General features: G+C 37.2%; 7 protein-coding genes, 2 long non-coding RNA genes, 1 other non-coding gene and 1 pseudogene across 20 annotated transcripts; 7 read left to right on the top strand and 4 right to left on the bottom strand.

Moving 5' to 3' along the window:
• Positions 1–4,617: 4,617 nt before the first annotated feature.
• On the bottom strand, positions 4,618–6,592 carry LOC103401934 (origin of replication complex subunit 5-like; annotated as a pseudogene).
• Positions 6,593–7,306: 714 nt separating this feature from the next.
• LOC103401893 (ATG8-interacting protein 1-like) lies at positions 7,307–10,227 on the bottom strand. 2 transcript variants are annotated; one of them, XM_008340610.4, is made up of 3 exons: positions 9,905–10,227; positions 8,288–9,168; positions 7,307–7,731 (listed from the first exon to the last, which is right to left on the bottom strand). In XM_008340610.4, the coding sequence occupies exons 2-3, from the start codon at positions 9,146–9,148 to the stop codon at positions 7,627–7,629; spliced, it is 966 nt and encodes a 321-aa protein (XP_008338832.1). In that variant the 5' UTR covers positions 9,149–9,168; positions 9,905–10,227; the 3' UTR covers positions 7,307–7,626. The 2 variants fall into 2 exon arrangements, with proteins under 2 accessions (XP_008338832.1, XP_008338833.1); XM_008340611.4 differs by having other exon boundaries at positions 8,288–9,164; positions 9,905–10,211.
• A 1,649-nt stretch (positions 10,228–11,876) lies between these two features.
• LOC103401892 (uncharacterized) lies at positions 11,877–16,940 on the bottom strand. 10 transcript variants are annotated; one of them, XR_523979.4, is made up of 5 exons: positions 16,504–16,930; positions 15,662–15,790; positions 15,170–15,357; positions 14,138–14,266; positions 11,877–12,392 (listed from the first exon to the last, which is right to left on the bottom strand). XR_523979.4 is itself a non-coding variant. In XM_008340609.4 (4 exons), exons 1-3 carry the CDS (start codon positions 16,921–16,923, stop codon positions 15,178–15,180), a joined length of 729 nt encoding a protein of 242 aa, XP_008338831.2. In that variant the 5' UTR covers positions 16,924–16,930; the 3' UTR covers positions 11,877–12,392; positions 15,170–15,177. The 10 variants fall into 10 exon arrangements, 5 of the variants coding, with proteins under 5 accessions (XP_008338831.2, XP_008338829.2, XP_070680856.1 ...); XR_001785985.3 differs by having other exon boundaries at positions 14,138–14,235; XR_523978.4 differs by lacking the exon at positions 11,877–12,392 and adding an exon at positions 13,262–14,039.
• Positions 12,896–15,006, top strand: LOC103401933 (uncharacterized). The gene is made up of 7 exons (XM_070825697.1): positions 12,896–12,906; positions 13,003–13,084; positions 13,449–13,719; positions 14,093–14,294; positions 14,431–14,493; positions 14,586–14,662; positions 14,761–15,006. Exons 1-7 carry the CDS (start codon positions 12,896–12,898, stop codon positions 14,859–14,861), a joined length of 807 nt encoding a protein of 268 aa, XP_070681798.1. The 3' UTR covers positions 14,862–15,006.
• A 12,647-nt stretch (positions 16,941–29,587) lies between the features above and the next one.
• Positions 29,588–30,052, top strand: LOC139197744 (uncharacterized). The gene has a single exon (XM_070825696.1). The coding sequence runs from the start codon at positions 29,588–29,590 to the stop codon at positions 30,050–30,052; it is 465 nt and encodes a 154-aa protein (XP_070681797.1).
• A 2,667-nt stretch (positions 30,053–32,719) lies between these two features.
• LOC103401891 (L-3-cyanoalanine synthase 1, mitochondrial) lies at positions 32,720–36,289 on the top strand. Its single transcript, NM_001294020.1, is given in 10 exon segments — positions 32,720–32,999; positions 34,030–34,139; positions 34,270–34,327; positions 34,436–34,699; positions 34,880–35,017; positions 35,129–35,180; positions 35,308–35,387; positions 35,508–35,567; positions 35,645–35,725; positions 35,957–36,289. Coding segments are annotated over 10 exon segments (1,131 nt in total). The 5' UTR covers positions 32,720–32,816; the 3' UTR covers positions 36,062–36,289.
• Positions 36,290–37,512: 1,223 nt separating this feature from the next.
• Positions 37,513–37,601, top strand: TRNAY-GUA (transfer RNA tyrosine (anticodon GUA)). The gene is given in 2 exon segments: positions 37,513–37,549; positions 37,566–37,601. It is a non-coding gene; the product is annotated as a tRNA-Tyr (tRNA).
• A 407-nt stretch (positions 37,602–38,008) lies between these two features.
• LOC139197399 (uncharacterized) lies at positions 38,009–39,110 on the top strand. The gene is made up of 2 exons (XR_011582772.1): positions 38,009–38,064; positions 38,323–39,110. It is a non-coding gene; the product is annotated as an uncharacterized lncRNA (long non-coding RNA).
• Positions 39,111–43,507: 4,397 nt separating this feature from the next.
• On the top strand, positions 43,508–45,329 carry LOC139197856 (uncharacterized). Its single transcript, XR_011583228.1, has 2 exons — positions 43,508–44,283; positions 44,542–45,329. It is a non-coding gene; the product is annotated as an uncharacterized lncRNA (long non-coding RNA).
• An 8,193-nt stretch (positions 45,330–53,522) lies between these two features.
• Positions 53,523–64,663, top strand: LOC103401890 (ATP-dependent helicase BRM-like). Its single transcript, XM_008340603.4, has 14 exons — positions 53,523–54,218; positions 55,281–56,588; positions 56,727–58,079; positions 58,526–58,638; positions 58,917–59,004; positions 59,111–59,197; positions 59,377–59,469; positions 59,555–59,638; positions 59,722–59,925; positions 60,402–60,644; positions 60,718–62,271; positions 62,357–62,908; positions 63,232–63,483; positions 63,875–64,663. Exons 1-14 carry the CDS (start codon positions 54,018–54,020, stop codon positions 64,514–64,516), a joined length of 6,774 nt encoding a protein of 2,257 aa, XP_008338825.2. The 5' UTR covers positions 53,523–54,017; the 3' UTR covers positions 64,517–64,663.
• A 2,318-nt stretch (positions 64,664–66,981) lies between these two features.
• LOC103401889 (ubiquitin-conjugating enzyme E2-23 kDa-like) lies at positions 66,982–69,179 on the bottom strand. Its single transcript, XM_070824754.1, has 6 exons — positions 68,976–69,179; positions 68,773–68,852; positions 68,305–68,419; positions 68,147–68,199; positions 67,929–68,057; positions 66,982–67,311 (listed from the first exon to the last, which is right to left on the bottom strand). Exons 1-6 carry the CDS (start codon positions 69,017–69,019, stop codon positions 67,181–67,183), a joined length of 552 nt encoding a protein of 183 aa, XP_070680855.1. The 5' UTR covers positions 69,020–69,179; the 3' UTR covers positions 66,982–67,180.
• Positions 69,180–69,951: the final 772 nt, after the last annotated feature.

Genomic DNA, 69,951 nt, shown 5'->3' with positions numbered 1-69,951 from the left:
ACTGCATGCAACATGCTAATTGTTTACATAACAAATGTCTTTTTCCTATTGCTATTGGGAAATGCTTATTAATATGTTAAATTACAAATTGTACATTTTTTCTTAAAAACCAAACCAAAACCATTTGAAACCGCACCAAACCGAACCAAATGCTTTGGTTTCATTTCGGTTTTGGGTTCAAAACCGCACCGAACCGAACAGCAAAAAATTTCGATTTCGGTTTCGGTTTCACTTAAAACCGCACCAAACCAAACCGTGCCCACCCCTACTACTCACTATGGAGTTCACTCGCATTAATCATACCTACAAACTGTTCCATATGCCTTCCACTGCCCCATTAATTCAAGAGGTCTCTCTTCAACAATTGGAAAATGAACTTCTTAACTCCAATTTGGGATTGTTCTTGTATTCCATGGAGGGCAAGAGGAATGAAGTCTCTGACCTTTCCCCATTCCAACAACAAGAACTCCAACATCTCCTTGACTCATTTGTAGGCATCTTTGAGGTCCCTTCAAAACTGCCCCCTTCCCGAGTTTATAACCATCGCATTCCTTTGGTACATGGAGCACAACCCTGAAACATTCGACCTTCTCATTATGGTCCCCTCTAGAAAACAGAAATTGAAAAGGTTGTGGAGGAATTACTTGCTGCAGGGTTCATTCGGCCTAGTCAAATTCCTTCTCTTTCCCTGTCCTCTTAGTGAAAAAGAATGAGGGCACTTGGAGGATGTGCATTGACTACAGGGAACTTAACACTCTTACTATTAAAGATAAGTACCCTATTTCATTAATCGATGATCTCTTGGATAAGCTTTTTAGTGCTATTTATTTTTCTAAGTTGGACCTCAGATTTGGATATCACCAGATCCTAATGCACCTTAGAGATATTGAAAAGACATGTTTTTAAAACTCATGAAGTACATTATGAATTCTTAGTAATGCCATTTAGGCTTACTAATGCTCTAGCTACCTTTCAAAATTTAATGAATGATCTGTTCAAACCATACCTCAAGAAATCTGTGTTGGTTTTCTTTGATGACCTTTTGATTTATAGCAAGACTTGGACTGAGCACTTGGCACATTTGAGGACTATTTTTAAGATCCTACAACAGCACCAGTTGTATCTTAAGATGTTTAAATGTTCCCTAGGTTAGCAAAGGGTAGAATATTTGGGGCATATTGTATCCAAGGATGGGGTTGAGGCTGACCCAACCAAGTTGCAGGCAATCCAAGACTGGCCTACCCCCAACAACTATCAAATAATTGCGAGGTTTCCTTGGTTTAACCGATTATTACATGAAGTTTATTCCTGGTTATGGGGGAATCTATCAACCCTTGTATGAATTGACCAAAAATGATGCCTTCCAGTAATCTAAGGTTGCTGCAAGTGCATTTGCTAAGTTGAAAGAAGTGATGTTTTCCCCACAAGTCCTTGCCCTTCCTGACTTCTCTAAGCCTTTTGAAATTGAATGTGATGACTCCGGGTTGGGAATTGGTGCAGTTCTACAACAAGGTTGAAGACCAATTGCATTTGCTAGCCAAACCCTCGGACCAAGGAACCAATCTTTATCCACTTATGAAAGAGAACTCATTGCTATAGTCTATGCAATTAGGAAATGGCAAAACTACCTTCAAGGAAGGCATTTTATTATCAAGACCGACCATAATAGCTTGAAGTACTTTTTGAATCAAAGGGCTAATACACCCTTCCAACAGAAATGGGTCTCTAAACTATTGAGGTTTGATTACGAGATCCAGTACAAAGTAGGACAAGACAATGTGGTTGCAGATGCATTGTCAAGGGTTCAAGGTGTTGCCCCACTCCAAGACCTTAATGCCACTGAGTCTATTGAATGTTCCTACATTCCTTACCCATATAGTGGTTGGTTGGATGACCTAAGGAAGTTTAATGAAGGTGATGAATGGATTTTGCAGAAGATACATGAAGTGAGGGAAAGTGTTCATACTAGTGTTGGTAGTTCTACCCTTGGTAAATTTTCCATTGAGAATGGCTTTTTGTGTTATAAGAAACAGATTATGCTAAGTCCTTATTCAAAATGGATATGGAAACTCATTGAGGAGTATCATTCTACCCCAGCTGCTGGACACCAAGGAATGGTCAAAACATATCATAGATTGAAGAAACAATTCTATTGGCAAGGAATGAAGAAGCACATTAGGCGATTCATTGCTACCTGTCACACTTGTCAACAAAACAAGTATGAGACAATTTCCCCTCCAAGTTTGCTACAACCCTTGCCTATACCAACTAGAGTTTGGATTGATATAAGCATGGATTTCATAGTTGGCCTTCCACTATGCAAAGGAAAATATGTGGTAAATAGGTTGTTGAAGTATTCCCACTTCATAGCCTTATGTCACCCTTACACTGCCTCCACTGTTACCTAAGTGTTCATTGATCATGCCTTTAAATTGCATGGAATGCCTCACTCCATAGTTAGTAATCTGGACCCCATCTTTATTAGTGCATTCTAAAAGGAATTTTTTAAGTTCTAGCAGTCTAAACTTTGTATGAGTTCAGGCTATCATCCTCAAAGTGATGGACAAACTAAGATGATGAATCGATGCCTTGAAACTTATCTCAGATACTTTGTGGGGGAACACCTCGAAAATGGGTCCAATGGCTTACTTGGGGCAAATGGTGTTTTAATACATCTTACCACACATCTTCGAGGTTTACTCCCGTTGAACTTGTGTATGGATACACTCCACCACATATCACTGCCTATGAACCAAGTACAACTAATGTGGATGCAGTGGAACAAGGCCTTTTGGAATGGGATAGGGTGCTATCTGTGCTTCATTCAAACTTGGTAAAAGGCCCAAAACAGAATGAAAGTGTAAGTAGACAAGAAGATGAGTGAGGGGCAATTTTCTGTTGGAAACTCAATGTATTTGAAATTGATACCATATCAACTGCAATCATTGGCACCACACAGTTATCACAAGTTACAGCCAAGGTATTATGGACCCTATGAGGTGATAGAGAAGGTTGGTACAATTGCATACAAATTAAGGCTCCCTACGGAAAGCAAAATACATCCAGTATTCCATATGAGTAATCTCGAGAGACAGTTGGGTTCCAATACTGTTTTGCAGTCTATACTCCCTCAGGTTTTGGATGATGGACTATGTCAACCCTCTCCAAAGAAGATTCTAGCTCGAATGATTTATAAGAAGTGCAATTCAGCAGGTGTTCAATTGCTGGTTCATTGGATTGATCAAGAAGAAGCCGATGCTACTTAGGAAGATTTTGATGAATTCCAAGCCAAGTTTCCAGAATTTTCTCTGTAAACCTTATAGACAAGGTTCTTGAATAGGGAAGTATTGTTATGTTCCATGTAATTGTGATTGCTCTGATCACAAGTGTCTGGATGAAATTGTAAGGGAAGGGTTAATTGTAAGAGATTTTTAGGGTTTTATTATAATAGTAGTAAGTATAAGGAGTCATTTAAATAGACTTTGTCCTTTAGTGCTGAGCTAGTAGAAAGGTTGTTAAATTCCCCACGTTTGTGGTGGCAAAGGGATTATTGAAATTTATTCAGAAATTACTATTCTGTTTGGTTCTTTCTTCCTCTTCCTCCCTTCTCGCCATTCTTCTATTAACGCAGTTCAAGGTCGACCCAGATTGCTGGGGTACTAACAGTTGGGTGGCTTGCAAAGCTATGAGCTCTGCTCAAGTTTAGGGTATGAAGACCATGTATATAATGTTTTTCAAGCATATCATCCCTTCCCTTAATTAACAGTTGTCACACAGACTTTTTGTGACACTGTATAGGTGACGTGCAGCATGACACTCAAAATTCGTCACATATATTATTACGTGACAAATTTTCAATGTTCTATGATGGTTGGCGAGGGTCACCAAAGCCCTTTTTTCTTGTAGTGAAAGACCATGTGCTTACAATGAATATGTGTCGTCAACTTCAAACGAATATCTCTATTGTTTTTTATACCAAGCCCTATTAGTGACCCACAACTCTCGAGTTCTTAAGCAAAATGTTAAAATCTCATCGGTCTAGTGGTACTTTTCTTTTCTAATATTAAAAAAGTCAAATTCCCTCTGCAAAGCCATGTGAATGTGATATAAAATTTCCTCTGCAGGGTCATAAATCTTATTTTTCTTCCATTGATTTGGATTTTGAGAGGTTAAACAGCACTTAACGAAAGAATCAACTCATTAAAATTTGGCAAAAAGAAGCTACAATCGAAAAACAATTCCAGAATTGTGATCGAATTTGTATAGGAAACAACATTTACAAGAAGTTACATGCCCCGCAACTTCCTAGGATGTAACAAGGTTTGGTTGGTTAAATACAATTGTTAGATGGCAATCCTGCATAAACATGGGCCAAAGTACTGTCTGAAACTCAAGTTCAATGGTGCTACCCCCAGTTATCAGAAAGATCACGACAATCGGTATATCCGCTCAACACCAGTCATTTTATGTTTCTCAACAAAGATGAGGATTAGACAATTTGGATAGTTCAATGATTCAACAAAGTAGGAGGGTAACTTAGTTGAAAACCAGGTAAGTTTCCTCATCCTTGAGAATAAACTGACAATCGTATCACAGATACCTCACCCGAAAAGTAGATCATCTGTACATATACTTTGAGAGAGGGAACTTAATGCTCCTTGCTACCTGTAATCCAAATATAAACAAGATGTTATGTAATTCAACACAATTTATCAACCTTACAGCACAAAATTTTGGTCTAATGTCAATTTTGGGAAGCATGTTAGGTTACCTTAAGAGCCATATCTTCACTCATTGTAGATCGATATCGAGTTGAGCCCTCCAGTGGGCAGCTTCCACCAGTGACAATAAAATTAACACTGCAGAGACTGGACAGTAGTAAAAGAACATCAGACATGAGCACGTCATTCCCATCTTGAATGCCTAACCTACCATATTCTTGTTCCTCCTCGTCAAGAGGACTTTCCCCTACAGATGTAATGCACTGAAATATGGCTAATAATCTTTCCATTGGGAATGAGCCAGGATTCAAAAGTAATTCCTGTTCTGCAGTTTCCTTCTGTTCCATTGACTTTTCCGAAAGCCTAACCATCGATCAAGAAGCATTATTTAGAAGAATTTAGTGTTTGCACGCGCTACATTGCAAAATGCCAAAACAAAAGGTGCAAAATAGTCAATATGCAAGTCGCAGAAATTTTTGTATCCTCCGCTGAATAAGTGCGGTAAAAAGATATCGGAAATTTTATCTAGAGGTTGTTCTGCACACAATAACCAGAAAAACTAAAAATATCCGTTGTTACTATAGTGAGGCTATGGTAAAATGGAAGCAGGTGGTTGTTATCTACCTGCTTAAGAAAAAACTTATATTATAGCTTAGTTGTCTACAGGATTTGAGAATGTCAGACCTACATTAACTTTTATGATAGCATAAAAAACAAAACTAAAATTTGTACCAGTGTTGCTGATGTTAATCAACTAAACCTATAGAGTATAAACTACAGTAAAAGCAAGAATTATTCTTGAAATAGACTTGCATCCTCTTTCGTTTTCGACTACTAGAACCTCATGTAGAATCGAACATTGATGAATCAAGGGTAGCTGGATTTCTTGAAGCAAGAAATGCTGAAATAAGAAGATGCTTGGCAGAAGTAGGCATATGGAAATCTAATTGTTCAACTTCACAATCTCCGAATTTCCTTGTGTCGCCCTTTCCTTTTCTCTCCTTAACTTCAACTTCAACTTCAGGGGATTTCTGCCTTTGGTTCGTCTCTTTATTGGGAACAAAATTCAGATCAGTGATAGGTTCACAATACTTTGTGAAAAATGGTGAAAAGGCAGGAGATAATTCATCCACCCGTCTGGTAATTCTACAGAAAGGCCTTAGCATGACACTAACCAAAAAGAAAAAGTGTTCATCAGAAGAAACACAAAAGGCAAAAGATGAGTGCAAAGAAGAAAAACAACTATTTTCGACCCTGAGAAAAGAGGCGTAAAGCTTTTTGTTTGCCTGGTTTCTCATGAAGATTTTATGCAGATCATCTTGTGTATAATCATGAAGATGTATAGGGATAGGCTCTACATAACCCATATTTGGGTAATAAGTATCCGGCGAGGCACTGCTGGTAAAGATAAGACCGACCTCAGGCATTTTCAAAATGTCATAGAGATTAAATAGTAAGGGTAATATAGTGGAACCTTTATCCCATCCTCTAAGACGCTCCAAATTGTCAAACCGTAAAGCTATTCATAAAACGCTGCGAGTTAGAAATTAAAAAGTAGATCAGGGCTTGAGGATTACCTGATCAGAAAACCTACCGGAAAGTCTGTCGAAACGATGAGAGAAAAGCAGAGGAATGGCAGTAGTGTTTCGCGAGAGTGATATCTGATTTGAATCGAAACCCTAATAAGGTTTGTTGAGATAAAAGATAGTATAAAAACCCGGGAAATTTAATTCCTACCAATTATTTAGTGTTTGGGTGTTGGGAGGCCCACCGTGAGTGCAATGAGCTAGAGGTTCTAATGGGCCCATGATGTTTAAAGGTGCTCGGAAGAGGAGGAATTCATCGGTCCAGACAACAGACCAGATGGTCATACGGCCCACACACACAAAAAAATCCCCACTCCACTTTCTCTGGGAGCATTTTTAGTCACCACCATCAATCTTGGTATATGCTTGATGTACACTTACCTAATTGACACGTGTTCTTTCACTTAACTTTGGTTAATCTTTTTCAAAATTGAAAAAGTAACGTTTAATGTGAAAGATCATTTAGTACTACAGTCTGATGGTAATCATCTTCACTTGGAAGTGAAATGTCTTAGGTTCAAATCTCATGGATGACGAATTCGATACCAAATTAGGTTATCCATTGTGTGGCTTAGCCAAACTCCCCCTCTCCCCATAATGTATCAATGTACTAAAAAAACATTTAATGCGACAGTGAACTAGAATTAGTTAAAATGACGTGTTAATTAATTAAGTGTATTATAATTATAGTAGCCAAATCCGTGCAAATGATCCAATCATATTAATTTTGGAATTTTTAAGAATCGAAATCAGTAGCCACTTGGTACTAAATTGAGGTCTTAGGTTCGATTCTAACTAAAGGCGTGCACCACATTATTGCTAGCCTATTATGAGACTAAGCTTATTACCGTCCCATCTTAGCGTAAATAATATTGTTTATTAACATAAATAAATAAAAATCAGTCTGTCAAATCATCAAAAGGGGTAGGATCAGATGGGGCGTTCTTAAAATTTTGGCTGAATGTTGATATAGGCATAATAATGAGCGCAAATAAAAGCTTTACCATGACAAAACTTTAATTCTGAATGCACCACTTCACAACAATCACACGAATTGGTCCCGTCTCCAGCGAAAACACAAACACAAACATCCATCATAGAAATAGTAACAAGTAACATGTACATCGGCATATTCATGTTGATCGAAAAAGATCATACGACGGCCATATCTATCTTTTAGCACCTACACAAGTAACACTATCCAGAAACGGAATATATATCAACCACAGTTGGAAACAAACTAACATGTAACCCTCATATGCATCTCCCCCGTCCATCACTTCTCTCTTCCTCTCCCTGTGGTATTTTTCGTCATCATCTTACACCTCACTTGAGGAGCTGCTCCTGATAAAGGATCCTCGGCGGTGGCTGCTCACTATAACGTCTTTAAGACGAGATATGGGACCAATCATCCTTCCTGTTTTCTGTCAACATGATAACATAATGTCAGTGTCATTGAACTGGACTTTCCTCTTAATGGAAGTAAACTCAATCGCATAAGCAAGTTATCTCATGTTCATATCTTAAGAATGCTCATTCGTATTGCGTGTCAGTGCATTCTATAGATTAACAACAACAAAGTTACTTATAATCCCTAGTATGATGTGCAGGCCACGAGTTCATGATAGGATCAGATGATGCATCAAATACTGTGGTGTTTCCGGTGTAATTAATCCTTAGATAAAGAATTGGTATCAAATTTCAAAATATAATTAAAGCCATAACCCAATTCTCTACTCAAAATCACCAAGAGATAAATTGCAACCCCATGCGTATTACATCAAGAACTAAGGAACTAACTGAATAAATTGCTTCATGCTCTTACGTTATGAAATTTATGGCATAGTGTAAGATCAAACCAAAAAGAAAAACTAACAAACATGAGATATCAATTCCTTCACCAGGGAAACATACTCATAAGACAAAGCTAATAATTAAACGAAACATACTCATAAGAGAAAACAATGGAAATCAGCAGACCTGATCATTGACGCTCAACAGCCACTTCTGTTGTAGAGCCAGCCACCTTTCATTTTGCCACCGCTGCCCAAGTAACACAAGCCCCATCACAGCCGCTGCTACGAAAATAGACCAAACTGCATTAGCTTCTTTTGCATGAGAATACAAGGAAGCAGCTCTTCTTTTCCACCAAGCTCCACAGGGCAGGCGAGAAACACCAAATTCATCATCTTTAAGAGACCTTGGGGATTGCGGGGTATCCTCGGAGAAACCTAAACCTTGCTCTGAAGGTTCATTAAGTCCAGGAACAGCGGGGCTCTCACCATAATCAGCTAAGCTGCTCAGATCTGTTTCACCGTCAAAATGATATATAGCAGCATCCATTATAGTCTGGTCTTTGTCAGCCGAAGTTAACCCTTCTTCAAACTCTGTATCACCGATCAACTGCATGTTATCCTTATCAGTCACAGACTGTTTCCCCGCAAACTCATCTGGAGCATTCAACCCTTTCAAAGTCAAAGTTTCTTCCTCCTTTCCACTGGACCTACCTTCTTCTTCAACACCTATCTCAGCTAAGACATCCTTGTCCACATGTTCGCTTCTATCAGACTTCAAAGGCAAATTCTCATGCTGACTGGTTGGAAAAGCAAAGTGACCAGACATGAAAAGAGCACGAGAAGTTTCCGCATGCTCACCATAGATACCACTCTTCTCCTCATTGCTCAACTCAATTCCTCCTGGACAAGGAGCAGCAGCATACGTTGACGCTGTAAGTTGTACAACTTCCCATTCATTCCCACGAGCAGTACTTTCCTCCCCCTCCTCATTATCTGCCATCTTACCACGAACAATACTTTCCTCTCCCTCGTCATTATCTGCCATCTTAAAGGACTTGAAGCTTCCTATTTCCCATGTCCAGGGCAAAATTACACACAAATTAACCAACAAAAAACAAAAAACAATCAGAACTCAGTAAAACGAGATACAAATTAAATCCAATTCTTATTTCTACGACACGAAAATGTCCAGGTCACAACACACTTTTGCAACAAAACACACCTTTTGTTTGAATCACCACGATTAACTAAAATGAATTAAGCCAACAACTGAATAAAAATAAAAACTTCGTAGTTCGTACAGAATCTCTTTTGACCTCTAAACATTATTTTTTTCATTTCTACCGATACAATCCAAACGAACATAATACTTCACGAAACAAAGCTCTGATGTGCATTCGAAAACCCGAATCGAGGATATCAAATGACAAATACAAATACATATTTGCAAATACAACAATACTAAAGTGACCTATACTTTTTTTTCCCCAATTCCTAATAAATATAACAATTCCTAACAATTAACACCAACAACTAACACTTAATCACAATTCCTCAAGAGCTTAATCAAAATCTTCACTCAATAAAACAAGAAACTGAACAATTTGAGCGTGCATAATTGAATATAATTAGCAACCAAACAATCAAATTAAAGCAAAACATGATTGAGTTCAATCAAAACTAGCAAGTAGAACACTAATCAAACACGTAGAGATCAAGAAACGAGCAAAAAAACAACAATCAACGGACAAAATAATTCCCGAAACAAAAATATCGGATTAATATCGATTCCAAGACTCACAGGAAAGCGTAAAGTGATTCGATCTAGAAGGTCCGATCGGGGATCGGAAAGACGACGTTCTGATATGGTCGAAGGTTGAAGATTGAAAACAGTGGGGTGGGGATTTTATATGCAGAGATTTCTCGAGGAATAAAAGGGAGGGAGATGAAGAAGGAAACCGGCGGTAGCGGTAAAGATGGAACTGGACACGTCGGGTGACCAGCTGTAGGAGGTGGGATTAAGCTTTGGCTGAGAGGTGCGTTTGCGGGAGAGACTTGAAGATGACCGGTGATAGAAGGTGGGCGGGGGGTTTTGCGTTTGCGTGTGTGCAGAGCGAAGAACTTACTGCGTCACGCCAGTGTTTTGGTTGTTATGGAGTGACGTCATTGTCAGTTTCTTTCCTTAATTTTATCCATTTCACGTGTCATGATATTTACATCTGAAATTTACTCACCATATCTATTTTTTCAGAAAGATTTTTTCGCCTTTAATTTTAGTATCCACTTTAATGTTGGATATTAGCCTATCAAATTAAATCTTGAAATCTTGATAAAGAAAAAAAAAATCTTGAAATGAAAGCTAATATAGGACAAGAAATCAAAGATTTACAAAAGTCATTGATATTTTAAAAAATAATAACATTATTTGACAAATTCTCAAAAAAAAAAAAAAAAAAACCATAATCGGATAAACTGTCTCCTAGCTAATAAGGTAATCCGAATATAGCTTCTATGGTAAAAATTAAGAATTTAAACCTTCATGGCGTAGTCTGTTAGCATATTTAGTTCAAAAGTAATTTTTTTTCATCAAAGTACATGTTTATCCCTGCATTTAAAGGAAAAAAATTAAAACTAAACTGAAAAATGGGAGTCATCTGAATTTGAGATTTTTTTTATTAACAAACGATGTTATATACTTGAAGGGAGTAGGGAGTGGTCTAAACATCATAATAAGCTAATAATAATGTGGCTCATGTTCGTTTTTAAAAAGTATCGAATCTAAGACATTTCATTTATAAATAAAAATAAATACCACTAGACGCAATACTAATTCGTTTTAGAATATGAGAAAAGATTTTACGTTAGTCTCAACTTCGTGGGGCAAAGGCGCAAATGCATGATCGCTTCCCTAATTCGTTTATATTTTTCTTTTTCCTTTTTCCTTTTTCATATAATCTTAAGTGGGTTGTATGATGAGTCTATTCTCAATACCCCACCAAACTCAATCATTGCGAGGTCAGCATATGCTCCTCGGTGGTGACACCTCCTGACCTCCACCTTTCTTAGTCGTTTCATAGTGTGATACATTCCAGTGCAAACGGCCCATCTAGAAAATATGGAGAAGAACAATCCCCAGCTACCTTTAGTACTAGTTTGGTACTGATGTGCTTTTATAAAAAGTGGGTATCATAAAAAGCTGAGCTCAAAAATATGTTTGGTAAACACTTACGTTATGTTTGGATGAAGAAATTTAAGATTACTAAAGAATTTTAAAATGACGGAAATTAAATTGACGGGATTTTATTTTCTAGAATTTATGAATTTTCTTGTTTGGTTAACCTAAAATAACCATGGAATTGAATACGGAATTTGTTATTTTTAAGCTCTTAATCATAGAAATTGGGAAATGACACCAATTTACATGGAATTTAAACTTGGGAATTGGACATCCCAAATTCCAAGTTTTTTTCCACGCGAAAATTCTAAATTCATATGTTTATGAGTCCAAACAAGTGAATTGATGCATGTGAATTTACAAACTTTGATTTTTATTCAAATTCCAAGATTATTTCCCACATCCAAACATAATGTTAAAAACAACTTATCTTCACAATTTTGGGTGAAAAAAAAAAAAAAAACTAAAAACGTGAAGCAGCAAAAATGTGCTTTGAAAGATCGGCTTCTTTTTGCCAAAACACGGATGAATAGTGTTCATTAAATGAAACTTCCAAATTCCCAAACCTACCCTCACCTGTCTCTTCGCTGTTACTCAATTTCAAAACATCCACAGCTCAAAATTTGCATATGATGCACGTAATTCTTGTTCTACCACAAAATTTACACAATTTCGATAAAATCAAAACCCTAATTTCAAAATTTCACTAATAAAACAATTGAATTTGGAGGATGCAGAATCAAAACCTGCAAAACGATGTTACAATAGCAAGTATTGCCGAAATTCTCTAGTCCGAAGTATCGCTCGCCTTCCTGAAATTGGTTGCCGAGAGCCTTCTCGAGTTTGGACCCCGCATCACCCATCAGACTCAGTCAATACACAAAGTCGACGACTCGGATCCTCTCTCTCTTCGATTCAAGTCAACGATACACATCCATGGATAACTGAGTCAGTCACCGAGTCGACCACCGAGCTTCTCCCAAATCTCCGTCGAGAGACCAGGGATTGTGTTCGAGGGATTGAAATTGGTGTTGCTGCGGTGGTGGTATGAGAGAGGGAGTGGGCTGCGGAAGAGAGAAGAAAATACAGGTTTTGCAAAAGAGGAGAACCGAACCTTGGAGAAGAAAATAGAATAAAAAATTATGATTCCATAATAAAATAAAAGATAAAGAGTAATAGTTGTATAGTAAATAGATATTATAAATGTTGGTTATGATTTAGTGTTAAACATTGGATTATATGTTTAAGATAAAGTTTATAAATATTTTTCTTTTAAAAATAAAGTATATTTAGTAATTCACCTTTATTTGTTAAGAAAATTAAATTGATGGCACATCTAGTATTATACCCTTTTTGGTCATTTCACATGATCACAGTTGTTTTACATAAAAGTTTACCAAACACTATAATATTATTTTTTTTTTCCAAAAACACTTTTACAAAAAAAGTTTACTAAATACTCTGCAGCTTTATTTCACATCTACTTATTCTCACAGCATAGCAGAATCAGTTTTTTTTCAAATCACAGCAATACCAATTCAGCCCTTAATCCTATGTCAAAAAAAGAACAAAAAAAAAACCACACAGACCAGAGACTGAGAGGAGAGGGAGAGAGAAATGGGGGTATTGTGTGTGTATTTTTTATTTTATTTATTTAAATGCTTAAAAATGTTTACTTAATTAATTTGATTGATTTGTTTGAATGGTGGTTGTGAAACGTGTAGGCTGCTGAAGACAGAGGGCCAACTCTATTCAACGGTGTGGATTCAACTTTTGGACGATTGGGTTCTTGAGCAGATGTACACAGTAAGTCCTCCATGTTCCCATTTTCAAATTTCATAGAATCATTTATGTATGGTCAAAATTGACGGTCTGATAACGTAACATGTTACATTGTGAGACATCAGAGTTCATATTGATTAGTTAGAGTTATGTTCATGGAGTCGTCGTTGACTGTCTGGCAACATAACATGCTTGACTATAGAACAAGAGAACATTAATCCACGTTTATTAATTATAAAACGTACATGCTTGATTCGGTGACAGCAAAACAATTATGTTCCCTAACATTAACCCGCATTTAAGACATAACATGCTAGACTGTCAAACAAGAGAATATTAAGCCGTGTTTAAATGAAGGAGGAACATAATCAATTATGGTATATGGCAGGTGAGACCTGTGGTGGAAACTGGGTATGAGAATCTGCTACTGGTGAGGTTGCTACTGGAAATGAGGATGCCTTCAATAAGGGAGTCCTCGGTTGCGGAAGGGCTCACCATGGAGGGAATACTGGAGAAGTGGTCGGAACTGAAGCAGGTGATTATGGCAGAATGGGGAGAAGAAAGGGATGCTCTTATTCATCTTTTTGGGAAGGTCAGGGATGAATGGATGGATGAAGACTTGACAACTTGGATTGGTGCAAATAGGTACCCGAATGGGGGTAAGGCTCTCCTTAAATGGGGGTCAGGCTAACCGACATTGACCTCTCCCAGACCCTGCGTAAAGCGAGAGCCTTGTGCACTAGGTACGACCTTTTTATATATTCAAGTCCCATCGCACACTTGTTGCGACGGGGAGAGCTCAATGCATAACTAAGTAGGAAATAATTAGACTGCAGATTATATCCAGGTGTTCCTGATGCTCTAAGATTTGCCAGCTGAAGCATGTACATGGTCACCACAAAACAGGTGTGGCCCTCACATACGCATCATCTATGGCATCAGAAATTTCGGGTTTTCCTTCTCCCGGAAGAGAGAAAATCTGGAGGCATACAATTCAAATTAAGACTTTGAAATGTTGAGACTGCTGAAAATTTTATGTTGGTCAAAACATAAGAAACGATCATTTTACAGACTTACTTCTTGGAGAGTACAGCTCTGTGTTTCGCCCCTGTCATTCTCTTGCCTCCTCATTTCCCCATTCTTCTTTTGCACAGGCCAGATTTGGTAATGCTTTGCTGCGAGAACTTGCAGGAGTTACAATACCGCCTGAAAAGATATTCGGTCTTGGAAGTGGGTTAGTGTATATTAAGTCGATCTTAATCTGTGTTTTGTGTTTGGAACCAATGCCTGCTGTTTGCTTTCCATAATGTGAAACTTTAAGTACAAATATGCACTCTTATATGAAGTATTGAATTCGTGTTCCCTTACAGTCCCAAGGTAGAAGTACTGAAGCAACTTCAAAAGAAACCAGAGCATCAGGGGCTGAAACTGCAGTAAGATACTTCTCTGCTTAATATTTAATTTAATCTAACATGTTCTAACCGAGCTTAAGTGAACAAGATTAATAATGCTTGACGTTGACCAGCTTTGTAGAGGATCAGTTGGCAATACTAAAGAATGTCATCAAAGAACCTGAATTGGATGGTTGGAATTTGTTTCTAGGTAAAATTTCTCCGTTCATATTCTTCTCCCCTGAGCCTTATCAAACATTGACACATAAACTCGTCTGAGCTTCAGTTGCTAATTGGGAATTGGATCAGGGAATTGGGGGTACAATACACAGAAAGAGAGGGAGGAAGCAGAGACAATTCCTAGGATTCAGATTGTTGAGCTTTCTGACTTCAGTAAGAAGTTGAAGTAGCTTCTGTTCATGAGAATCTTCTTCCCTTTTCGGTTGTGAATGTATCAATTCATTTAAACTGGAAATGGCAATATCTTCGTTGTTGGAGACTTAGAATGTTAAGTCGGAAATTTTTAAGTATCTTCTCTATTTAAACTTGTCAAAGAGAGCAATTTATCTCTTTGCAAACAACAAATTCATAAATGAAAACAGAATTCCAATAAATAAAGCTCGTCTACACTTACAGGTTCCAACATCATTAGGATTGGTGGTTGCTATGGTGTTACAACAGGGGTTATTATATTTTCTTGTCAGAAGAGAAAACTTACCGGTAGAACTACAATTCCTCTTTCAAATGTGTATCGCTCTCTGGTGGACTATCACTCTCCTTTCTCTTTTTCTCATTCTGGAGCTTCTCAACGAGTTCCTCTAAAGGAGGATCTCCTAGTCTTCGAAAAACTTGATCACCAATCTTTATCTCATAGGCCTCTGGTTGGTTCAATGCAAACTCCTTCAACTGGAGAATTGAGAAAAAAATGAACGATGTAACATTATCAAGAATGAACAAACACAGAAGCTCATGACATGCAATAATCAACTCAATAGCTCAAACAAAGAATTCATGAGCGTAATTGGCATTTAGAACTGGGCTCTAACGGAACAGCTAAGCTATCCTCGAGGCATCAAACGTTTCTCTTTGTTGTGAAAAATATTCTTAAGAACCCAAACACATCTAAAGAAAACTTTCTTCAGCCGGATGCAAGGGAAATTAATACTTTTCAGTCCGGAGGATAAAAAGCCAGGGTGGGAGGAAACTGTACCTCTGTCGTGTCTTGGCCTCTTTCCATGGTGAACATGATCGTGTTTAGATCAACACCCATGAACCTTGCCCCAATGGCTCCGGTCCTCAGAACTTGAGTCCATTTCATAGCAAGCTCAGCCACCGTATCCTGGGAGGGGGAAAAGAAGCACTTATCAACTTTGCCATTCATTTCAAGCCGTATCAAAAATCATTCAATCACATGGAAAACCATCAGAAGTTGAAAAGAAAATGTAAACAGAAGTCATTTCTATCACCTAGAAGTCCATTACATCAACTCAGTTTACACTATAACGCAATTGCAGAGTACAGATGGATACGAAAAAGGGACTGAAACAAGAACTAGAAACATAGAATATAACTAGTGTGCAATTCATGGTTTCTAATGAACCCGAAAATTTCAGTACTGAATCCTGAGCAGCCGGGCGTGTTCAGCATTATCAGTACTTTTCACACATTCGTCCCAATTGGTTAAAGATAGTGTGCTTGTGCAAATGGGGGTTACGCCAATTGGTCAGGGTCCCAAATCCAAATCTCCGTCCCGTAGATTAGAGTAGTTTAGAACATCACTTTACGTATCACATACACCCTGTTCTAATTCAGAATCAATTCACAAAAGTCCCACAGTCCAAATCGAAATCAGAACTTTCATTTAACTTCTCAATCCCATTTGATCCACATCCATGCTCAAACACTCATCTTACTTATTAAACTAAAATTACCAAATTTAATTTCCCAAGTACGAATCATTCGATCGGAGACAAAACCCAATAGCAAAATGCACATACAGCTCACATTCAGCTAGAAAACCGACAGCAAAAATGTAGAGCGATTTCGAATTACCCGACTCCGTTTCTCGCCCACCCGGAGCTTCACGAACCCGAAAGCCGGCCCGGTCTGCCGCTTCATCATCTCCGCCTGGATCTGCGACATGTCCATCTTCGACAGATCAGGAAGCGGATCGAAATCGGAAGAGGGTTTCGATTTCTTGCCCCATTCTTTCCAGGTGTCGTCCTCCTCCTCGTCGACTACGTCGTCCAGGTCGTCGGTGATGTGGACTCTCCGCTTTCCCGCCTCGGCGAACCGGACGAATTCGCCATTTGAGGAAAGGATGAAGGGTAGAATGAGGAGAAGGAGAAGGGCGAGGAGAATGGGGACTGGAGGTGTCGGGTTTGCCATGCTTTGTGTGAAGATTTGGAGAGGGAAACAGTACTTCGGATCTATGTCTTTTTTCTTTTCTTTTTTAATTTTAATTGTTTGCATATTTTTTGGGGGGAAATATAGCAAAGAGCATGATTTGATGAACATCTATATAAAATGTGTTGATCACATATATACGAATAGTATCTAATAAAAATTGACCGCACGATATATAATAAACGGTTACAATCATCAAATCCTTTTCCTATACGAATGAGTGATATTTATTTTCATTCGTAAGTAAGAGCTTTTAGGTTTAAATCTTGTAAATGGTGAATTTAATAGTGTTAAATAAGAGTTTTCTATCACACTTCCACTACACATTTACACTATGTTTAGATGAGGTAAATAGTCACCCAGTACTACAGTCTGTTGATATTCTTTTTCACTTGAAAGTGAGAGGTCTTAAGTTTGAATCTCGTAGATTACGAATTTAATATCAAATTAGGGTACCCATTGTATTGATTTATAATATTTAGAATTTATGCTAGAAAATAAATTTGGGAACTCCAATTCCCAAGTTTAGACTCTATATAAATAGGTGATATTTTTTTTAAAAAAAATTATGAGTGAGAGTTTAAAAATAACAAATGTATGTATTCAAACGTCATTGTTCTTTTAGATCAACCAAACAGAAATTTGACAAATTCTAAAATAAGAAAATTTCATAATTTCAATTTCCGTCATTTTAAAATTCCTTAGTAAAGGATGTTTTCAATTAAGATTTTGAGGGATTTTAATTCTTTTAATGAATCTAAGGGTGCGTTTGTTGTACCGGACTATCTCTGACTGAACCTAAAGTAAATTGTTTAGACTAGACTAAGCTGGACTAACTTAGTGAAGCGTTTGATACATATTTAGTAATATTTGATTACTACTACTGTCTATTTTTTTCATTCTAGAAATCTCTCATTCCCATTCCCAATTCTTTTCCGTTGATCCCCCTTTTTCTTCCTAATTTTACTTCATCCCTCTCTCCCTATTTCTTTCTAATTTTTCTTCGCCCCTCTTGTCATAGCCCGTCCCGGGATTTATATATTGGGAGCGTGAAAGGACGATTTTACCCTTGGCGGGTACTAAGGTACGTATGTATGTGACCTTATATTTGGTTCAAATATTAGTCAAGTTTTGGAAGAAATATATATTTAAGTAAGTTGGCTTATTAAAAATTGATTTTGTTAATTTGGTTAGAGATTATTTGGATGGTGTGGATTGAGTTGGATATCAAAAACCCCTTTCTCTCTCTCCTCATCCCGTAGCCTCTCTCTCTTTCTCTCTCCTCCCTCACGACCCTCTCTCACTCTCTCTCACCCAAAAACTGTACGGACAACACCAAAACCACCCCAAACTTCATGGATCGACGTGGAGATTAGTACCATCGTGTTCGTGAGTGTCCTACGAACTCAAAGATACCATTTTCAGGTAAGAACTCCTTCGTTTTCATGTTTAAAACCCGAGGACCGAATGTGGCACTATTCATGAACTTTATGTTGGTTGATTTTTAGGACAATCCAAGCTCACAGTGAGCTTTAGGAGGTCCTAAGGAAGCTCGGGGACGTTCGTTGGGAAGTTTTGGACGTCGGGATCGTGAAATTCAAAGTTGGCCGAATTATCGAACTACCTCAGGTAAAATTTAGTGGAATTTAGACCTTGAAATTGGTGTAATGTGATTCCTTATGCTTAGAGCTTCATTTTGGTACCAATTTCGTGAAAAATGGTTGAAAAATGAGTGAGAAACCATAGTTGGAAGTTTTGCCCAGAAACCGGCGACGTCACCGGCGACCGGCGAGTCACCGGAGAAGACAATGGCATATTCCGTTAAAGTTAACGGAATATGCTAACGCCGTTAGTTAACCCTAACGGTAACCGTTAGCTTTTGACGGAATATTCCTGACGCCGTCCGCGACTTCCGTTAGGGCACCTGCGCGTGGGCCGCGCGTAGGGCCGTGCCCTAGCCGGCGCGTGAGGGCACGTGGAGAGTCCAAAAATTGTTCTAAAAATTATGCGACGTCCGTGACGTCGAGTAGATCGATGTGGTATATTCATATACCCAAATTGAGCACCGTATGAGAAGTTATTTCGAATTATTGGTGATGTGTTTAAAATTAACGTTTTTATAGTTGTTTCGCATATAGGTGACACGTATCCCGAGGACGAGCGCATCCAGGGACGCCACGGGGGTTACGACCCCTCGACTTATCAGTGAGTGGGCAGTTTTGATTTCGTATTTACCTATATACAACTGTTTTTCCCAGAAAATCCGTTTATGTGAAAATTATGAATCTATTTGCCATGCATGAAACTGTTGAGATATTTAGTTTGATAATTAACATATATATATATGTGTGAAATGACGCGGTGGACACTCAGGTGAGTTTATTTATTTTCAGCTAAGTTATTTATCATGGATTGTATTGAAAGCTCATGACCTGCACCTAGGTGATAGTGCTTATATTGTTATTCACCACACCGCACGCTCGTCTTGGATCCAAGTAGGTGGATGTCGTACAGACCATGTGAGGGTTCCGACATGCTAGTCGTGCAGATTACTAGATGTGATTCCAACTAGTGGGTGACCTTAGTTATGCGCGCTGATGATTGATGAGAGAAGCACTAGAGCGTATTTATACACCTGTCATCGTACAGACTACTATATGTAGTTCCGAGTGACGTGCAGAGTTGAACCGTACAGGTCACCGAGGTGACTCCGGTTAGATTTGATGTTGAGCTTTAGAATTAGCCGTACAGGACCATTGTAGGGTCTCCGGCTGATTTATCATTCACCTTATTGATATTGATGTATTTTGATCATATTTTGGGCATGGCACGTCATTATTGAGATATTATGTTGATGAAATTGAGTTGAGTTTGATGTTGCGTATATATATATATGTATATATACTATTTTCTGGGAAAGTATACAGGTTTTTACGGTGAGGGGTTAGAAGTGTTTTTAATGAAATGTTTTGGAAAATCTTTAGTTTTACTGACCCACTCATTTTGTTTTGCGCCCCTCCAGGTTCTAGTTAGCAGTTGGTGGCTCTCGAGGTCTCTTCTCCGGCATTCTGACAGACTCTTGACATGTAGGACTCACCTGAGGGTGATGTAATTTTATTTTAGTCCTGCTTGACTGCACTTAAACCTATGCTCTGAATTCACTTGTTTGCTTTATAACCCGTCCTGTTATTCTAGTAGGTTGTTCTGCTAGAGTTTGGTTTGAATTCCTTCTTATGTATGTTAGTGTTTTGCTTCCGTGTCGCGCTTATGGTTACGTCACACTCGCGTGACGGCCAGCACGCCTTAATCCTCTGGGTCGGGGTATGTCACCTCTCCCTCTTTCTCTTCATCCATCTCCCTCTTCATCTCCATCTTTTTTTTCCTATTTCTCTCCATTCATCTCCCTCTTTTCTTCCTAATTTTTCTGGGACCCAATTAGCGAATCAGAACCCAAATCAAAGTCTGGGTCACCTGGGTATTAATGGGTTTACTTCTCTAGCGTCAATGGCGAAGGTTTGGGATCAGGGAGTTTGGACTAGGTGCACTGTGATTAAAGCGACTGCTGTGCGTTTCAGAAGCTAAAGATTTTTGTAAATTTTTTTTTTTTTTTTGGTTTAGAATTTTGGATTTGGATCTGGTTTTGCAAAATGGTAATATTGCCTAATTTTTTGTCTTTTTTGTTTTGAATTTTGCAGGATCTGGGTTTAGAAGTGGTAGATGAGAGGGGTGAAGCAGGGCATATTTTGTATATGGGACCTGGGTTCCGAATCTTGTGAGGAAAAAGTAGATGGGAGGGGCAAAGCGAGGATGGACGAAGCAGGGAGGAGTTGGCTTAGCAGTCCGGCCGATTTCCGGGGGGGGGGTCTCGCTAAGACCCTTTAGTGAAGCGCTTAGTCTCGTTTAGTTAGGGCGAGTCTCATTAAAACTTGTCCCAGTTTGTATCAAACACGGGACTAGACTGCCACTTAGTCCAATCCAGTTTAGTGAATGCTAGTGAGTGCAAACAAACGTACCCTAAGTATATTCAATCAGAATTTTAAATGATTCTTTGAAATTTAAAGGGTATTCAATCAGGATTTTAACATAGTTTATTAAAATCTTTAGAAATTCAGATGTATCAATTAGGATTTTAAATAAGTTTATAACATTTCAGGTCTATCCAATTAAAATTTGATTTAAAGAATTTGAACTCCTTATTGTAATTTAAGCATTCACAAATCTCATATCTCCCCATGAGATTTCGAGACAACTGAAATCAAAATTTTATATGAAATCTTTGCAAACCAATCAAAATGTGTAGTTAAATTAGGATTTGATAGTATTTTAATATTTAAAATCAAAGTGTAGTAAATTATAATTTTAAAGAGGATTTCAAAGTCCTTTGAAATTAGGGGTGGACACAATTCGGTTCAGTGCAGTTTTAAGTGAAACTGAAATCGAAACTTTTTATGGTGCGATTCGATGTGGTTTCGAAGCCAAAATCAAAATGAAACCAAACCGTTTGGTTCGGTTCGGTGTGATTTCAAACAATTTCGATTCGGTTTTTAAGAAAAAATGTAAAATTTAAAATATATATCTATCTATGTATAAGACGGCCTCATTTTCCACATAATACATTATAATTAACCAACCCACATGAGAATTCTTTTCCTTACTGCTCTCCCCACTCTCTCATGTACATTTGATCACAGCAACAAAATGGTATAGGAGAATGAGATATAATCAACTAGCTTAGCCTAGCTAGCTAATTGCACAAATGATAGACTTCGTGAGCAGGAAAAAGCATCCAAATGGAGTGATATGGCTTATTATTTGATCAAAGATTCATTTGCATTTTGATCACAGCAAGAATTCTCAGATGAGTTTGAGAGAGAGAGAGAGAGAGAGAGAGAGAGAGAGAGAGAGAGAGAGAGAGATAGATGAGGATTGAGAGATAATTTGACAGTATGTCAAATAAGGGTGGAAAGGGATAACATTTTAGTGTGGTTGATGCCATACTAAATGTATGGACTCTAACAAACAACTTAAACATGACATGGTGCGGTTTTCAGTTTCGGTGCAGTTTTTCAAAAGCCAAAACTAAAACCAAACCGTTTTGTACACTGCAGTTCGGTTTCAAAACCGCAACCATTTCAGAACCACAAAATCGAATCGTTCGGTGCGGTCCAATTTGGTTCGTGTTTCAATTTCAGTTTTCGGTTTCAAGTGTCCACCCCTATTTGAAATCATAGAGTAGTCAAATTAAGATTTTAAGAAAGGTAATGCTAGGGAGACTAAACTTTTAAATTAAATTTGAAAAAAAAAATTATGTGGTATAGAAAGTAAGCATGCTAATCTACTCAAGTAATTATAAATTTGATCTCCCTAACATTATTCTTTCTTTCTTTTTCTCTTTCGGGTTTCAGTAAGGGAATATCATGGAGGATTTTCTCCATTCATACTAGCTTCATGTTATACAGGCGTGTCCGAATGGGACAGTCACGGAAGGGGTTATGATGCTTCCGAGTACTTGAAGTTGCGATAAGATTATGGGGTTACAAATTGCAACGTGGCAGTCATGGAAGATATAGCCGCTGGGGTGGCAAGAAATGGACTAGGATTCTCTCCCCTCCTCTTTCCATCTCTTTCCATCCCCTCCTTTCACATTCTCTTATTTTGTCTTTCTCTTGCTATAAAAAATTAATATAAGATGTTGACGTGGCTTAACCGTAACCATTCAAATATGAGGGGAGGGAACAAAAGAGGGGAGAAAATCATACTCCGGCAAGAAATTGTACTTCTTCTTTCTCTTTTTTTTTTTTAATTTTTATTTCAAAAGGAACTGAAATTTCAAAAAGTATAATAAAATTTCAAAGTTAGTTGCGGAAAGAGATTCATTGAATTCATCAAAATCATTCAAAATAAAATTAGATACATAATCATTGAGTGAATGAGCAATAAATTTTTAGAGAAATGTTAAAAGAATCTCTCAAAAGTGAGATTTTTTATGAACGCTCTATTACGTCATATTTTTAGCACGATATTTTATAATGTTAGCATGAAAATTAACATTAAGTTGCGACGTGGCAGAAAATCTATAAAGAGTCCTAGTTTAAGAGAGTCTCCTTAGCATTTCTCTATAAAAAAAATTGAACAAACAATATTATCTACACTGAATGGTGAGAGAGTGTATTAAATATCACAATAAACTAGCAATAATGTTATTCAAATTTATCTTTAACGAAAAACGAACATAAAATATATCACTCACTAATAAAGAAGAATATCACTTCAACGTTGTACTTAAGGAGGGGCATTTCTCTAAATTTTAATTGCCCAGCAGAAACTTGACGTATTGGCTTACGGGTCAAAACAAACATGATTGGCTTGATCATAGCAGCCGTATCAACTCTGCAAAATTATTTTTGCATGTTCGAAAACTTGGGAAATGATCATGACATGACACCTAATCAAAGTTGGAGACAATTTGTCAATTACATAATACTAAGTTTGATTAAGTACAATAGTTATTACTACATTATAATTATTAATCTCAACGAATCTTGGATATTGATACTGCAAATTACACAAACAGCTTAACAATTCTTAATAAAACACTATATATGCGTTAAATTGTAAAATAAAATAGACATGCAAGAAGTATTTGTACTAAAAATAAATAATTAAATAAATTACAGAGATTGTCTATTTTTTTCTTCTAAATAATAAAAAAATAATACAGAGATTGTCTTAAATTAATAGGTCATGTGAAAAAGGAGGTTCTTTGTTTGTCTTGTTTATTTGGATCCCCCCTTCCCGCTTCTTGTTAATATTCAACTATCAAAACTCAAAGATTAGAGACGAGGAGGATTGCGAGAAATTTTTCAATGTGACCGGTACACAGAATGGTATTCCACGTGTTACTATACAGATGTTGAGATATATGTGCTAAAAAGTTAATAACTTAAAAAATAAAAATTTTCACCACTTGTATAAAGACACGTGATGTACCCTTTGTATTCCGATCACAATTAAAAATTTATCGAGGAGTGCAAGCGTACAAGTATACAAGTGTCAAATTCACTATATTAATTCATCATTTTGCTTAAATCACGTCATTTCACGTGTGAAAAACGAGAAGCAATTTGGCTTTTTGATGTAGCACAATTTTTCACATCTTTACAATCCCTATTATATGTAAGCCGATTTTCCTAACTTAACATATGGACAATACATATTAGGTGACGTGAAACACAGCTTTACAAGCCCTATTATATTAATTAACATCCTATAATACCATGAAAGAAATTAAGATTTCACCCTAACAACATAAGAAGTTGCCAACTCGTTGTAAGCCCCCAATAAAGTTTCCTAAAATTTTCGTATGGGGCAACCTTATGCATGAATAGGTCAAGGATCATTTAAGCTATTAGGTAAGGGTTTAGTTCCCTTATTTGGGAATCACACTCGACAAGTTTTATCCTGTGTAGGGTTATTTAATTTCAACACGTAAAACACATTGGTTGTGGAAGTACATGGATAGCATCAACAAATAACATATTATAACGTAAGCATCTAACTTGGTACTAAATTAGAAAGAAAGAGATAAATAAATTTTAATTATCAATGTGAGAGATTCACACTCTCAACATAACATGTCCATTTTTTTTACCTCAACCTCCAAAAACAAAACAAACATTTCTCTTTGCTTAGTTTTTTTTTATTTTTTTATTTTAACGATAAAATTAATAATTCATGAAAATGATAAGAACTAATTCAAATGTGAGCAAAAAATAGTTGGTAAATACCTAAAAAATTCCTTTTTTGAATGTTGATGTAGCTTATAAGTTATAACATGCTTTGTTCTTCTGCCCAATGCACATATAATTGCTTGTCTAAACAAAACACTATCACACCACATGCGAAATAGCATCTTAAAAACAATGACTCATCGGCATGTAAACTCAATAGCCACAGAAGAGAGAGAAGAAGACAAAGGCAGTTTGCCGCATACTGGCTCCATTTGTCGGGAAGAGCCATTTCCTTTTGGCTCCTCAAATCTTCAAGAGTGCTTTTAGGTTTACGTGTTTGAATTGTGGTGCATTGCATTTGTAGTAGGTCGCTTTAAAGTCAAAAGGGTTTTTTTCTTCTTTTTTTTGTTGAGAGAACTGGAAATGTCATTACCATGGCTGAAGTTAAAGGGAAACAGAGAGCCACAAGGGTCTAACAACAACGGACCAAATTACAGAGGAAAAGGAAAGCAAACAAGACGCAGAGCACACCTCCGCGTCCCCCTCTACAACCTCCTAAAACTACCTATTAGTTTGGAGGACAACGAAGTCCATCTTTGTTCAAAACACCAACAAACAAAGATGGGGTCGTTGAACCCAAAGTAAGTTGCACATCTCCGTATCCGTGTGTGACGCTATGAAATTCGCCGCTCCACTGGCTGACCTTAGAACCCAAAGACCAGTTGCAGTTAAGGAAGGAAGTTCTTTTGGTATGTCGATTGCGAATGAAAAGAAAGTTATTTTTAGTTGAAAAAAATGAAAAGAAAGGTTAAAGAAAAAGGAAAGTCAAACTGTATTTAACCTGTTAGACCATTTTCAAATGAAATGTCAAATTATAACAGTAAATTATAATTGATAGTTGATGTGGCAATTTGAAGTCTTATGTCATATTTTGTATTTCTCTAACCGAATTGTCAAATTTATTGTCTTATTAAAATAGAGCTTTAAATGGTTGTAATTATTAAAAGAAATGTTGTAACAAAATTTTTATTGGTTGAAATGTTAGTGAAATAAGAGACCCACCATTAAAATTAATTAAAAATAAATTTGACATTGATGTCAAATTTGACTCCTAATCACAAAGCCCTGAAATCCAGTCAACAAATAACACTTTAGTTAAAATTATTTTTTATGTCAAATATGCACAATGACATTTCACCTAGGCTTTTGATATTTCCTTTAGAGATGCTCTTAAAAGACTCATTTTACAATGGTAGGCAATGTTGTCACCTTGATTTTGAGCACCAAAAACAAAATCTAACAATTAAAAAAAATTGAAATGAAATGGTAATCAAAATGATTATAAATAAAAGGGGAAACTTTGCTATAAGTTCAATTTTTTTAATCAATATCAGTAATAGTCCAGTTCCTTAAAATAAGTCAAATCCCTTAAATTTAGGATTATTTTATTATATAAGATGTATTATAAAATGAATTTCTTTTTAATTATCTTTTTAATTATTTCTTTTTTTGTTGTTATTTTTTGTTCTTCTGTTCCAAACCATATTTATAAATCTTTTTATAATCAACTTATATCATATGTTAATTGTATTTACCTACCTATACGAAAGATTCATATTTATAATTAACATGTATCACTGCGTAATGTATCTTACTTGTATGTATAATATTTTTGTATTTTGTAGTTAGGTTTCATATCTCGCTTATAGGTAAAATATAAAAATGCTAAGAAGTACCATATGGTATCAATTGAGGACAAATAATGTAGTTTGCGTAATATAAGTTTGCGATTTTGAAACGGCTTTGTTTTGCAATCGAACTGTTCAAATGTGCTAAGAAGTACCATATCTCACTAACGGTTCAAATTTTGCGATTTTGAAACGGCTTTGTTTTGCAACCGAACTGTAGTTTGCGTAAACAGTTTGGTTTCGGTTTTGGTTTTGAACATCTGAAACCGAGCCGCAATGCAAAAATTAAAATATGTTTAATTTAATACCAGTAATAGGTGTTTCATCAGTATTAGGCATATCAAATTCAATTTACTTAACAAATTATACAAATACAATCTTCTACTGAACTGTTTTTGAACCTATGAACTGCACTTCACCTCATTGTTTATGACCAGTAATAGAAGCTACATTATTCATGGCCAACGTAGCTTCAGAGATGCTCGTAAGCCATTGTGAACTGCTTCGAAAATGTGCAATTGTGAATGAAGCAGAAATAAAGCTACATTGCTCATGGCTAGTGAACTGTGAAAATAATTGTTAACATTCAAATTTGGGAGGTTAATAAAGACTAGTGCGGTCAACACTTGTTAGGCTCGAGGTAGAAACAATAAAATCTTTGACAACAAGGTTCAAGTGGTTCACTCCTAAAAATTGGGATACATTCATTGAGATGCTCGAATATATTGAATAAAGGTTACAAGAAGCGCCCAATATAGTCAAAGCTTCCATTTTTCTCGCGTCTGACCCGTTATAAAAGGTACTATTCCCTCTTATATAGGCCATCAATGAGCCTCAAAATTCTTTTGGCTCAAATTCCTCCATCGTTCTCACATTTAACTAAAAGTACGTTGACATGACTTGCTAATTACTCATGCATCCTTTAATTGACAGCTGATAGTAAAGTGATGTTTATTCAGTTCTAAATGCATGCTTTTATGGGCTAATGTATACCGAGCGCCTAGCTTAGCCCTGTGGTTTAAAGAAACTCATGCCTGAGTGTTGATCTAACAACCTTTTCTTCTCTTTACACCTTTTCCGTCTGCTAGCCCCATCGAGGCCATATAACAAGGCCTTGTCTCTCATTTTTCCGCTTGTCATGATACTTGGAAGAGTGTGTATGACAACTTAGCAAGGGGTATACTTAGGCTTGCTCGGTAGGAAACACAACAAATTGTAATTGTTTCCTATAGAAGGCGTCAAACTACTAATGCTCAAATTTGGGAGGTTAACAAAGATAAGTGTGGTCGGTCCTTGGTGGGCTCGGAGTAGAAACAATAAGAACTTTGACAATAAGGTTTAAGTGGTTAACCCCTAAAACTAGGCTACATTCACAGAGGTGCTCGAATATATTGAATAAAGGTTACAAGAAGTGTTTGGTATAGTCTAATCTTCCTTTTTTTTTTTTGTGTGCCAGACTCATTATAAGAGGTACTCATCCCTCTTATATAGGCCTTCAATGAGCCCAAAGGTCTCTAGGCTTAAGTTACTTCACCGTTTTCGCATTTAATGAACCAAGTAAATAGAAATGACTTGCTAGCTACTAATCCATCCTCTAATCGACATGTGGTAGTGAAGCGACGTTTGTTCAGGTTTAAATGCATGTTTTTTGGGCCTACGCATATCAAGCGCCTTGCTCGACCTTGAGGTTTGAGGAACCCCATGTCCGAGTGCCTAATCTAATAGCCTTTAGGCTTTTGCTCACATTGATGGCAACACGTGGCCTAAGGTTGCTGTTTGAGTAAGTCTGCTCCTGGAACTTAGTGCTATAAATTTGTCAGCATGGCAACTTGTCGCCAATGGTCAGGAAGTACTTTATGAGGAAGTGCTTAGCTTCATTGCTACCAAGCAAACCATAACAATGAGCGGTCGTTCGTAACGCTCATAATGGCTTTTTTTAATCCCGTTGGGTCTTGGTCTTTCTTTCTTTTGTTGGGTCTGAGTCTTCATTTCTTCCCTTGGGCCTTAGTCTTCCATTCTTCCTTTGTGCCTTTACTAGACCTCTCATGCCTGTACAATTTATAAGAGTAAAAAAGGACTCTGTGTTAATAGAATTTTAACTTCATACATTCATATTTTGAAGAAATGAAATAATTTAAAGAATTCAACGAATCTTAAAATCATACACATATACAAAGTTGTTGAAAACATTGGCAATTTTGACAATGTTGGCATTGTTATGAATGCCCACACACACAAAGTTTCAATACCCATGCAAATGGAAATTGACTTTGGATGCAGGAGATCATATTTTTCAAAGGGTATGCTGTAAATTTTCAAAGTGTAAGAAGATATTCGTATAGACTTGCTCTATAAATAGAGCACTCCTACTGCCATCGATGTACATACAGAAAGAATATACAGAAAGAAAGAAAGCTCAATAATATCATCTATTCCTCCCTCTTTTATTTGTCATCCCCTAGTGCTATAATTTCAGTGTGACATTCTACATCTGCTTTGTTCCATCATTTACTAAAAAGGTTATCTCTCTAACTTTGACATATTTATAACACGTTATCAGCACGAGTATCTAAATATAACTATTTCTCATTCCTCTTCCCCGAATGAAAATCATTTCTCTTCATCGAAAGAAAAAATGTTTCCTCTAAGGTTTTTACTGTTCATCTTCTTCATCTGCCTCAACTGCGCGGTATACCCTCGCGACGAACTGTTTGCTCCATGCCTGCTTCTAGTTCTCAACCTAACGGTTACATACATCTTTGATTTCTTGTTTGGTATAGATATTGATTACTAACCCAGTATTTATTTATGTTGATTTTACTGCAATCCAATATGGTGCGATACAATCGCTCATCTTGAACTGCAAATTTAATCTTACTGCGATCCAAGATGGTGCGGTATCATCGCCTATCTTGAACTGCAGATTTAATTTTACTGCAAATTTTAGGTGGAGCGGTATAATCGCCCACCCTACCCTGCATATTTAATTTGCCTGCTGTTTAATTTCATTGCAATTTTAGGTGGTGCGGTATAATCGCCCACACTACTATGCGTATTTAAATTTTCCTGCTACTTGAGTGGTGTAGAATAATTGCCCATTTTATGTTCCATTATTTCAATGAGAATGGTGCGGTACAATCGCCCTCCTCATTTACCCTGAAAATCTCGAGCTAGAAGTTTCGAGTGCTTATCATTTTGGCCTGAAGATCAAAATGAAAAATTTGTAAGAATCAGAAGTTTTAACACTATATTCCTCCAGGAATACATATTATTGCAAGTTATTACACATCTCATTTTCTTTCAGAAAAGAGAATGGTGAACTTGGTGAAGCTTGATTATGCTGCCTTGGACATTACCGGGAAGAATTACCTTACATGGGTACTGGATACCAAGATCCATCTGGAAGTAGGGAATCTTGGAGATACCATCAAGGAAGATAGCAGCTCATCCTCTCAAGAGCGGGCGAAGGCTATGATTTTTATTCGTCGCCGTCTTGATAAGGCACTAAAGAGCGAGTATTTAACGGTTGAAGATCCGTTAACTCTTTGGAATGCATTGAGAAGCAGATACAATCACCAGACAACGGTGATTCTTCGAAGAGCTCACTATGAATGGACTCACCTAAGGATCCAAGATTTCAAGTCAGTGGCAGAATACAATTATGCGTTGTTCAGAATTACCTCTCAGCTGAAGCTCTGTGGGGATACTATTACTGAGGAAAATTTGCTGGAAAAGACTTTCAGCACATTTCATGCCTCTAACATGTTTCTACAGTAGCAGTATAGAGCACGAGGCTTCACTGAATATAACCAGCTGATATCTATGCTCATGGTAGCTGAATAGAACAATGAGCTCTTGATGAAAAACCATAATTCCTGACCTACTGGATCTGCACCATTCCCAGAAGTGAATGTTGCTTCCCTCGAAGTGAACGCCACATCATCTGGTGGCGATAATCATAAATGAGGACGTGGCCATAAGCAAGGTCGGTGGAACAGGAAAGGCAAGAACTATGGTGGTCAGTTTCACAACTAGGTTCCGATGTATAATTCAGGCCCGAGCTTTAAAAATGTGAATCACCACAAAGGCAAAGCTCACATGAACAATGCTCCTAGGAACTCTGAAGGAGCTTGCCATAGGTGTGGTGGTAATGGGCATTGGGTGCGTACTTGTCATACCCCAAAACATCTAGTGGATCTGTATCAAGCCTCCCTCAAGGAGAAGGGTGTCGAGACCAATTTTCTCGACCAGGCTAAACCAGTGGATATACTTGATCAAGTGTGTGACTTATCAGGATAGTTGAACACAACTCACCTATATGTTTCAGACTTCATTATGGAAATGGGGAATGAAGTATACCAGTCCGACTGAATCGTTTATATTTGATGTACTTTTATTATGCTGAACTTGTAGTGTAAAACTAGCATTTCAGATTCAGTAAAAGTGGCATGTAAATTTCTTGTTATAACTTGCTTTTAACTCTGATTTCCTTACTCAGAAAGCATGGATAAAAACTATGGTCATTCTCAAAACATGAGAAATGGCGGAGACATTTGTCTTGCAGACTGCACAACCACGCATACAATACTTCGTGATCGAAAGTATTTCTTAAGCTTGATGCTTACAAGAATAAGGGTAACAACAATATCAGGCAAATCAGATGTAATTGAAGGCTCAGGGAAAGCCCAGATTATGTTACCAAATAGACCAATATTGTCCATACAGAATGCGTTGTATGCTACTCGATCCACTCGAAATTTGTTGAGTTTTAAAGACATACGTTTAAATGGATACCACATTGAAACGAAAAATACAGAAAATGTGAAGTATCTATGCATTACCTCCAATGATACCCAAAAGCGTATATTGGAAAAGTTGCATGGTTTGTCGAGTGGATTGTATTATACATACATAAAGACAGTTGAATCACATACTGTCATGAACCAGAAGTTCATTGAGTCAAAAGTTTACATGCTTTGGCATGACCATCTGGGTCATCTAGGATCCACCATGATGCGTAGGATCATTACCAACTTTAATGGACATCCATTATTGAGCAGAAACATTGCTATCATAAATGATAACCCTTGCAAAGCTTGTTCTCAAGGGAAGTTGGTAATCAGACCATCACAACTAAAGGTTGATGCTGAATCCCCATCATTATTGCAAAGAATTCAAGGGGATATTTGTGGACCTATTCAACCATCTTGTGGACCATTTTGATATTTTATGGTTTTCGTTGATGCATCTACCATATGGTCACATGTTTGTCTCTTGTATACTTGAAATGTAGCTTTTGTGAGACTTCTTGCTCAGATAACTAAGTTACAAGCACAGTTCCCAGATTATCCCATTAAGTCAATCCGACTTGATAACGCTAGTGAATTTACGTCTCAAACCTTTGATGATTACTGCATGACATTGGGCATTGATGTTGAACACCTCGTTCTTCATGCCCATACTCAAAATGGTTTAGCAAAAGCATTAATCAAGCGGCTTCAGTTAATAGCCTCCACTCTGCTTATGAAAACCAAATTGCCAGTTTTTGCATGGGGACATACCATCCTACATGCTGCATCATTGGTTCGATTGTGACCTATAGCCAACCACCAATACTCCTCAATACAACTCGTGTTTGGACATCAGCCAAACATTTCACATTTAAGAGTTTTTGGTTGTGCTGTTTATGTGCCTGTTGCACCCTCGCAACGCACTAAAATGGGACCTCAACGTAGACTGAGAATTTATGTGGGTTTTAATTCACCATATATCATTAGATATTTGGAACTCTTGACATGTGATATGTTTACAGCCCGTTTTGCTGATTGTCACTTTGATGAGACAGTTTTCTCATCATTATGAGGAGAAATGACCATTCCAGAATAATGGAAAGAGCTGACATGGGTTATTCCCACATTGTCTCATTTTGATCCACGTAGCATTCAATGTGAAAATGAAGTGAAAATGATCGTTCATCTTCAAAGCATTGCCAATCAAATGCCAGATGCATTTAATGATGCTATGAAAGTAACAAAATCACATATACCAGCTGTAAATGCACTTGCTAGAATTGATGTCCCTGTTAGACAAAATGTGTTAATTGTATTAGAATCAGTTGTATTAGAGGTTTGTATTTCTTGTCTAATACCCTTTTTTGAAGAAAAATGTACTGAACCATATTACAAACACTGCAAAGTACAAGTACCACTTGAAAAATGAAAATTGCGATTTTCAGTAGGTAACCAAAACCAAACCAATCAAAGCCTACAGCCATGACATGTGGGCGCTACTCTCCACTTCACTAGAGATTCGTGTCATTTTATATCCAGATATAATGTCACCGTCTTCATTCAATTATCCAACCATCGTCTTTAGGCTTCTTCCTCCCAATAACTTTATAAAACGGGTCCTCTCTCTCCTCTTTACCAATCAAAACCCCCATAACTCAATTTCTACTTGAGTTTATATCTATATACATATATTATATATACATATATCCATCAGTACTTGGCAGCACAGTAGTACTAGCTAGCATCCATCAATGGCGGCTTTAAGGAGCTTTCTGAAGAAAAGGTCCTCTGTGCTCTGCAATGGAGCCATGAGACGGAAACTGTTCTCCACCGAGGTGTCCCAACCCCTCACTGATTCTCCATCTTTTGCTCAGAGAATCAGAAATCTCCCCAAGGATCTTCCTGGCACCCAAATCAAAACCCAAGTTTCCCAAGTATCTCTCTCTCTCCCCCTAGAAATCTCATTAATTTTTTGGTAGACTGGAAATGTTTAATTGCATGATTTGTTAATATTTTCAGATTCCGTTTTTGGTGGTATTTGGTAATAATCAATCCAGTTCATTATTTATATATGTTTACGTAGAAATGTTATTTTGGTCACCAGGTGACTTAAATCATCAAGATGGAGTGTAATTAAATATGTTTCTTGCGTTTTAATCTTTAACTCTTGATATCAAGTGTAATAATGAGTAACTATGAATATTTCATCATCAAGTGCTCTTTCAAAAAGCTTTGATTTTATTAAAAAATTCGATCTTCTTTTAATAAAAATGTTTCTTGTAAAAGTGCTTTTTTTTAGGCAAAACTTTTTTCTGTAATTTTAATGAAAAGATCGAAACATATACATAAGTGAGGTCTTAGGTTCGATTCTCATCAAAGGCGAATTTAAACCATATTATTGCTAGCCCATTGCAAGGCTTAGCCCGCTACCCCACCCTGTAGATAATATCGTTTGTTCAAAAACAAAAATGTATTGTTTCTTTTTCCAATGAAAGAGACTTGACTGTATAGATCTGTGTAACTGATTTGGGTTTAATTTAAATGATTTGGGGTGTGGAGATTACTAGCTGAGGTAAAATGATCATGTAGTTTATGCATCAATATGTACTTATGTGGATAGCCATGAATTTAGGCACGGTAATCAGTGGAAAAGAAATCAAAGAAGAGGTATCCTATCCTAGGACATTCGTCAACTCCCATTAATTTCTTGTGCAAAATTGTCACTTGCGTGACACGTTGGACTGTGAAAGGTAAATTTGATGTATTAAGTACAAGAAGTTAACAGAAGTTGATGAATGTTCTTGGATTGGATAAATTTGCAAACTATATGGACCAAATTCCACGCAGCTGAAAATATAGCGACGGAAATGGAACTTTAAAAACTATAGGGACTAAAAACTTGTCTTAGCCTGTGTTCGTTCTTCTTCTTGCCTTTTCATTGATAATCTTTTTGCCATATTTCAGCTCATTGGTAGAACTCCTATTGTTTATCTTAACAAAGTCACTGAGGGATGTGGAGCGTATATTGCCGTCAAGCAAGAGATGTTCCAACCCACCGCCAGCATCAAGGACAGGTAAATTGTTACTTCAGAGAATCACCAGCACGAGAAATATAAATTCTTACTGCTTAATGTTGCTTTTGTATATACACATTAACTGCCGAGTACAGATCAATGGAAATTTGTTTGCTTAATTTTGGTGCAGACCGGCACTTTCTATGATCAACGATGCAGAAGAGAAGGGCTTGATAACTCCTGGGGAGGTTAGCTGAAGATTTCTCTTTGCTATCATTTTCCGGTTAACTGCATATGTTTGTCTTGCATTACAGTTTCAGATTTTCCTCATTACTATTGTGTGAATTTTGCATCAGACAATACTGATCGAGCCAACATCAGGAAATATGGGAATCAGCATGGCGTTTATGGCGGCCATGAGAGGGTATAAAATGGTTTTAACCATGCCATCTTACACAAGCTTGGAGAGAAGGGTGTGTATGAGATGCTTTGGAGCTGATTTGATTCTCACTGATCCAACCAAGGGGATGGGAGGAACTGTTAAGAAGGCGTATGATCTTCTGGAATCCACGCCCAATGCCTATATGCTGCAACAATTCTCAAATCCCGCCAATACTAAGGCATCAATTTTTTTTTAGTTCTGGATTTATTTTATTTGTTTTGACTTTCGATTTTGTCTTGCATTTGCTTATGCTTTGTGCTTTGACTTGACTTGATCAAATGTTGCACCAGTCTATCATTATGCTATGTATGATCACAAAATTGATGGTGGATATACGACTAACCTCGGAAAAAAACAGGTACATTTTGAAACTACAGGCCCTGAGATATGGGAGGATACCAACGGACAAGTTGACATCTTCGTAATGGGAATCGGTAGTGGAGGCACTGTCTCTGGAGTCGGGCAGTATCTCAAATCTAAAAATCCTAATGTTCAGGTAATGACATATGAGCTATTATCTTGCCAATATGTTCATGTGTTTTGTGACATGCCGTTATATTTTGTGTTTATTCCCTTAGTAATGTTGAATCTCTTGCAATCATGGTAGATATATGGAGTGGAGCCTGCTGAAAGTAATGTGCTGAATGGCGGTAAACCAGGTATAGTATTGCTCAACCTTTATGGTTCCGAAGTTAACCTTGATGATTACCAGCCTAGATATCTCGTGAAGAAAATCACGTCTGTCATTGTACTTTTGGAAGTTTATAAAACTGTCCTTGGTAATAGGTCCTCATTCAATCATGGGCAACGGGGTTGGGTTCAAACCAGATATATTGGACTTGGATATGTTGGAAAGAGTTATTGAGGCAAGTACCAAATTTGACGATTTTTTGTTATGAGGAATCGAACTTGCTAAAAAAGACGGAAGTTTTTGTGTTTGTATTTTGAGTCGGCGTTTTTACTAAGTTTCATTTCTTATTTTGTAGGTTACCAGTGAAGATGCAGTAAACATGGCAAGACAATTGGCATTGAAAGAAGGGCTTATGGTAATTATACATTGACTAAAAATCACATTGTACAGATTGAAACATATTCACTTATGTCATCCTTCCGATTCATGCAGGTTGGAATATCGTCTGGAGCCAACACTGTGGCAGCAATGGAGCTTGCTAAAAAGCCAGAAAACAAAGGCAAACTCATTGTGGTAAGAGCGACTTATCTTTCGGTTTTTCCTGCATGTAAGATCAAAGTTAATAAAATATCTTGCTAACATTTTAAGAGATGGATAGATCACGAAAATAAATAGCAAGGATTAGCCTTTCTCTGTTGTCATGGTGATCGTTTGGTCCTTATGTACATTTTGAATTCTTGACATGCGATCTGATAACGAAACATCTTGGCTCATCGTGATCATTTGCTTCTGTTTGTTTTCCAGACTGTTCACCCGAGCTTTGGGGAGCGATACTTGTCATCCGTTCTATTTCAAGAGCTGAGGCAGGAAGCCGAAAACATGCAACCAGTTGCCGTCGACTATCCCTAAGTACTCCAAGGCTCTCTATGTGACATGCAAAACCATCAATGGACGCTTTGACGTCTGTTGCAGTGATACAAGGCCGTGTGCCTTAAAATAAGTTTTTGTGCTTGGAACATTGTCTGCAATAAGGAATTTACATTTCTTGTGAAACTTGTGTTGTGAATCTGTGAGAGTGTAATGTAATGCAGTTCATTTTTGGTTCTGCAGAGCGTATATGTACACAGATAACCTTTGGAATTTATCTCCTTTTTTTTTTTTTTTTTTTTTGAACAAACGATATTATCTTACACTAAGAGGGAAGAGGTGGGTTTAACCACAAATAGGCTAGCAATAATGTGGTTCAACTTCATATTTGTCCAGAATCGAATATAAGACCTTTCACTTACAAGTGAAGAGGAATACCATTAGACTGTAGTATTAAGACCTCTCACTTACAGTTCGGTTTGGGTTTGACCCCTTTTTTGGTCCATCTTTAGGTTTCTCAGTTCATCGGCTATTATATCAACACCTACTTCTAATTACCATGATTTAAATATGAATTTTGTCAACTTTGCGCAGTCTAAGACACAAAATTAGTCTATAAACTAGTTATTAGTCTAATATTTTCTCTTAACTAATTAAAAGTTTGATAATATTTATTTTCTTGACGTTGAAAGAGATTTCAAGTTTAAATCTCAATTTACAAGTGGAAAGAAAAGAAAAACACAAATTCGAGACAAATCCATGCGACTATAACGCATCGAGGATGAACAACATTGCAGATAACAAACTTTGCTCAAACGCAATGTGCACAAATATCATTCGAATTAAAACTAGCTAATTTACCACACATTTCACTTTTATTGTGTATGCACCTACCTTTTGTCATTCTCTTTTAAAATTCATCAAACTACATTATAGCGCACACATACACTTTTTTTATGTTTATTATCGACACTCCGCTCATAAACGACTTGGGTTATAGCTTACAACTTGTCTTCAACAAAGTGGAATACATGTCTAATGAGCTTTAATCAACTAAATTATGAATCTAAATCATCTAGGAGGTCTATTAAGTTACAAATTTGCTCTTGAATTTTTGTTTGAGCAGTATTTACGCAAAGAGTAATGCTAGGGAGATTAAATTTATGATGTGTTATTAATAAGAAATAAACACGTTAATCAACACTTAATTAATAATTCAATAATCTACAACCACATTATTTAATTTGCAAATTTGATTTAAAAATTTTAATCTCCCTAACATTACTCTTACGCAAAATTCTAATAGTCCAGATAAAAATGAGTTAATCACATATTAAATTACAATTTTTACAAATTTAAATATTAATGCCAGCTTAGCTATTTGGAAAAAGACAGTGACAACCTAGGACTAGGACGTGTGAAATGGACAGTGTAATGATTAATTTATGATAGTCATAAAGATTATACAAATTAAATTGGCCATATAGCAACATCCGACCTTAGCTCAGTTGGTAGAGCGGAGGACTGTAGTTGCAAATAGCAGATAATCCTTAGGTCGCTGGTTCGAATCCGGCAGGTCGGATTTATTTTTAATATTTTTGGGAATTTTGGATTCTACCACTACACCCTATCCCGATCCGTCCCTCTCTCTACCCTCACTATACAAAATTTCCTTCAATATTTTTGTCCCTGCAAGGGTAAACTCATTTCAAAATTGGAGTAATGTAAGAAGATTAAATTTACAAATTAAATGATGTGTCACTAATAAAAAATCTATGCGTTCAATATGTTGTTGAATCAAATTTTCTCCTTACAAGCAAAGGTCTCAACCCAAATCTCATCAACTCTATTCGGGCCTCGGGTGTCCCTCTTCCTAGGGGACAGTTCGAAAATTAATGCTTGCATTCTCGATGCAAGTATTAAAAAAAAAAAAAGTCGCTTGTGTCCAACACGATTTCATCGTTTAGTGTCCATATATCTATAAGCACAAGTGATCGGATCATATTTATATATATTTTTACTTTAAATTCACTCGTCTTTTCTTGGTTAGTTCCTTATATTTTTGAGCTATTTACGTTATTTTTGTGTTTATAGGATTTGTTATGCAAAGAAAATAAAAATAGAACAAGTGAAATTTTATTCGTGAAAAGCAAATTTAAATTACAATTTTGCTAACCCATTGTGACGCTAAATGGTAAACCAATATTTAAACTATATATTTCATCATTTTATATTTCTTTTCTTGTCTAATTTATTTGGAAGCTTTAAGTATTTATGATACTTTTGATATATTGTGTTTGTAGGAGTAACATGATCCAAAGAACTTATTTTTCTGCTATGTGGGGCTGCTAGAAACTAAATGAAAATAAAAGGAGAGCATCGGGAGGAGAATATAGAGGAAAGCAAGCTGCCTTTGCAGCTGGAGGAAAGCAGGTCAGCGACAAAGGGATCCAAGGAAGTCAGAAGAATTAGGGGACAGCAACTGGCAAAGCAGAGGAAATGGAGGAGTCCACACGGGGGACGGAAAAAGAATCCAAAGAAGGGGAAAAACAAAAAAAGGAGAAAAATAGAGCGAGGAGAGAGGAGGCGCGGGAGAAGGGCGCTGCCCTTTGGGCAGCTCGCAGAGAGCAGTGAGGGGAGAGAGGTCAGAAAACAGGCGCAGAAAAATAGAAATAGAGGAAGGCACGGGATTGGAAGGCAGGGCAGAGAGATAGAAGCTGCCTTTGGCAGCGTGGAAGAAGGCGTGGGGAGAGAGAGAGAGCACAGAAAACTGTGCGGAAAAAAAGAAAAAAAAAAGAAACAGAAGGTCAGACGGAAGAATAAGGTTAGAGAGAGGAATCGAAAGGGGAGAGAGATAGGAGAGACTGACGGAAGTCAGAGGGCAGGTCAGAGGCGCGGCAGCAGAGCAGAAGCAGTGCGCAGGGACAGACAGAACACTGAAGCACTCTCTCTTTCGGTTTAATTTTTCCAAACTTCTCTTTTATTTCTGTTTTTAATAATGTGTAATTAAATTTATGTTGGTTAGAGGTTAATTCGAAACCATGAATATATTTGTAATATGAATTGATTACCTTCGGTTGTGATTTCATAAGTTGTGATTTCAATTTACTTATCCGTTCGTATAAAAACTGATTTGTGTATGTTGGTTGAGAGTGCACGCTTAATTTACATGCATGAATTTGATGCTAGAATATAAGTGAATTTCACCTAATCGTTATGAACTTATTTTCACAAGTAGTAAAGGTTGCTAGTCACAATCACGTTAAGTAAATTCTTGGCAAGAGTATCATGCTTTTCATAGTTACGAATGCCTCGTCAATGCTTATAGTTTTCACAAAGTTTAATGATCTTTGATTGTATCTCTATTGTGCTTTTCACGTAGGGGACTTTTGAAGAATGTTTTGAATTGTTGTATGCGTTTTCCCGTCCAATTCAATAACTTAAGGAAAACTTGAAGATTAAAAAAGTGCTGTTCACGGTTAATCTGGAGTATTGAGATTTACAACTTATTGAAAGAACAACTGAAAATCAATTTAGGTTGCTTATGTGTCATGTGTGGAGAAGAACCCTCTAGCTAGTCCGTCATTTATCATTTTACCTTAATTTTATGTTTTTGTCAATTCTGTAATTTAATTAAGTTTAATTTACTTTTCATCAAAACCAAACACCCATCCATTATTAAATTATATTATTTAGTTAGTTTTCTTTATTGTTAGTCTTTTAATTTAATTTCCGTCCATTTCAGTTCCTAGTGTTTAATTTAATTGTTTCCATTATTTTGAGTCATTTTAAGTGTGTTTCGAGTTATTAGAGTTTTTAGCCTAGTTTTGTGTCCTTGAGTCTTATTTAATATTTTTAAATTAATTTAATAGATTAGCAATCCCTCCTAATCCCCGGCCTAGAACGATACCCTACTTACATCTATACTACAATTGTCAAAAAGAGGGTTTAATTTGTGTGTCAAGAAATTTTCACATCAAATTTTGGCGCCGTTGCCGGGGATTAGCAACTTTGCTAATCCTTTTATTTTTGTTTTTGTTTATGTTTATATTGGTGTTTGTGTATTTTACTTTTGATATTTGATTTATTTTTCTTTCTTTGATTTTAGGTTCAAATGGAGCCGAGGGAAATTTAAAGGAAAGATGCGTCCGGCTAAAGACGTTAAAACAAGCGCTTCTTGGGAGGCAACCCAAGCATTCAACGAAGGGAGACTTTGGAATCACTAACCCAATCAGCTTTGCATTCTTCCACCCTTATCTTTACTGCTTTCATTTTGTTTTGTTTAGTTAGTTGTGTTATTTGGTTGATTTCTGTGAGTTTGTGTTATTTAGTTTAAGTGTGGGGGAAGGTTAACCAAAGTCTCTTTACATTAATTTACTTATATAAAAAAAAAAAAAAAAAAAAAAAAAAAAAAAAAAAGATAAAATTTAAAATTAATGATAAATAAAAAAAAAAAAAAAAAAAATACAAATATTTTACAATGATGTAAACTAATAGTATTCATTGGTCGGGTGGTGCTTCAGTAGTAGGCGGGGCTTCAGCAGTCGGCGGGGCCACAGAAGGAGGAGGCGGCAGAGGTTGATCAGTTGGAGCTTCACTACGCGGTGCCGCTCCAGAAGACGAAGGCAGATGTTGTTGGAACAAACCCACAAACCTCCGATGATCAAGTAAAATTTGACCATCGGTGTCCTGCATCTGGTCAATCTTCCTCTTCATGGTTGTGGCATAGTTGTGTGCAAGCTTGTGCAATTGTTTATTTTCATGCTTGAGTCCTCTAATCTCCTCTTTGAGACTCTGTATTTCAGCCACCAACGATTCAACGTGACGGGTTCGAGCAAATAGGCGTTGGGCCATGTTGGATACAGAACCGGCGCACTGCACGCTAAGTGCCAGAGACTCCTTAACCGCCAATTCATCAGACCGCCTAGCGAGCAGTCTGTTATCTCTGGGGGTGACAAGATTCCGGGCCACCACCGCAGCAGTCATGTCATTTTTCATCACCGAATCCCCCACGGTAAGAGGACCGGTAGGGGATATGAAGGATGGGCGCCATATATTGTCTGGTGAAGGCGGAGCTGCCTCTTCACCAATGTTCAAGTCAAAACGACGATCGGAAGGGCCAGACATTTTTCAGAGGTGGTGAAGAAAGAAGAGAGTCGGAATGATCAAGATTAAACAAGTGCAAGAAGGAAGTGTTTACAGGAGGGTGCTCAAGTGTGTTGTGGAACAAAATTAACGCCTCTATAAAAAGAAGAAATCAAAGAGGCGCTCCTCAGAGAGGCGTCCTCTCGCAAATCGAAGAGTCGGGGCTCCTTTCTCAAAAGCCGGATTCTTTTCTCAAAAGAGGCGTTTCATTTCTTAAAGGCTGGGCTTGCTCAGAAACCACGAGCCGAACCCCGGATTTCAAAAGATCAATTTGTCCAGACGTGTCGTCACATGTCACACGCAAATTGCTTTACGGAAATCTCGGGCAGTTTGTCGAAGCACCAATTCAGAAATCGAAGAGGGAAATTCAACAGTTAAAGACACGCTAGCTTTCTCAAAAGCTGGGCTTCAACCCACGGGCAAATCTTCTTTTCCAGATTTATCCGCACGTGTCACATGCTACCTCTACAATCGACGATGCTCAGAGCTCGAAGCGCCGATTCCAGATATCAATGAGGAATCTGCTTTGCGGAAATTACGGGCAGCTTTGTCAGAAAGCGCGTAATTTGTACTATTCATCCATCCACCGGCTACCGACAATGAGTGAGAGAACAGTTCCGGTTGTGAAGACAAGTCCTATAAGTTTCTACCTTCGCCTTCCACAGCAAAAGCACACTCTCTCAGCACACCCTCTCAACACTTCTTCATCTCCGAAAATGCATTCCCAAATAACCCTCTCGAGTCACTCTGTATTCCTCATTCCTTGGGATACTCCTGCGAACAACCCATTCAAAGCAAAAGTATTTCATATCATGAAGGTTGAAAGCAAGAGTATCTCATATCATGCTTTCTCCCTGTCCTTTCTCCAGCCAGCACTTGCTCTCGAGTACTCATCATCTTGTGTTTCCTCTTCGTCTCTTACGTATAAAGGAAGTGAAGATGATACCTCGAAGCATGTGGAGACAACGTGCTGATTCATCCTCAACTAAGGACAAGGAGAAAGAGAGCAAGAGGTGGGCACTTGGAAAGATTGAAGAAAGAAACAGACCAACACCTCTCCCTCGTGCCTGCCCGCCATGCAGAGGAAACAAGCAGAGAAGAATGCAGCTTGCACAATCATCCCAGCAGAAGGAGTCTGAGATGAAGAACAAGAGAAGCTGCCACATCTGCTTGGAGAACAAATAAGGAACTGCAATATTCCCAAAGAGCAAAGCTCCGCCGTACAATATCATCAAATAGTAAAAAGCTAAGTGTCACCCCGTTCAAGAGGAAAGCTGTGGAAAGTCAACAAGCACGACCAATGATTACTTATTAGTTTTATTCATTATCTTTTATCGTAATTTTCAATTTTTCGTTTGCAATTTTTTTTTAATTAATTTTCTTGCGTACTTAACTGAATTTTTCCTTTTCTTTGCAGGAACTTTTGGTTATTTCCACCCTTGAAGTTGATTGCAGAATTTTAGCTTGGGGGTCATCGCTTGATTTTACTGCAAATTAGGGAAGTTTTCAGTCCAATTGTTTTATTTTGTTTCTTATTATTTATTTATTTTATTTTATTTTTTATTTGCATTATAGTGTTTTCTGACATTGGGGACAATGTCAAGTTTAAGTGTGGGGGTAGAAATCTCTAGAATTTCTATTGTTTCTATGTTTTTGCTTTTTGTTTTCTTAAAAAAAAAAAAAAAAAAAAAAAAAAAAAAAAATTTAAAAATCCAAAAAAAAATTGTCTTGTTTCCCTTATTGTTTTGAATTAGATTTTTATTAGTTTCCCAACCCAATGATATAATTAGATCAAATTTGAATCACGATTATCAAGAACTTAGTTAACATGTGTTTTATGAAATTCCTAATTCTCTTGTTAGTTTTGTACATGTTTGACCATCTTTGAAAAACCAAATGCACATAGCCTTGTTGATGTGAAACTAAAGTATGAATTAAAGCTTCATATGTGAATTTAGTGACCACATATACATCCTATGTGAGTTTTTGAGCCGATTGAAAGTGTGTGCATTTTTCATACACTCCTATTCTTTCATGTGTGATGAACTTATGTGAGATACATCTCTAGAACTTGCGTAACGATCTTTCGAAATGTTTGTCATTGATTGCATGAACTTGGAAATGATAGAGGCATTAGGTTTACCACTATGGCCCAAATAACCATGTTTCCCAAAGAAAAATGATATCATTAGTTTGCCAATTTGAGCCGTGTTTGTTGAGCCTTTTATTTCTTATCACCAGATATGTTTACCCTTATGCCTGAAACATTTTTCCTTACCTTTCCAAGCAAGCTAGTGAGCAATGCGAGATTGTCTTATGAGAAACGTTGTGAAGTACTTTGAAGGTGTTTGGCAAAAGAATAAGTGTGGGGGTATTTCATGTTTGTATTTAAAAAAAAAAAAAAAGAGAAGAAAAGAAAAAGAAAAAGAAAAATTGTACACAAAGAAAATAAAAAGTTGTTCAAGTTTCAGTTTAAGGGTGTGGTTGGAGGTGCTAGAAGAATCGCTGGAAAGATTGAGTTCTTATAAATCTAAACAAAAGAATTGCTTGCAATGTAGCTTGGAACTTGTGTTTTCCTATTCTTTCATTTCAATAACCCTCTCCCTAAACCTCATTACATCCAATAAAAGTCCTCTTGATTTAAGTTTTGCAATTATGATTGTGGAGATGAGATCTTTATGCAAGCTTATGGTAGAAATTTCACATTTGATTCTTTGAGCGAAACACATTAAAACTAAACACATGTGTGATTGAGTGCATATCCCGTGAGAAGGTCGCTAGTTTGCATATGATGATTTTAAAAATAAAAACTTGAAATTGCATTAGCATGGCTATCTCACACACTACACTTCAAGGATGATTCAAAGATTACTGCTAATATTTGAATTAGGAAGATGAACTTGGATTAACGTGTTTGGTGCTAGCTATGGTTCTTGATGATTTGTTTTCTTAAATGAAATTCTATGAGGGTCACATAGGGGGAAGCTAATGTTTTTCTTTTTACTTCTTGTTCTTGTTTTCTTTGTTTTGCTCGAGGACTAGCAAAAGTTAAGTGTGGGGGTATTTGATCGGATCATATTTATATATATTTTTACTTTAAATTCACTCGTCTTTTCTTGGTTAGTTCCTTATATTTTTGAGCTATTTACGTTATTTTTGTGTTTATAGGATTTGTTATGCAAAGAAAATAAAAATAGAACAAGTGAAATTTTATTCGTGAAAAGCAAATTTAAATTACAATTTTGCTAACCCATTGTGACGCTAAATGGTAAACCAATATTTAAACTATATATTTCATCATTTTATATTTCTTTTCTTGTCTAATTTATTTGGAAGCTTTAAGTATTTATGATACTTTTGATATATTGTGTTTGTAGGAGTAACATGATCCAAAGAACTTATTTTTCTGCTATGTGGGGCTGCTAGAAACTAAATGAAAATAAAAGGAGAGCATCGGGAGGAGAATATAGAGGAAAGCAAGCTGCCTTTGCAGCTGGAGGAAAGCAGGTCAGCGACAAAGGGATCCAAGGAAGTCAGAAGAATTAGGGGACAGCAACTGGCAAAGCAGAGGAAATGGAGGAGTCCACACGGGGGACGGAAAAAGAATCCAAAGAAGGGGAAAAACAAAAAAAGGAGAAAAATAGAGCGAGGAGAGAGGAGGCGCGGGAGAAGGGCGCTGCCCTTTGGGCAGCTCGCAGAGAGCAGTGAGGGGAGAGAGGTCAGAAAACAGGCGCAGAAAAATAGAAATAGAGGAAGGCACGGGATTGGAAGGCAGGGCAGAGAGATAGAAGCTGCCTTTGGCAGCGTGGAAGAAGGCGTGGGGAGAGAGAGAGAGCACAGAAAACTGTGCGGAAAAAAAGAAAAAAAAAAGAAACAGAAGGTCAGACGGAAGAATAAGGTTAGAGAGAGGAATCGAAAGGGGAGAGAGATAGGAGAGACTGACGGAAGTCAGAGGGCAGGTCAGAGGCGCGGCAGCAGAGCAGAAGCAGTGCGCAGGGACAGACAGAACACTGAAGCACTCTCTCTTTCGGTTTAATTTTTCCAAACTTCTCTTTTATTTCTGTTTTTAATAATGTGTAATTAAATTTATGTTGGTTAGAGGTTAATTCGAAACCATGAATATATTTGTAATATGAATTGATTACCTTCGGTTGTGATTTCATAAGTTGTGATTTCAATTTACTTATCCGTTCGTATAAAAACTGATTTGTGTATGTTGGTTGAGAGTGCACGCTTAATTTACATGCATGAATTTGATGCTAGAATATAAGTGAATTTCACCTAATCGTTATGAACTTATTTTCACAAGTAGTAAAGGTTGCTAGTCACAATCACGTTAAGTAAATTCTTGGCAAGAGTATCATGCTTTTCATAGTTACGAATGCCTCGTCAATGCTTATAGTTTTCACAAAGTTTAATGATCTTTGATTGTATCTCTATTGTGCTTTTCACGTAGGGGACTTTTGAAGAATGTTTTGAATTGTTGTATGCGTTTTCCCGTCCAATTCAATAACTTAAGGAAAACTTGAAGATTAAAAAAGTGCTGTTCACGGTTAATCTGGAGTATTGAGATTTACAACTTATTGAAAGAACAACTGAAAATCAATTTAGGTTGCTTATGTGTCATGTGTGGAGAAGAACCCTCTAGCTAGTCCGTCATTTATCATTTTACCTTAATTTTATGTTTTTGTCAATTCTGTAATTTAATTAAGTTTAATTTACTTTTCATCAAAACCAAACACCCATCCATTATTAAATTATATTATTTAGTTAGTTTTCTTTATTGTTAGTCTTTTAATTTAATTTCCGTCCATTTCAGTTCCTAGTGTTTAATTTAATTGTTTCCATTATTTTGAGTCATTTTAAGTGTGTTTCGAGTTATTAGAGTTTTTAGCCTAGTTTTGTGTCCTTGAGTCTTATTTAATATTTTTAAATTAATTTAATAGATTAGCAATCCCTCCTAATCCCCGGCCTAGAACGATACCCTACTTACATCTATACTACAATTGTCAAAAAGAGGGTTTAATTTGTGTGTCAAGAAATTTTCACATCAACAAGAGGCAGTAAGATATTGTTATTCGTTTAGTCGTCAGTATATCGTTTGATTACAACGAGGTGTATACGAAAACACCAAAATCCTCAAAATGTGCAACTATACTTTGCATATCATGAGACAATCCATTATTTTTGCTTAAAGTGAAATAAAGGAATAGGAAGATATGGCACAGTAAATACTTAATTTTAACCGAAGAAAACTTAAGTCATCCACAAAAGTGTTAACCAAAGGTGTTACAATGTTGGGGTACGTGGCGGATCGAGAAAGGTTGTCAAGGACTCAGGAACACGGTTTAATTTGTTACAACATTTTTTATGGTTATTTTTTATTTAAAGAAAATAAATCATAAAATACAATTTTATATAAACTGCCAAATCATATGAACTCATGAAGTTCATTGGCTTAAATTCTTTTACATTTGTTTTTTCTTTAGTGATTGGAGGTTTGTCTTTTTTGCTACGATCGGATTTCAGGTGCACATATTAGAATACCTTTCTTGCCCTTGAATATAGCAACGTTTTGTTCTAAAATTATTATGAAATTTGCAACATTTCGACTTTTTTTTCTTTCTAAACTTTGTAAATAATAAAATCCACATATGTGTGAGTAAATATATATTAGTTTGGCTTGAAATTTCACAAAATAAAAATATATAGTATATATGTAACAACCCGTCTCTAATTTTATGGTTTTATTAATTTTAAAAGTGTGAATTGACCAAAATGCCCTTGAAGTGAGATTGTTGATTTTCATTGACTTTTTACGAAATTTACCCATAATCCTTCTTACTTTATTTCGATGCTCTGATTCCAAATTCGCAGTCCCTTTTCCCAAATTTAGTCGTTTTAGTTGAGTTATACTTGTCACGCCCCGATCCCGACCTACGTCCAGAATCGACACGTGACGTTACCAAGTAATCATAAACCCAACAGATCCTGCTTTCGGGATATGTACGAAGCATAACTCACGAATCCAATCGCATAGTAATTTTTCGAATAATTTATGGCTGCATCTAACCTCCTCGTTAGACTGCCTACATACCCTAACAGGGATCAAGCCATTCGTAGTTCATCATTCACTACAACTCGACATACATCACAGTCCGTTCAAGCTGAAAGGCATAACATTCCTCAATTAAACATTTGGACTTGACAAGCATGAATTATTCGATTCAAGCTACATGACAACCCACATGACAATAAAGGTTTCTATTTCATCCATCATATAAATCATTATGTTTCAACATAAAATTGTATTTTATATCATGTAATATATCAAAGAATCAACAAAGCACAATAGTACCCTCCAGTCGCATTGGTCACTGATCTAATCATATTAATAACAATCATATTCAACATCATTCCACAATCACCTCAAGTAAAGCATTCCATGAATCAAGGAGGTACGATATTAACATTTAATTATGTTAATTAGTCAACCAGATCACACATCAATGCACAAAATTTAATAAAGGAATTCTACATAATTCCCTACCTGGATTCAAAGTAATAACTTGATAATTCTAATTTATATTCACAAGGTCTATTGTGGGTAATTTCCATTCACTCGAATCCAGGGTTCTAGTCTAACTTATGGAAATGAGCGAGAGCAAGGATTTCGGACCACTCAACGGAATCCAACAACATCGGGTTCTAGACTATTCAACGGAACCAAAATATTAAATGGTTTCTCATAATCTACCCAGACCTGTCGTATGTAAAATCAGTGCCTACATCATGAGAATGGTGCACTGGCTAAACGGAACACGAATAAGCTGCAGAGCTCGGGTGAGTGACAATAATACAAGTATGTGATATTCAATAAAAACGGACCATCGATCACAATCTATAACATCGAGTATAGAATCATGCTTAATCAAGTCGCAGAAAACTCCGAATGAGTCACCCAGACATCCAACGACTTCTCTAATTCAACCCACAAGATTCTCAAAAACCATCGTTCATATGTACATTAAAAATTAGGGCTCGAAGGACGCAGTTCGACCGAAGCCTACATAAGTAACCAAACAGGAAGTGCCCCCCCAAAACGGATTAACCAAGCAGAGCCACCCTTGAGAAAGTAACCAAGTAGGCAGTGAAACCCCAATACGGTTAACCAAGCAGAGTCACTCCTACAACTGTTAGGAAGTGATCACCCAATGCGGATTAACCAAGCATGATCACCCATAAGTATAAATGGCCATAAGGATCGCCCAACGCGGATTAACCAAGCGCGATCCACATATAGTATGGTCCTCCAATGCAGATTAACCAAGTATGACCATCCATGTACCACTGCTACATGGTGCAGGAAATTCAACACACAACCTACCCACAACTCAACCCCTATGGGTTAGAATGTAGTCACTACACCATCAACTTCTCATGGCCACCAACTAATACATCACACAATCATATAAATTCTACTATTACATCTAATAGGATTCTAAGATCACATAGTCATAGCATTTATCATACTTATCATTCACATTGCTAAAAAGAGATAATTGAACACACATATATCACAACCATCATCAGTACACAAGCCAAATCATGTTTCATAAACATAGGTCTATGGCTAAATATATAAAAATCACACTTATAAAACCAATTCATATTCACAACGGATACTAATATAAGAATTTAAGGTAATAACCTTACCCCATATATTTAAGTCACTCTTTAACCAATGTGGGTCCACTAGACTTCACTTAGTCTCCCATATTACCAATTTTAATATCCAGAACGTTTTGGGACATGTTGACCAAAAGTCAACTCTCAATTAACGGTAGGGTTCGCAACTCCACGAAATTCGATCCGAAAGATCCGCCCATCAGATTTTGGATTTGTAACTTCTTAGGGTCCTCATTATTCTCATAGAACAACGTACTAAATTCTCATCGAGATCCGACAGCCGGATCTCCGCCAATTGCTAGAATTAGGTGGCGGTTAACAATTAATTTTACTAACTTAGAAATCCAATTCAGGAAGATCAGTAGTCGAATTCCCGATCCATCAGTTCCAACTATCTTAAAATATTACGTTCTATAATGCATTAAGTTTGGTGACGATCCAACGGTCGGATCGTCAATTCAAATTTTGATCAAGTGATGCATCATAATGAAACTAAGTTCAAACAATCAAACCACTTCATACATATATCAATTATGAATTCAGGGCATCTAATTGGACTTAGAAAGACATCATCGGTCCACCGCCACACGCGCCGCCACAACTCACCAAAAAATTCAACTATTTTTAAAAATTACCAAATTTTATAGAAATGTAGATCTCAGTGAGTAGAGCAAAATTTATACCTATGGCCACTAGAGCAAAATTTATACCTATGGCCAAGTCCAATTTGGCCAGGAAAAGCCCCAATTTAGCTCGAACCCGCCGGAAACCCTAAGGTGAGTGTTCTTCAATTCTCCTTCCTCGATGTTCCAATGCCCCTACCATTGGTTGGGTCTTGTTCCTAGGTCCAAGGGGAGTTGATTGAGGGTGGTGATGGGTGGTGAAACTCGCCGGAACGACCGAATCGTTGTCGAACACCTCCAGGTTCCTCGCACTGTTCTTCACCAATTTTGAACTAAAAACCCACAATCTTGGGTGAAAATGGTAGAAGGGATGTTGTAGAAGAAGAGCAGGTGTTGTATGGTGGTGGTTCGACGGAAAAAATGGCGAAAATCGTCGAAATTTGCTCGGGTGGGTGCACAGGTGTACGGACGGGAATTGAGGTCTGTTTCTTCCTTTTCTTTTCTTTTTTTTTTTCCTTTCTTTTCCTCTTCTTCCTGATTGGTTGCTTCCCCCTCCCTTTTTTTTTTTTTTCAATTCCGATGGTCCACTTAACCCCATATCGATCTAGGCCTCTTACCCACAAAGTGGGAGATAATTAATTCCTAAAATCTATAGTATCACAACTTCAAACGTCCGTAACTATACCGTTATAATCCGGACTCGCAAATGGCTTTTGCCTGTTCGTTCGTGGGATCGAGCTCTATTCATAAATATAAATTATGACCTTGAAAGATCTACGGATTTTAAATAATTAATTTTCAAACTTCAAACTTCGTAACTGGTTTAATTCAAATCTAAATTCAAATAAATTAATATAAATTCCCGAAAATAACATAAAATTTCAATAATAACAATGTGTATATTATAATAGTGAAATTTAGGAACGGGATTTCACACTACTAATGGGTCCCAATATTATGCTTAGGTGCGATTACCATCGGAGACTCTAGTTTTCCTAATTCAAATAGCTGCGACCTCACAAGTATATGTGAGTGGGTCTTTTCTTTTATATAAAATATATATTTGTTTAGTTTTCACACACACACACACACACACACACACACACACACATATATATATATATATATATATTTAATAATGAATTTTCTACGTGATTGCCATAATTAAATTAACGTTTATAAGACAGGTCGAAATGTTGACAATTATGAAATTGTTCTGAATCCTGCGGGATGCACATATATGCATACTATTATGGGATGTCTTAATTATATTTGCGGCCATGAATAGTGTTATGTTGACTAGAATTATCGATTTACCGTTACATGATCATAATTATGTTATTCGCTCATCATGTGCTACACTGGTGTTAGTATTCGCTCGGGTCAGGGCCAACCTTCATGTGTATATTCAAATCGCACCGTACACTCACTTTGGATTTATTGTAGGTGTTAGTCATGTCCTAGATTGCTATAGGCAATTAGGACTCGTATGTGATGCACATAGCGCCAGTCTTCACGTGATTGTAGTACTAGAGCGTAAATCATTTCTTTACACCCAGTCATGTTCATGTCAGAATACATCTGCATGAACTCGTGTGTCAGTATATGTTGATGAGCATTCGATATCATATGTTTGTTTATATGATATATTGTGACTACCGGGTGTTATGTGTTTATTTACGAATTATTGTAAAGTATTGCATTCTTGGGATATTGATGGCTACAGTAAGTAATTTGATACTATATGTAGTATATTATATTTGAAAGCTATACTTGTTTTACAGCGAGAGATTATTACGTTTTCTAAAAGGTTTTATAAAGCTTTATTTTTAGGCCCATTGACCCTTGTTTTCGGCCCTCCAGGTTTTTGTGGCTGAGCTTTTGTGTTGACAAGGATTCTTGGCAAATGTTGGTATAGGAGAGTAATCCCGCTCACTTGCGCACTCTTGTATTTAGGCACTTTTAGGTTCAAATTTACTCACATTTTTTACATAACTACATTTTATGGTTTCGTTACTCTCCTGGTGTCGGTTAGCACAGCTTGATTCGGATTCCAAGTGAACATTTCAGGTATGGGTGTGTCAATATACAAATTTGAGTTTTTTCTCTCGGTTAATACGAAACTAGTTTTCTTGTTCTTTACTCAAATTATGTAAAATGCTCATGTTTTTTGAGACACTTTGATAGGGAAAATTTTGCTATAGTAATATTAGGACACTGTCTCGTTATTTGAATGTTATTTTGTCTTGTATAGGCTCTTGTTGTAAAGGGTTTCTCCTTGTAGTTGTTGTAGTACTTTATTTTCGTAAAAAGTAAATTGAATTTTGCATTTATTTGGATAAAAATGACATTGAACTACTTTATTTTCATAAAAGTAAGTTGAATTTGTATTTATTTGGGTTAAAATTACATTGAACTACTTTATTTTTATAAAAAGAACTGAATTCGCATTTATTTGGGTAAAAATTACATTGTTTTCTGTGGTCATAGTTTGCTTTACTTTTCACTTTCATCCTTGTCTCTTTAATTTTGGCAGTTCAGTCTGGTAATTTTGTTTAATTAGAAATCAAGTCCTACAAGCTTAACACTGTTAAGAAAGATAGACGGATTTATGCTTTGGGTTGATTGAAAATAATTTAGAGAGGCAAAAAAGCCCTCTTACATGGTTCTGACGGAGTTTACAATGTGAACTTAACTGAAACCAGACAAACTGTAATGCTGAAATTGTCGAAACTATCCTTCATGGTTGTCATACTACAATAAAGAACAAACTGTACATCTCATAATTATTATTGTGACCAATGAGAATTAATTAAATTATATAAAAAACTCTTAAACAATGAAAATGCTCAACGCTCACGTTTTCTATACACTGGTGCATGCCTCGAAACTATAAATTTGTCATTTTCCATAGTTGATGAATTTGTAGTATTATCTTTTAATGAAATTTGAAAATGCACATAAATTTTTTATTCATATTTTTTTGGGAAAACAATAAGATAAATAAAATTAAGAACATTGTGGGACCATGATTTTTGAGAGCCAAAGTAAGGTTGATTCGAATATGATTATCTCAGAAGTCTGGTCATGGATTCGATAGTTTCGAGTGGAGCTGGATCAGACAATGACCCTATTTTGGGGCAATGGGCGAAGTTTGAGTGACACTGCTAAGATGACTATACTGATTTCGCAAGATACGCGATCTGATCCAGATATGGACTCAATCAGAGCTTTATAATTGTTGGAGTTCCTGCAATCTAGGAATTGACATGCGTCACAAGTAATCACAACCACTAAAAGGATGCAATATCTACTTTTAGATATCCTTTATGATTCTCTCGGCGTAGAACGATGATTATATTTTAAAAAGGGTCTCTCTCTCCACTATATAAATACATTCGTCTAGGGTTCATCTCTGGTAAAGCAATATCGATTCTCTAATTCTTTTGCCCACTGCTTGAGTCTAAAACATTTCACTAACTTGACCGTCAAATAGCTTGTGGCCGACACACCCCCAATTCTTGAGCTTGCTCACAATTGTTTATTGTTTAGCAGATAGTTGAGTTTGTGCATCTCTTCCACGTACGGTGGTACGCGAATGTAGTTTCAATAGACAAAATAAACACACACCTTTTTTTCCTCTTAAACACCAAATTTAATTTTGTCATTTGTTTTCGTTTGATTTATTCAGTTTGATAATAAAAAAGAAAAAAGGTTGTGTAAGAGGCTAAGATGGGTGTGTAACAATCAACAACCATACAACTATAGTGCCATAACAAAGTTATGTCACCAGAACAACTAAGTATCTAAACTCATATGCAAGTTCCCATTCAACTAAGTGAAAACAAATATCAGTAGACCTAAAAGTACTTTCCATATTCTTCTATCAGCATATTAGGAATAAAATCAGCGAGTAATAAATTCATGCGCCAATTGTGGCACTTCCGTAATAACAACCCAAACAGGGGTCAATTGCGAGTTCTACCCCTCTACGGAAATATCTAACGGCAGTCAACCGGACGAAACCCCACAGTTAGAACAGACCCATATAAAGCAGAGAAGTGCTTCCACCACCAAAAGCTCTGAGCAGAAAATAAGAGAGAGGAGTGAAATAGTAAAGAATTAAATCCAAAAAACAAAGAAAAATGACTTTTAAATAAAATTTTCGAAAAAAAATAAAATAAAATCGCTAGGGTTTGACGCCAAAAATTGGAAGAGGAGTGAGGTGAGTCGCCGATTCCACCCGTCAACTTCGATTCTCTAGGATCCGTCGGTCTGTAGGATCTGTCGTCTGTAGCCCCCACTGAGAAATTTTCGTGTTAATTTTTTGGGTTTTTGTAGAGAGAGAGCCTTGAGCTCGGGGGGTTTTTTTTGAACGTTGGGATCCGAGGGTCCTGATAGGGTTTCAGTTGGAATTTTATTTTGGAGGGATTTGATTTTTCTTGGGTTTTGAGCCTTTTTGGGTTTTTCATTTTTTTCCAATTTCTTATTTTTGGTGATTTGGGTTTTTGTTGGATGCGTGTGAATTTGGGTTGAGCTGCATGCAATCTGGTGGCGGAGGAGGAGGCGGGCCCGGCCGGGGAGTGGGCCCGGCTGGCCGTGCTGGATCGACGTCATCGGCTGCTTCGCCGTCTTCATCGTCCTCGGCCGTGTCGACGCCGCAACTGGGTTTTGATTCGGTGCAGCATCAACAACATCAGCAGCAGCAGCAACAGCAGCAGCAGCAATTGGGGTCTAGACAGGTGATGATTGATATGTGTGGCTAGAATTTTTTTTTTTTTGGTGAGAATTTAGTTGAATTGGAATGTGGGTTTTGGAATTTGGAGTGTTTCTTCAGATGGGTCAGTATTAATTTTGTCATTTGTGGCCTGGTTAATGATTGTTGCATTGTTTGGGTTTCTAATTGGGAGTGTTGTTCCAAATGGGAGGCAGTCAAATGTTGTTTTTGATGCATCTGTGTGTTGTGGGTATGGTAAGTTAGCTGGTTTGCTTACATGATTTCTTGAATTAGAGCTGTTTAGGGTTTCGAGGAGTCAAACTAGGCAGGTTGTAATGAGAACTGATTGCGGCATTGCACTTTTAGCTGCTTAACTGTAACTTGAAATGGACTTTTGCTTCCATTAAATTCAGGAGAGTTTAATGACGACGAGGTGGCGTCTGCTTCTGGTTTTGTTTTACTGTCTTCCATTCCTTATATATGGTGTTCAATTATGGATGACCCTGTCCAGCTCGTATTTGTTTCTTCTGCTTTACTGCTCTTAAAGTTTATGATAAGTTTGATTTGTTATGTTTAAAAGAGGAACCATGTGGTTTAATTTGCTTAGTCCACCTTTTCAACTAAGCTAAGAGAAGCCTTTTTTCCTATAACTTTCTTTTAGGATGAGCCTTGGGTTCTTATGATCATGTTATGTTGTTATGGTGGACATTTTCTTTTATTTTAACTTTTTGGTTATTAGTTTTACATGACTAGCTCTATGGCGGGTACAGCTATCACTAAGTACAAATGGCATGGTTTCCAGAACTTTGAATCTGATAATTACAGTCATTGTTCTGGTGCATTGGTAGGATCACATTTGTAATGGAAATCTTTTCAGGTTCCGGGAATTTGTTCAAGTCTTTGTTTTAACTTAAAAGATATCAATCATCTGCTAGACTTGCCTAGTTCTTTATCATTGAATTGAAGTTATGTGAACGGTATTGGGGGATATTTGTTATTTGGATTTTTGGCCATGTCACTACTGTAAGCAGGTTCTCGTATGAACTGATAATGTGACTAAGGTTTTCATAATTTATTGTTCATGCAGCCATTACACCAACAACAATTTTTAAGAAAACCTGAAGGGAATGAAGCTCTTTTAGCATATCAAGCTGCTGGTATGCAAGGAGTTTTGGGAGGGGGCGGCTCCAGTCAAATGCCTCAACAATCTAGGAAGTTCATTGATTTGGCTCAACAACATGGCTCCCAGGATGGACAGAGTCGTAGTCAAGGTGTTGACCAGCAAGCGTTAAATCCAGTTCATCAAGCATATCTTCAGTATGCTTTTCAGGCTGCCCAGCAGAAGTCAGGTTTGACAATGCAACCTCAGCAGCAAGCTAAAATGGGATTGTTGGGGCCGCCATCTGGAAAGGATCAGGACATGCGATTGGGAAATATGAAAATGCAGGAACTCATGTCTAATCAGGCACCTAGTCAGGCACAAGCATCATCTTCTAAGAATTTGACGGAACACTTTACTCGTGGAGAAAAGCAGGTGGGCCAAGGACAGCCATTAGTCTCTGACCAAAGGAGTGACTCGAAGCCTTCAGCCCAACCATCAGGCATGGGTCAATTCATGCCCGGAAACATGTTAAGGCCAATGTTGGCACCACAGTCTCAGCCAAGTGGCCAAACCATGCCAAATAACCAGATTGCGTTGGCTACTCAGTTGCAAGCATTTGCACTTGAGCACAACATTGATCTTTCACAGCTTGGAAATGCCAACTTAATGTCACAGCTCATTCCACTGTTGCAGTCGAGGATTTCTGCTCAACAAAAAGCTAATGAAAGCAACATGGGGGCACAATCCTCACCTGTTCCAGTGTCAAAGCAACAGGTTACATCTCCTCCAGTAGCAATTGAGAGTTCTCCTCGTGCTAATACATCAAGTGATGTATCTGGACAGTCTAGCTCGGCAAAAGCAAAGCAGACAGTTGCGGCTAACCCTTTTGGTTCAGGTTCAAATAGTAGCATATTTAACAATAGTAACAGCCCTATGCAGCAGTTTTCTGTTCATGGCAGAGAAAACCAGATGCCACCTAGGCAGTCAAATCCTATTGGAAATGGAATGACTTCTACCCATCCCACAGTGTCATCTGCAAACACAAGCCAGGGGGTGGATCACTCTTTTCATGTAAAAAGTCCACAAAACAATCCAGAAACATCGCAGATGCATTACCATCGACAGTTGAGTGGATCTTCTCCACAAGCTATAGTTCCTAATGATGGGGTTTCTGGCAACAAGAGCCAGTCACAAGGTGGACTGGCTACTCAGATGGGACAGCAACGCCATGGGTTCACTAAACAGCAGCTGCATGTTCTTAAAGCACAAATACTAGCATTTAGGCGACTCAAGGTGCATTATTCTCTGTTTTTCTCCCTTCCTTTTTGCATTTTCAATTGTATGTTTAGTTTATATATTTTATGAAACTGCAGATGCTTTAGAGTTGATTAATGAACGTGTTGCTTACTTCCATTTCCCATTGATTGATAGAAAGGTGAAGGCACACTCCCTCAAGAACTTCTACGGGCTATTGCTCCACCACCTCTTGAGATGCAGCCACAGCAGCAATTGCTTCCTGGACGAGGAAACATTCATGATAAATCTTCTGGGAAAACTTTAGAAGATCATGTGCGGCATATGGAGTCCAATGAGAAAGATTCACAAGCTGTGGCATCAATGAATGCACAGAACGGTGCAAAAGAGGAAGCTTTTGCCGGAGAAGAGAAAGCAACCGTATCAACTGTTCATGTGCAAGGAGCACTCGCTGTGGTGAAGGAACCTACTCCTTTGGTGTCTTCTGGAAAAGAAGAGCAGCATTTGACTTTATCTTCTGTAAAGTCAGACCATGAAGTTGAACGTGGTATTCAAAAAGCTTCTGCTAGAAGTGAGATTAAAGTTGATAGGGGGAAGTCTGTTGCATCACAGGTCACACAGGTCGCTGTATCTGATGTCATGCAAGTTAAAAAGCCTGCACAAGCAAGCACTGTACCACTGCCAAAAGATGTTAGCTCTGCTAGAAAGTATCATGGACCTCTTTTTGATTTCCCCTTTTTCACTAGGAAACATGACTCTTTAGGTTCAGGGGTGATGGTAAACAATAACAACAACAACAACAATAATCTAACATTGGCATATGACGTCAAAGATCTTGTTTTTGAGGAAGGTGTGGAAGTTCTTAACAAGAAGAGGACAGAAAATATCAAGAAGATTGGTGGTCTTTTGGCAGTAAATTTGGAAAGGAAACGGATTAGGCCCGATCTTGTCTTGCGGTTGCAAATTGAAGAAAAAAAGCTTCGACTTTCAGATTTACAGGCACGCTTAAGAGATGAAATTGATCAACATCAGCAGGAAATAATGGCAATGCCTGACAGGCCTTATCGGAAGTTTGTTCGGCTTTGCGAACGTCAGCGGATGGAGCTGTCTAGGCAAGTGCAGGCCTCTCAGAAAGCAATGAGAGAGAAGCAACTGAAATCTATATTCCAATGGCGTAAGAAGCTTTTAGAAGCTCACTGGGCCATTCGCGATGCACGGACTGCACGTAACAGGGGAGTTGCCAAATATCATGAGAGAATGCTGAGGGAATTTTCAAAGAGAAAGGATGATCATAGGAATAAAAGGATGGAAGCACTGAAGAATAATGATGTTGAAAGGTACAGGGAAATGTTGCTGGAACAGCAGACTAGTATCCCAGGGGATGCAGCAGAGAGATATGCTGTTTTATCATCTTTCCTGAGTCAGACTGAGGAATATCTTCATAAACTTGGAAGTAAAATAACAGCAGCTAAGAATCAGCAAGAGGTGGAAGAGGCAGCAAATGCTGCTGCAGCTGCTGCACGTTTACAGGTTTGGTCTCTCTCATTCTCCCCACTGGATTTTTTATTTTTATCATTCTTGAATTTTTATTTTCACATGATCTTTTTAATAGAACCCTGTTCCTATATGGGTACAAAGTTTGAGAAATGATAGCAACCTTTGCAATAACCTTTGCATTTGGACCTTCTCACATTAACAAATGCCAGGTGTCATTTTTACACAAGTAATGAAGTAATGTCTTTGAAATTATATTTCCTGTTTTCCATCTTTGATTCCCAGCCAAAAACAAAAGCATTAAAAGTCTTGATTTTTGTGTAAAAAAATGACATGTGGCATTTGTCAAAGTGAAAAGGTTTAAATGCAAAGGTTAGTGCAAAGGTTGCTAGTGTTCCCCACAAAGTTTTTCTTCTTGTGGTAAACCATGCTGATCCTGTTCTCTGTTACTTATCCCTGTTGGAATCTGTGTCTACAAATAGGGTCTCTCAGAGGAAGAAGTTAGGACGGCAGCGGCTTGTGCTGGAGAGGAAGTAATGATTAGAAATCGATTTATTGAGATGAATGCACCTAGAGACAGTTCATCTGTTAACAAGTAAGTTTATCGTTGGCTTCGCTTGATAACAAAGAATTTGAATTGCAGTTGGCTCTTGAGATGTATTTTTTTGCTTGTGCTTGCTTTTAAAGTGGCCTAGTAACTTACCATATCTATCTCTCATATTTCTTAATTTTGTACTTCTCATATTGCACTATCCATTTGTTTCAAAAGCTTTTATTTTAAAGAAGAGATCTCTTATGTGTTGTGAATGTACTTTCTTATGTGTAATAATCAATATCTACCATTCGTTTCTCATTCTTCATGAATATTTTCAGGTATTATAGTCTTGCACATGCTGTGAATGAAAGGGTCATAAGGCAACCCTCGATGTTACGGACTGGAAACTTAAGAGACTATCAACTTGTAGGTTTCTGCAATTAAGAATTGTTACTATTTATGTTTTGCCTTAAGTCACTATTGCTTTTGTGGCATACTAGACCTTTTTTTGACTGTCTGTTTGATTCTGCAGGTTGGGTTGCAATGGATGCTTTCTCTGTATAACAACAAATTAAATGGAATATTAGCAGATGAAATGGGTCTTGGGAAAACAGTACAGGTAAGTTTCTCTTCTGTTCAGTGCCTTGCTTCAGACTTGAAAAGCCATATTTTATTATGGTGCACAGCTTTTGCGGTTGATATATCATATATTCGTATTGGCCATATGTGGGGGAGTGAGTCTCATGTTTCCATTTGCAGTCTCTGAGTTTACCTAAATGATCTATGATACTCATGCAGGTAATGGCATTGATTGCATATTTAATGGAGTTCAAGGGGAACTATGGGCCGCATCTCATAATTGTTCCAAATGCTGTCTTGGTAAATTGGAAGGTTAGTTTATTTGCTGTTCTACTTCTACAAAGATATCTACATTGCTTACCATTTGCTATGATGCCTAACTGAGTTCCCCTTACAGAGTGAGTTGCATACTTGGCTTCCATCCGTGTCCTGCATTTATTATGTTGGTGGGAAGGATCAACGGGCAAAATTGTTTTCTCAAGTACGATTCACCAATTTTTTTATCTACTTAAATGTTTGAATTCTAGAACAATGTTAACCTTCCTTTTGATATTTGGTATGTAGGAGGTTTGTGCCTTGAAGTTTAATGTCCTTGTGACAACTTATGAGTTCATTATGTATGATCGGTCTAAACTCTCAAAAATTGATTGGAAGTATATAATAATTGATGAAGCACAAAGGATGAAAGACAGGGAATCGGTTCTAGCACGTGATCTTGATAGGTATCGTTGCCAAAGGCGCTTGCTTTTGACAGGAACACCATTGCAGGTTCGTTAAGAGAGATCACAACACTCGTATATGTACATTATTTAACTTCCTTTTTAAGAAATCAAGAAATGCTTGATCAGGATGCAATTTTCTGTAGATGCAAACATAATATGTGCTTTATTTTGATAGACCTAACTAAGTTATGGCTGAAAATATTTAGCTGCTGATTTGATTTGATAGCTCCACCAAAACTTTTTGATTAATGTGTCTATTCATAAATGGAAGCATGCAATTTATTCTTATTTTATTTTAAAATACAAGGCATGAAAAACCAATATACTATGAAGTTAAAATAGAGAACCTAATTCATTGAACTTAGAAATGTTATTCTGTTCAAAATAAATTAGAAGTGTCAGTCATGAATAAGATTAATGATCTGTTTGATCATTTGGTTGCTTATGTGTAGGTTTTTATCCTTGTTTTATTGTTTTATTATTTTGAATTGAGCTGATGTGGGAATAACTTTCCAATTACAGAATGATTTAAAGGAACTCTGGTCACTTTTAAATCTGCTTCTTCCAGAAGTATTTGATAATCGGAAAGCATTTCATGACTGGTTTTCGAAACCCTTTCAAAAGGAAGCCCCTACACCAAATGCAGAAGATGACTGGCTTGAAACTGAAAAGAAAGTTATCATCATTCACCGACTTCATCAAATTTTAGAGCCTTTTATGCTTAGGCGGCGTGTTGAAGATGTGGAAGGTGCACTCCCGTCTAAGGTATGCTTTAGTGATTATCCTTAGTAATCATTTCTTACTGTGGTTGATTTCTAACAATGATGCTTGTTTGCAGATCTCCATCGTTTTGAGGTGTAGAATGTCAGCCATTCAAAGTGCTGTATATGACTGGATCAAATCAACAGGCACTATTCGAGTAGATCCTGAAGAAGAGAAGCTAAGGGTTCAAAAAAATCCACAATACCAGCCCAAAGTGTACAAAACATTAAATAATAGATGTATGGAACTGCGAAAAACTTGCAATCATCCGCTGCTCAATTACCCGTTCTTCAATGATTTTTCCAAGGATTTCCTTGTAAGATCATGTGGGAAATTATGGATCCTGGACAGGATCCTTGTTAAACTTCAAAAAACAGGGCATCGAGTACTTCTTTTCAGTACCATGACAAAACTCCTTGATATTTTGGAAGAATACTTGCAGTGGCGTCATCTTGTCTTCAGAAGGATTGATGGAACAACCAGTTTAGAAGACCGTGAGTCAGCTATAGTGGATTTCAACAGACCTGGTTCAGACTGCTTTATCTTCTTACTTAGTATTCGTGCTGCGGGTCGGGGTCTTAATCTCCAGTCTGCTGATACAGTTGTCATATATGATCCTGATCCAAACCCTAAAAATGAAGAGCAGGCAGTTGCTAGAGCCCATCGCATTGGACAGAAGAGAGAGGTCAAGGTCATCTATTTGGAAGCAGTTGTTGACAAAATGGCTAGCCATCAGAAGGAGGATGAACTACGAAGTGGAGGTACAGTTGATTCAGAGGATGACCTTGCTGGTAAGGACCGGTATATCGGATCAATTGAGAGCCTCATAAGAAACAATATTCAACAGTACAAGATTGACATGGCTGATGAGGTTATCAATGCTGGGCGTTTTGACCAGAGAACAACTCATGAAGAGAGACGTATGACTCTGGAAACCTTACTGCATGATGAAGAGAGGTACCAAGAAACTCTTCATGATGTTCCCTCATTACAGGAGGTAAATCGCATGATTGCTAGAAGTGAAGAAGAAGTTGAATTGTTTGATCAGATGGACGAAGAACTTGACTGGATTGAAGAAATGACAAGGTACAACCAGCTCCCCAAATGGCTTCGAACCAGTACAAAAGAAGTAAATGCTGTGATTGCTAGTTTATCAAAAAGACCATCTAAGACCACTTTGTTGGGTGGTAATGCTGGTTTGGAGTCCACTGAAATGGGCTCTGGTTCATCTCCGAAAACTGAAAGAAAGAGGGGGCGGCCCAAGAAAAATCATCCTAGCTACAAGGAGTTAGATGATGACAATGGCGAATACTTTGAAGCCAGTTCTGATGAGAATGAAGAAGAGGGAGAAGTTGAAGAGTTAGAGGATGATGAATATAGTGGTGCTGTTGAGGCAACACCAACTATTAAGGAACAAGTGGAAGAGGATGTCCTTGAATGTGAAGGTGGATACGAATATCCTAAGGATTCAGAAAGAGTTACAAACAACCACATACTAGAAGAAGCTGGTTCCTCAGGATCATCCTCAGACAGTCGGAGATTGATGCAGACGGTGTCTCCTGTTTCTTCTCAGAAATTTGGGTCCCTGTCTGCCTTAGATGGTAGGCCGGGATCTGCTTCAAAGAGGATGGTATGTGTTATCTCTCTGTATTGATGCTTTATAGTTGGGTTGTTTGTGTGCGCTATTTCACTAAAAGTCTCTTGGTGTTTTCCAGCAAGACGATGTAGAGGAAGGTGAGATTGTCGTATCGGGCGATTCTCACGTGGACCATTTGGACCACCAACAATCTGGAAGTTCGAATCATGACCGTGATGAAGGTGAAGACGAACAGGTTTTGCAACCCAAGATCAAGAGGAAGCGTAGCCTTCGGGTTCGCCCTCGTCATACCATAGAGAGGCCAGAGGAGAAGTCTGGTAGTGAGACACCATCTCTTCAACGGGGAGATTCATCTCTGTTGCCATTTCATGTGGACCATAAATCTCAAGCACAGTCAAGGGCTGATTCTGAAATCAAAACATATGGAGAGCCCCATGCTGTAAAGCACGACCAAAGTGATTCATCTTCAAAAACTAAGCGAATTTTGCCTAGGAGAGGCTCTAATATGTCCAAAGTGCATGTTTCACCTAAATCTGGCAGATCAAATGGCATGTCTGATCCTGCGGAAGATGCTGCTGAACCCCGCAGAGAAAATTGGGATGGAAAAGTTGGGAATACAAGTGGAACTTCTGTTTATGGCACAAAAATGTCTGAGATCGTCCAGAGAAAGGTATGCACGTGTCTCCTATATTCTGTTTGAAATTACTGCTGTGTTCTGATTTTTGAGGTGAGAAATGCTGCCCTTATCTGCTGCTTGCACTTGCACACGCACACGCACACGCACACGCACAGATATATAATATGTCATAAGGTGCCTGCTTCCTGTTTATGCAGTACGTCTGAAACATCAGTATATAATTATACTGGTAGATGTGGTGTGGCGTGTAAATGTAAACACGTGTTGGCCTTTATTCTTTGTTTATTTTGTTTTGGGTATGGTTTTTCTCTCGCAATTCTTTGTTGAAGTCTTAACTAATATTGCTACATTTGCAGTGCAAGAATGTAATTAGCAAGTTCCAAAGGAGAATAGATAAGGAAGGTCCTCAGATAGTACCTTTACTAACAGATTTGTGGAAGCGCATTGAAAATTCTAGTTACGCAAGTGGATCTGGAAATAATCTCTTGGATTTACGAAAGATTGATCAGCGGATAGAGAGGTTGGAGTATACTGGAGTAATGGAGCTTGTGTCCGATGTGCAGTCTATGCTGAAAAATGGAATGCAGTTTTATGGGTTTAACTATGAGGTAAGTCGCTCAAGTTTTGATGTTCTGCCTTTCTCATTGGTATACTGATTCACTGCATTTCCATTCTGTCTTAATTACCTTTTTTTCTAACTATTGTGTCTCATCTCTGTATGCTAAAACATACATCTTGTACAACATCCAGAAAACTGGATTGGTTAAAACATGGCTACAGAAAAGTAACCTGTTGATAGTGTCATAGCCAAAGTGTGTAAAGGTTGAGGGCCACAAAAACCCTTGACTTTTGATAGTTTATGAATGCCTGTATTTTTCAATTGTATGTGCAAGTGACAGATTTCCTTACCTTGCTGTTAGTAGATGCATTTATGTACATATGGTCTGCAGTCTTCCAATAAATTGAACTGACAGCCTCGGGTTTAACAATGATGCGCAGGTAAGAACTGAAGCCAGGAAAGTACATGATCTTTTCTTTGATATCTTGAAAATAGCTTTTGCGGAGACTGATTTTCGAGAAGCCAGAAGTGCACTCTCATTTACTAGCCCAGTTTTGACCAGCAATGCTCCGGCTCCGTCCCCTAGAGCGGCGACCGTTGGCCTAAGCAAGAGACACAAACTGATAAATGAGGTGGAGCCTGACTCAACCCCCCAACAGAAGCCACAACAACGTGCACCAATTTTCAACAGCGAAGACACAAGGGTGCGAAGCCATATGCTCCAGAAGGAATCAAGACATGGGAGTGGAAGTGGTAACAGTCGGGACCACTATCACCAGGATGATTCTCCACCGCTTGCTCATCCAGGGGATCTGGTTATCTGCAAGAAGAAGAGGAAAGACAGGGAGAAGTCCGTGGTGAAGACTAGGACTGGATCTGCTGGCCCTGTTTCACCCCCAAGCGTGGGTCGCGGTATTAGAAGTCCAGGTCCAAATTCAGTTCCAAAACAAAACCCCCATCCGCAAGGGTGGGCTAACCAGCCTGCTCAGCCGACGAACAAGGGTGGAGGGTCGGTCGGTTGGGCCAATCCCGTGAAGAGGTTAAGGACAGATTCTGGAAAGAGACGCCCGAGCCATTTATGACTCCGCATAAGGATTGACAGATGATTCTCCATCTTGTTCATAGATTTAATGGCATAAGCGCAGTTAGCCAGACTGTTCATACAGTATAGGTCTTGGTTTACCATCACCTTTTTATCCTATGAAATTCTCGGTAGTTGCTTCTTATAACTTCCGTGGCTCGCAGGTAGGCTTGACAATTTTTGACACGATCCGATAATCCGACATGACACAAAATTAATGGGTGTTCGGGTTGACACGATAACGAATCGGGTCGTTATCGGGTAACCCGATAAGCACCTGTTAAGATAACGGGTTGGTTCGGGTATACACGTAGGTAACACGATACACGATAAGTAAAATATTAATTTTATAATTTTATAATCCTAAAAAAATACTATAATAATTATATATATTAATTTAACAATTTTATACCTCTAAAAACTATAATAATTATATACATATATATATATATATATATTAAATTAAATATTAAAAATTAGTGACCATTGAATCGACTTAAATATATATAGCATTCAATTTCTTAAGTGAAACGTACAAAATAAATAAATTTAAATCTACTTAATAAATATATATACCATTGAACTTCAACGAAACTAATTACAACGATCTAACTGTCAAACTGTTTGTATATGCTTCGAAATCGCATAAGCAAAAAATTGCAAAAAAACAAACATTCAGAGATCAAGTAACGGGACAATTTTTAACGGTGATCAACGAAAAATCACAACTTAACGGTTATTTTAACTCTGATTTTGATGATTTTTTACAGCTACACTCCTTAAATACAATGAATGAACTCGATCTTCAATTTAATATATTTACACTAGTAGATACCACAAAAATCTTATGTTATAGTTAACTAAAGTATGAATAAACTCTTAAGTGTTAGTGAATCTATTGTTTTGATGGGATACGCATTCTACGAAACTAGTTTCAACGATCCAACCGTCAAACATGTTTGTATATACTTCGAGATCGCATACGCCAAAAATTGAAAAAAAATAAACATTCAAAGATCAAGTAACGGGACAAAACTTTTCGACGGTTATAAACGAAAAATCACGATTTAATGGTTATTTTAACTCCGATTTTGATGATTTTTTACAGCTACACTCCTTGACCCTATATGAATACAATGAATGAATTCGATCTTCAATTTAAAATATTTACACTAGTGGATATCACAAAATCTTATGTTATACTTAATGAAAGTATAAATAAATTCTTAAGTGTTAGTAAATCTATCGTTTTGATGGGATACATATTCTACAAAACTAATTTCAATGATCCAACCGTCAAACTTGTTTGTATATGCTTCAAGATTGCATACGCCAATAATCGCAAAAAACAAACATTCAGAAATCAAGTAAAAGGACAAAATTTTTCGACAGTTGTCAACGAAAAATCATGATTTAACGGTTATTTTTGATGATTTTTTTACAGCTACACTCCTTGATCCTATACGGATACAATGAATGAACTCGATCTTCAATTTAAAACATTTACACTAGTGGATACCACAAAATCTTATGTTATACTTAATAAAAGTATGAATAAACTCTTAAGTGTTAGTGAATCTAATGTTTTGATGGTATGAAACTAGTTTCAATGATCCAACCGTTAAACATGTTTGTATATACTTCGAGATCTCATACACAAAAAATTGTAAAAAACAAACATTCAAAGATCAAGTAATTGGACAAAACTTTTCGATGGTTATCAACGAAAAATCACAATTTAACGGTTATTTTAACTCTGATTTTGATGATTTTTTTACAGCTACACTCCTTGACCCTATATAAATACAATAAATAAATTCGATATTCAATTTAAAATATTTACACTAGTGGATACCACAAAATCTTATGTCATGATGATCGATGAAAATTGAGGATTTTGTAAAAGGAATAACATGCAAGCTTTGAGTTCCATTGGCAAGGTTTAAATTTTTGAGAAAGGCTTCACAACCTTAAAAGCAAAAACTCTTTCATTTTGCATATCCTTGCACATTTAATATTTTGTAATAGACTAGTAGTGTATGGATGTTTGTTTATTAGGCTCTTATTTTTTAGTGTAGATGTAGTATTTAAACGACAAATGTGTTTTAATGTTTTGAAGTAGTATTTATGTGGCAATGTGTGGTATGTGCAAATTTAAGAAGAAAAAAATATTTTTCTTAACGGGTCATAATGGGTCGGGTCACTTTATAAGAACTCATTAAAATAACGGATGTGACATGACATAACCTGTTAAGATAACAGATGTTACATGAAAATGGCACGAACACAACAAACGCGACCTGTTTGCCAGGCCTACGCGTACCCGTGCCATGAAGTCTGGAAGTCCGGATTTCGCCAGCTGAATTTGGCAGCTGAAGTTAAAGATTGCGCGTTGCATTCGGGAATGAATGCGCGTGCAGATTATCTGGACTAACAAGTTTAAGAACATTGATTCGAGACAGCAGATAAATAAAGCAAACGAACGATTGATGCATGAACACAAATAGTACATACATTTACAAGGGCAAAGGAAAGTGATACAAGCTGGGAAATTTTCTTTCCCTTCCCAATATCCAGTCTTGTTTGGAGTTGGGATGAATTAAGAAAAGGCTACAACATCATGTACAGAGATACAAACAATTATAAAACAAGGGGCCTGAAATCCCTATGGATCGGCTTGTCCTGCAACTTGATCGTCACAAGAATCAGATTCAGCATCACTCATTTCCTCGTCGCTTGATTCTTCTTCCGGGGCAGCTCCTATATCCTCAGGCTTGGCATACTTCAGACAGAATTCTGTATGATTGAGCAATAGTAGTCACGTCCAAAGTTACAGGAATTCAAAGCAAGAGCTGTGTATATATCAACAGGATCTCAGGCTACACTCAAGCCATTGACATAGCCGAATCCAACAGTAGCTAGTCTGTTTGTACTTAAAAGAAGAATGTGATTTGAACTGGACTTAAACTCGGAGCCGATTGAGATTTAGCTTGCCCAAATCCAATCCAGTTCAGGATTCAAGTAAATTTCTGTTAAAGTTGACTATCCCACATCAAATTCCACAAGATCCATATTTCACCAGTCAAATAAAACACAAAGAATAATCGATCATGAAAATGCAAGTCTTGTTTAGCGAGGAATTGGAAAAATGCTCTCAAGGAAACAATTAAAGAAAACAGACAACTTAGTGTTTGGTACACTGTATGAGTAGAAGCATTATTCTGTCAACACTCTGAGGTTTATACCCTGCAAACAAAAGGTTAAACACTAGTCGAAATATTTTATTTGAAGAATTCATGTTCTAATTAGCACTAACCTAGTAATCTTGACAAGGATACACTGAAGTCAAAACTTAAGTAAAAAACACAGAGAACAGATACATGACGACAGGGAGACAAGAACCTAAAAAATACCTTTAACTCTTTGTTCATAAGCAGGTCGGTCACGCATCATCAAAGCTGCAGCCTCTCCGTTTAAAGGGTCAGACGGATTGGGATACAGGAGAAGCTGTGGCAAGAACACTTCAAATACGTTTACCAGATCTGGAAACACAGGCAGATGTAAGACCAATAATTTCAACAATAAAACTTGGATTTCGGTATAAAAAGTAAGGCTAGTTAAATGTGTTTACCAAACATGGGGCTCCACGTCTGATTGATAACATCTAAACAAACTGAGCCAGACCTGAAATTAGATGCCGTCGTTGGATTCTAATCCTCTTGTCGTTTAATCGACAGCGCAACACAATTTAGAATAGTAGGAATTTATGATGGTTAGTTTAGTACTCACATCTCATCAACATTTGGGTGGTAGATCTTATTGACAAAGCCTATTGAGGGAGATTTATAGGGATAAGCATCTGGTAGCTCAACTCTTATCCTCCACACACCTCCCTGATAAATACCTGCCACAATCCATGATATCCACGAAAAGGGCAATTCAAGTAGCTACTTTGCAAACCCAAATTATCAAATCCAATTAGAGCAATGACCAAACAACAAATTCCATTAAATGTTGTTATCAAATCGAACACATTTATAACAAGGAACCAAGAGCTCAAGGGTTTATTTCTTTTTTATCATTAAGTGACTAGATTTCTTCCAGATTTGCAATCAAGAATCTACAACTCATAACATCTATAAATTGAAAAATTAGCTCAATCAAGAAATAATCAAAATTAGAAAGAAAAATAAAAAATCATGGAGAAGCTCTAAAAATTAGTAGAAAAAAAAGAACTCAAGGGTTTTGAAGGTATACTGTCAGTGGGTCCATGGAAATCCACATAGAACTCATGCATTCCATCATTGATCATTTCTACCTTGTAATCACTCATCATCCTGATAGAACACAAGGAAAAGAAAAAAAACAGTAAAATTAAGATAAAACAATATTAATCAGAGAAAAACACAGAATATTAAAAAAAAATTATGGGTTAAGAATTATATAATCAGAAAATTCACAGTTTCATCAAGTCCATCTCTCTGCGTTTGCTTGGGGAAGACATGGTGTTGGGGGCAAGTCAATTTCTGTGTTCTTCTGTGCTATGAGAGAGAGAGAGAGCGAGGAGTTTCTTGCAAACTGAGAGAACTAGAAAACGGTTTAGACAAACAATATGTGAAAAGTAGAAGATAATCAAATAAAAATGGGACTTGGATTGTCTGCCCTCCCCTTCTAGTTGTGGTGCCCTTTCATGCCCTTCTATTTTATGCGGTCACGGTTAAGCCACGTTAATATTTTATATTAATTTTTTAATAAAATAATAAGATAAAAAATAATAAAAATATAAAATATTAACGTGAGTTAACCGTGACCGCATAAAATAGAAGACCATGGAAAAACACCACAACTAGGAGGCAAACAATCCTTGTCCATAAAAATGATGGTTGAAATTTTCTTGCCTGACCCACATTTTATATTTTTATACTGATTTTTTTACACGGGTTGCACTTTCTTTGAAAGATTCCTTCCTTGTCAAACAATTCTCTTCACCTCAATAAAATTATCGATTTGGATCCTCTCCCGGCCCAAGTAGAGATTCCTCTAGGTCGTTGGATTTTCATCAAATGATTATAATTAATATAACTTTAAAGGGACCTCCTGTTTATAGTCGTTGGATAAAAAGTCAATAGTCATACTCATGGTATAAAATATCCATAATATCCCGATATTTCCATTGAAATTTCCGTGTTTTTGGAGTACTGATATTTTTTTGGACTACTGATAGTTTCGATATCATCGGTATTTTAGACCTTGCTAAGTCACTCATGTATCTTACCATGCAATGTATAAAATGTAAAATATTGTACTAATTCATTATATATAAATGATTATGGTGTGTGTAAACATCTTTCATTAATTACTACATATTTTCTACACTCACAATGTTTGCCAGCTCACTATATAATCAACTTAAATCAATTATATCTATCATGCAAT

The sequence above is a fragment of the Malus domestica genome, chromosome 07 (genome assembly GCF_042453785.1).
Source record: "Malus domestica chromosome 07, GDT2T_hap1".
Taxonomy (NCBI): domain Eukaryota; kingdom Viridiplantae; phylum Streptophyta; class Magnoliopsida; order Rosales; family Rosaceae; genus Malus; species Malus domestica.
The sequence above is the reverse complement of the archived record's forward strand: the minus strand, read 5'-3'. Positions and strand labels throughout refer to the sequence as shown.

Excerpts from the sequence above, each read along its gene's own strand:
- LOC103401893 (XM_008340610.4), bottom strand. The coding sequence starts at position 9,148 with ATGGCAGATAATGACGAGGGAGAGGAAAGTATTGTTCGTGGTAAGATG. Across the intron at positions 7,732-8,287 it reads TGTTGAGCGTCAATGATCAG|AAAACAGGAAGGATGATTGG; the intron begins GTCTGCTGATTT and ends TCATGTTGACAG.
- LOC103401933 (XM_070825697.1), top strand. Across the intron at positions 13,085-13,448 it reads TTCTTGAGCAGATGTACACA|GTGAGACCTGTGGTGGAAAC; the intron begins GTAAGTCCTCCA and ends GGTATATGGCAG. Across the intron at positions 14,494-14,585 it reads CATCAGGGGCTGAAACTGCA|CTTTGTAGAGGATCAGTTGG; the intron begins GTAAGATACTTC and ends GACGTTGACCAG.
- LOC103401892 (XM_008340606.4), bottom strand. The coding sequence starts at position 16,923 with ATGCAAACAATTAAAATTAAAAAAGAAAAGAAAAAAGACATAGATCCG. Across the intron at positions 15,791-16,503 it reads TGGGCGAGAAACGGAGTCGG|GATACGGTGGCTGAGCTTGC; the intron begins GTAATTCGAAAT and ends TCCCCCTCCCAG. Across the intron at positions 15,358-15,661 it reads GAGGCCAAGACACGACAGAG|TTGAAGGAGTTTGCATTGAA; the intron begins GTACAGTTTCCT and ends TCAATTCTCCAG.
- LOC139197744 (XM_070825696.1), top strand. The coding sequence starts at position 29,588 with ATGGTGAACTTGGTGAAGCTTGATTATGCTGCCTTGGACATTACCGGG.
- LOC103401890 (XM_008340603.4), top strand. The coding sequence starts at position 54,018 with ATGCAATCTGGTGGCGGAGGAGGAGGCGGGCCCGGCCGGGGAGTGGGC. Across the intron at positions 59,198-59,376 it reads GTCTTGGGAAAACAGTACAG|GTAATGGCATTGATTGCATA; the intron begins GTAAGTTTCTCT and ends ATACTCATGCAG. Across the intron at positions 63,484-63,874 it reads TTTATGGGTTTAACTATGAG|GTAAGAACTGAAGCCAGGAA; the intron begins GTAAGTCGCTCA and ends AATGATGCGCAG.
- LOC103401889 (XM_070824754.1), bottom strand. The coding sequence starts at position 69,019 with ATGTCTTCCCCAAGCAAACGCAGAGAGATGGACTTGATGAAACT. Across the intron at positions 68,058-68,146 it reads GACGTGGAGCCCCATGTTTG|ATCTGGTAAACGTATTTGAA; the intron begins GTAAACACATTT and ends CTGTGTTTCCAG. Across the intron at positions 67,312-67,928 it reads TTATGAACAAAGAGTTAAAG|AATTCTGTCTGAAGTATGCC; the intron begins GTATTTTTTAGG and ends TCAATCATACAG.